The sequence below is a fragment of the Drosophila mojavensis genome, unplaced genomic scaffold (assembly GCF_018153725.1).
Source record: "Drosophila mojavensis isolate 15081-1352.22 unplaced genomic scaffold, ASM1815372v1 contig_80, whole genome shotgun sequence".
NCBI classification, from domain to species: Eukaryota; Metazoa; Arthropoda; class Insecta; order Diptera; family Drosophilidae; genus Drosophila; species Drosophila mojavensis.
The window spans coordinates 6605577-6676772 of NW_025318906.1; the positions used below are offsets into that span (position 1 = coordinate 6605577).

The 71196-nt window shown below is 37.4% G+C and overlaps 6 protein-coding genes and 1 long non-coding RNA gene across 9 annotated transcripts; 5 read left to right on the forward strand and 2 right to left on the reverse strand.

Annotated features, from left to right (window-relative positions):
- Positions 1-924: 924 nt before the first annotated feature.
- Positions 925-1622, reverse strand: LOC6578954. The gene is made up of 3 exons (XM_002004815.4): positions 1505-1622; positions 1209-1427; positions 925-1141 (listed from the first exon to the last, which is right to left on the reverse strand). Exons 1-3 carry the CDS (start codon positions 1590-1592, stop codon positions 993-995), a joined length of 456 nt encoding a protein of 151 aa, XP_002004851.2. The 5' UTR covers positions 1593-1622; the 3' UTR covers positions 925-992.
- Positions 1623-1643: 21 nt separating this feature from the next.
- Positions 1644-2512, reverse strand: LOC6578955. Its single transcript, XM_002004816.4, has 3 exons — positions 2387-2512; positions 2059-2310; positions 1644-1972 (listed from the first exon to the last, which is right to left on the reverse strand). The coding sequence occupies exons 1-3, from the start codon at positions 2484-2486 to the stop codon at positions 1809-1811; spliced, it is 516 nt and encodes a 171-aa protein (XP_002004852.2). The 5' UTR covers positions 2487-2512; the 3' UTR covers positions 1644-1808.
- An 8768-nt stretch (positions 2513-11280) lies between these two features.
- On the forward strand, positions 11281-11995 carry LOC6578956. Its single transcript, XM_002004817.4, has 3 exons — positions 11281-11407; positions 11478-11717; positions 11785-11995. Exons 1-3 carry the CDS (start codon positions 11314-11316, stop codon positions 11919-11921), a joined length of 471 nt encoding a protein of 156 aa, XP_002004853.2. The 5' UTR covers positions 11281-11313; the 3' UTR covers positions 11922-11995.
- A 10079-nt stretch (positions 11996-22074) lies between these two features.
- Positions 22075-23033, forward strand: LOC116804091. 2 transcript variants are annotated; one of them, XR_004364112.2, is made up of 3 exons: positions 22075-22124; positions 22376-22592; positions 22654-23033. It is a non-coding gene; the product is annotated as an uncharacterized LOC116804091 (long non-coding RNA). The 2 variants fall into 2 exon arrangements; XR_006357778.1 differs by having other exon boundaries at positions 22081-22225.
- Positions 23034-23299: 266 nt separating this feature from the next.
- LOC26528355 lies at positions 23300-24294 on the forward strand. The gene is made up of 3 exons (XM_015163387.3): positions 23300-23566; positions 23638-23829; positions 23909-24294. Exons 1-3 carry the CDS (start codon positions 23446-23448, stop codon positions 24091-24093), a joined length of 498 nt encoding a protein of 165 aa, XP_015018873.1. The 5' UTR covers positions 23300-23445; the 3' UTR covers positions 24094-24294.
- Positions 24295-26870: 2576 nt separating this feature from the next.
- LOC6578957 lies at positions 26871-28421 on the forward strand. The gene is made up of 3 exons (XM_002004818.4): positions 26871-27175; positions 27385-27600; positions 27709-28421. The coding sequence occupies exons 1-3, from the start codon at positions 27067-27069 to the stop codon at positions 28029-28031; spliced, it is 648 nt and encodes a 215-aa protein (XP_002004854.2). The 5' UTR covers positions 26871-27066; the 3' UTR covers positions 28032-28421.
- A 12477-nt stretch (positions 28422-40898) lies between these two features.
- On the forward strand, positions 40899-51360 carry LOC6578960 (5-hydroxytryptamine receptor 2B). Of its 2 annotated transcripts, none has more exons than XM_044010533.1 (8): positions 40899-41507; positions 44710-44843; positions 45258-45367; positions 46507-46696; positions 46781-46918; positions 47563-47889; positions 48199-48594; positions 49422-51360. In XM_044010533.1, exons 1-8 carry the CDS (start codon positions 41051-41053, stop codon positions 49518-49520), a joined length of 1851 nt encoding a protein of 616 aa, XP_043866468.1. In that variant the 5' UTR covers positions 40899-41050; the 3' UTR covers positions 49521-51360. The 2 variants fall into 2 exon arrangements, with proteins under 2 accessions (XP_043866468.1, XP_032585863.1); XM_032729972.2 differs by having other exon boundaries at positions 48157-48594; positions 49422-51359.
- Positions 51361-71196: the final 19836 nt, after the last annotated feature.

Sequence of the window (71196 nt, forward strand, 5' to 3'; positions counted from 1 at the left end):
TTACATTCAGGTGCGTTATATACACGATTAGACATGTTTGCACCGAAAACCCCCTCAATACAGTTGACGTATATTCGATATTATTATTATTAAGCTGACGCAATCAACATGAACGTCTGATAAGACAACAGAACAAAAAGAAGAAAAGGAAAAAAATAAATAAAATAATTTCGCTTTGTTTAATGCATCGAAAAAGCAAAAAAAAAAACGAGTTTTAATATTTTAAAAAAAAATTTTTTTAATATATTTAAAAACATATATGTATATATATTCACTAAAAAATTGCTTTAAGAATTTCTATATATTAAAGCAAACAAACATGTATTAAGGCAAATGAGTGCAAGCAGCTTGCGCTGCCAAACAATAGATGGCGCTAGTCGAGCGCTTTCGCCTCGAAGTTTATTTACGCTTGGGAGATTTCAATTTTATTCGGGTTCATTTCGCTAAATTCAACTTTCAAGCACTTTCGGGAATAATTGTCCTTGTGCTTATTCTTATTTTTATTTTTATTTTTGTTCAAGTTGCTGTTGTTGTTTCTTACAGCTTGTCGCGCATATTAGAAAAGTTGTAGTGTTTTTTCTTTTATTGCAACTTTTTTTTTTCTGCCTTGGAAATGAGCGCATTAAAATAATTGTTACCTCCACAAATTAAATTTATACGCGTGTAATTTATGCAATTTTTCCTGTCCCATTTGCACAGCATTCCAATTCAATTTATATAACATAAATTCAAGCATTGCTGTTTGGCATTGGGCTTCCGTCTTGGCTTTGGCTTTGGCTTTGGCAAATGCAAATTGTACAAAAGTTTGACTCACAAAACTTTTGATCGTCAAGTGGCATGGGAATAGACAATTTTTAATTAAAATTAATGCAAAAGGGCAAGCCTGCTTAATTAGCAAAGCTGCACCTACAACTCGACTCAAGCTTTTTGCATTTCAACAAATTTTCAAATTTTTATTCGCAATAAATATGATGGAGTTTCATTTAGGCCAATTATCCATAAACTAATGAGTTTATCGGGCCCTTGGGGCTCAGCGTCGGCGGCTGATGTGTTTGCAGTATCTCAGTGATGCTCTCAGCGGCTTCAATAGTTGTTTCCACATAATGATTGTACATGATGTTCAGCAGACCTCCAACGAGCACTTAAAAAGCAAATTTTTTATATATATATGTATATGTAGATGAAATCTTTCGCCAAAAAAAACTCACAGGCAATCGCCCATGCCAAAGTGCTGCCAAGTAGTGAGCGATGACTGACGATCTCCTGCAAGCCAGCATACAGCAGAGCGATGAGTGTGATCGAGGTTACGATCATCCAGAATATCTGAAATTTATCCTTGTGCTGGCTATGAGCCTTCAGCACGCCAAAGAGCAGAGCCATAGTGGCCGCAAATTGCAGTAGGCGTATTTCCTCCAATTTGAAATTCCCTAAATATAAATTGAGCTTACACTCATATCAGTCTAGTATATACTATGTTTACAGTTTATATATGTGTGGATCTTACAGCGATAAGGCAGCGCATTTGTGGCCATTGTTAGGCCAAATACGGCTAGGCAAATGCCAATTTCCATATATCGCTTGAGCGAAAACATGGCAATACAACGTTCCAAAGCTAACTAAACTCAATGATAAGTGTAAATCAATATTTGTATATAGCTGATAGTATGCTTATCTTTATTTGATTGTTTACTCTCTTTCACTACAGCTCTCTCTCACTCACTCGATCTCTCGCTTTCTCTCTCTCCCTCGCTCTTCGATTACTTATCAACTTTATTGCGCTTTTTGTTGAAAATCAACTTTGGCTCATATTAATTCTGTATGGTTACATTTAATTGATCGTACGAAGGCAACGGATCCTTGGTTTGAACAATTGGATTTGGTACTTGAACTTGTGCTGCAGCTGTCTCTGCGATTTCCTTCGTCATCTCCACATATTTCTGATAGACGAAATACAGCAAATATCCCATAAGAGCTGCAATAAAAATTGTTATTGTTCAGATATTCCAATTATCAATTGGCAGACTTTGAGCTCAATCTGAACTCAACTGAACGACTCACCAGTTAGGCCCACAATGAGGCAAAGCAAAAAGAATTGCCCCACAAATCCAATAAAGTCGTAAAAGTCGAATAGTTCTCTACCTATATATATTAGACAGAAGTAGCAGAGGAAACTGAAGAGAACACTTGACACAATAAGCCAAAAGAGCATAAATTTTTCCTTATGCATCGCATCCTTCTTCAGCAGGCCAAAGAGCAGCCAAATGGTTGCCATCAACTGCATGCAACGCAAAATATTAAGAAAGGCGGCATCTGCATTTTAATGTTCAACAATTAGCACCAATCCGCATTATGTATGTAAACATATTCTTATACATTTGTTACTTACAATCGCGATATTCATAATTTGAATCAATGGCAAATGTGGCTAGGGCCAAGCCCATGGCAATCGGGCCACTAGCGATCAGGCAATGTTGTTTGGTTAACATTTCGATTCGGCAAATGAAGACTGACTGAAATTTGGATTGCTCCAACAGCGAAATACATGTCGATTATTGTTATCAATTGTTACTGACTGCGCAATACTCGCTCACTCTACAGAAGACCACAAATTTCAATCAATTATAACATAAAGACTGTGCAATACCCTCTCGGATTGATAGCTATTTAGATTATCATCACAATTCATCAAGCTATAGATCATATATGATATAGATAAAATATAAATATATAGACCAAAAGAGTTTTCAGTTTAAGCTTAAGTCCTTATAATATCTCATCAAGTTTGAGCTAATATCTTTCCATTTTATAACATTTCACGAATCTGCTCGCTTTACTTATCGAACAAGCATAAACAGAGAATGTTAATATTTATGTATATATCTATATATTATACCAATTTCTCTTGTGAGCGGGCATAAACAAAAGTTATTTTTATCAGCCCAATCACAAGTTGCGTCGCACTATCTCATTTTGAGAGAGAAATTGTTTTATGATGCAGATAACGATTGATTTCAAATATTATGGGTTTTTAAAGAATCGATAGGGTTTGGGTTTCTAAGGAATCAATTAAACGAATTCAATGCCTATCAAGTAGTGGTCCAAAAACAGCAATATCAAGACATCAAATGATATACCCGATTGGTTTACTTACTGAGCAAGCAGGGACAGACAGTTATTACTTATCAGCGCTCTCTAACACTAACTCTCTATCTCTATCTCTATATATATCTCTCTCTCTCATTTCTGTGTCACCTGCTTGCTATCTATCATAGATTACAAGAGGTAATTTTATTATCCTTATCGGTTAATACATTATTATCTGTCTCCCTATCTCTCTCTCTCTCTTTTTCTCTCGACTCTGCATACACAGTTTGCTTTGCTCAGGCTCAACTGCACGTACACCCATAGATTGTGAATAATAGCTAATTGCATATGATATATGATAATACACCGAAATCGGAGGAATTCTGAGCTCAGCCAAAAGAGAATCTATCGATGCCTAAATCCTGATTTGTCATCGATTGCGGCAGCTGAAACCAAACAGCAACTGCAATCAACGACTGCACTTCCTCATAGATAAGCCACGATATGTAAATATATGAATATATATATAGTAGAATCCCTATAATTCGATTTACACAGAATTTCAATTTATCGAGAATTATTGAGCACGAATTTCTTTCAAGGGGATAGAATTTTTGTTCGATTTATCGCGAATTTCGATTTGGCGGGGTACGAATTATCGAGACACGACTTTATTTATTTATCAGATTATATGTTAACCATGGACTGTAATTATCAATACAATTATAGAGATAACACTAGTTTATGTCGTTGCTTATCAAAACGAAAATATCTATATGATATATTTAGAGTTTAGAGTTTAATTTGAAAATTTATCGATACCCTGATATCGATAGATAAATTCAAAGAATCATTTGATTTTAATTCAAATAACTTGTTAATTAATAATGCTGTATTTTGGCTATTAAGTTTTAGTATAATTTCATTATGATTCCAAATAGCTATATTTGTATAGAACGATATTCCTATTATAGATTTTCGATCTCGATTGACGACACGATGTAGTTGACAACGACAGCTTTTGGCCCTTTGGCCCTATATTTTCGTTAGCTCAACGAAAACTTTTACAAGTAACTGTCTCTATTAACACTTTGTCTTTATTAATATTTGAGCAAATAGTTTTGAAGGCGTAAAGGCAGGGTAGAAGGATTTGTGCCTGAAGCGTATTAACTTTTTAACTTTTTTGGCAAGCCATTTGACCACACAAAGTCAAAAAGTTGCATTCATAAGAAATCCAATTGGTCACACACACACGCACTCAGCCATGAAAAGTTCATAAAGCAAAATGAATGCATAACTAAATCAGGCATATGCACACACACAAACAAGCAAACACACCACACCCACACAGACACAGACACACACAGACTGAGTTAGGCACATTGTGCATTCATGTTCATTTGATAGCTAAACTTTTGCTATTTGTGCATAGAAAACTTTTGGTTTTTTGGGGTTTTAGTGGCAATTATTTTTACATTTAGCGAGTTAAGTTCTTAAATTGGCTGCCACCCGGCATATAAACAGGTGCAGGCAGAGCTGCAAGGGTTGCTCTCTTAAGTTGTCGTTCTCTCTCGCTCGCGCTCGCGCTCTCCGTCTATCTGGCTGGCAAAAGGCGAAAAGTTTTAGCACAACTTTTCAGCGAATTGAGTTTTTAATTAAAATTTGTTTTACTCTAACACACACACGCACACTAATATATGCGAGGCACTGGTGTGTGTGTGTGTGTGTGTGTGTGCATCTCACATAAGTCATTATGGCGCCTGTGACGTCACTCGCTCAGCGTAATTTATGAATATTTGTAATTAACATTTGACGCCATTCCAAGGCAAGCGGCAAGAAATCATAATAAATTTCATCTAATTGCGTTTTTATGATGCCAAAAAGTTTGCTTGCTTTTTTTTCTGCTAAGGTAGAGAGGCCTATAAATAAACGCTGACAGACAGACAGTCAGAGGGCACTGCTCAATTGTGGGCGCGGCTATTGGCATAGATGACAGACAGTCAGGCAGTCGCAGCACTTCACTTCGACTCTCCAGCGAATGTGAGTTTGATGTGCCCAGGGTATGCGGTAGTCCAGCAGTTAATTGTGCTGCCGCAACGCGATTGTATATTAATTTGCTAGTTTATTAGGCGTGAATGTTAAAATGTAGCGAAACTTTGGCCATTACCAACAAATAAACAAAAAATTCCCTCTCGCCGCTGGAAAAATTTATAAAAAGAAAAGAAAACCTGGACAAGTTGTTCTGTGTGTGTGTGTGTGTGTGCTTGGGCACTCGTCTAAATTATCAGCTAGCTTGCCAGCCGAAAGGCCGCTGCCAGGGCAAATGCTTTGTTCATTTATTTCATTTAAATGCGCATTTAAATCTATTTAAAAGTCCACATGAGCCCAGGCACAAAGCTCCAGCTCCACAGAAATAAAGGGCAAATAAAAGGCAGAGACTGCATGTTGGTTTAGGTTCGGGCTTGGGTTTGGGCTTGGGCTTGGGCATGGGCTTGGGTTCAGAATCGGTTCGCATGGTTCATATGGTTCACGTACATATGTATGTAGCTGTTCGGGGGCAAGAGTTCAGCTCTCAGCATGATTTAACGATAATGAAGGTATTTACGAGTTTTTAGCCTTAGAATCTCTGGGCAAAAGCAAAACTCATCATAATGCCGCCAGCTAAAGGTTACATCACATAGATAGAGAGAGAGAGAGAGAGAGAGCGAGAGAGAACGAGATGGATAGAGATAGAGCACAGCTCACCTGAAACTGGCATAGAGAACTGTTTTTTTTTTTTTTTTTTTTTTTTTTTTTTTGGTTTATACGCATGTCCTGGCACTTGTAAGATGTTTTGCAAAAGTTTTCTTTTTTGTTGTCGCCGTTGATAAGGACAATGACAATGACAACTACTCGAAACGACAGCAGCCGAAACCACTCACACGCACACACTCATACACACCGACATTCACACCTACATACATAGATGGGAAAATCCCTTTAGCACAATAGCTAAAAGTTCTGCACCTTTCCATAATCTACTTGAGCTATAACACGTAATCCCGGCAAAAGGGAATGTCAGCGCACCTTGTGCGCTAATAAAATTTAATTTGCTATAAAATCTCTCATGCTCTACACACATAGACACACACACACTCACACACATGCACATTTAGCTGCTGCTGCTGCTGCTGCTGCTGCTGCTGCTTCTGTCTCTGCCATAAAGCAGCGTCAACATAATTATATCGACTCAAAATGAAAATGAAAATTTTTATTTTCCAATTTATGAGCAGAAGTTAAACCAATTTTTTTTTTTCATTCTCTTTTTTTTAGTATCTTTTAATATTAAGCAGCCAGCATTGAATTCAAATTAGCTAAGCAAAAATATATATATATATATATGAACTCATGAAAATATGAAAATCTAAAGGATAACGAAAAGCATCGAGGAAGTCCATTTCCTACCATGTAAGACTGTTAAATACTCTGTAAAGTCAATACAGCCCTACACACTACTACAATGTACAAAAACGGAGTATTTTCTTATATATTTAAGTAGATGCCAACTTTTGACAGCAACTTATTTTATGATTGTCTTATGATTGAAGTCAACAAAAATTGAAATAAAAAAAATAAATTAATATATAAATAAAAATAATAATCATAATAAAAAAATTAAATAAATAAAAAATAAAATAAAATAAGATAAATAAGAAAGTAGTTAGAAAGATAAACTTAAAAAGAAAAATAAATAAAGAAATAAAAAATAAAAAATCCTCCACTTACTATAAATATCTCAATTAAAAAACCACAACTAACCACTTAAAAAAATCAAAATTTACTAAAAATAAATTTATAAATATTATTTATTAAAAAATATTCGAAAGAAATAAAGTTAAAAAAAAAGAAAACAAAACAAAATTTACATTAATAAATAAAATAAAGATTATAATACTTAAAATTCTTTCTTGTAGAAACAATCGCATTTCAATTTCAATTATTATTGATATTCACTTAACTGCCAGTTAAAATTGACTTCGCCAACAACGCAATGTGAATTCATTTAATATTTGTAGCTAAAAAGCCAAAGAACGCTAATCTCTTTGTGAATATTTTACTACATGAAATTCCTGCACAAATCTCATAAGGATAGAGAGACTTAAGATCCTTTGGCTGGAATTGCAACTGAGAAGCAAATTGAGCGGATTGTCAACTCAAATGAGCTTTGACAGGCACTTAACTGCCAGTTAATGTTAATTTTTGGCTCTTTGGCCTGAGCTTCAGCTACAGCTTGAAGCGCTGCGACAAAATTTTATTACATTTAGAAAATGTAATTCCCCACCACGACCACGCCCACTACTTGTCCACTCCGAATTCAGACTTCAGACTTTTGCTCTATACAAATTTTATGATGCAAGCGACTGCTGGCTGCATAAATCCACTTGCTAGCGCGCAGATTTTATTGTCAGCCAGCCGGTGTAGAGGCGTGACTAACGTGGCTGTGGTGGGTGCGGCTGCGGCAGTGGTTGTGGCAGTGGCAGTGGCTGTGGTCGCTGCTAGTTTAAGCGCGAACAAAGGCGAGAGTTGAGGGAACTTAACCTGATGTACTTGCAAATCGCATTACACGGCGGTCGAGCTTGCCGTGTGGCACGTGCCACACGTTGTTGCATTCGTCAACAAATTTGCGGCGACTGCTGCTGCTGCTGCTGCTGCTGCAAACTTCTCGTATTATGCATGTCCGCTTGGGCGCTGTTAATTGTAATGGGCAGCCTTGTTATCGAAGTGCTGTCCTTCCTACCAAAGACAAAAGCCAGTAAAGGACTTTCAGCCGCTGTTGTAGCTGTTGCAATTGTTGTTGCTGTTCTTGCTGGCAGTCAGCCCAATGGCTGCTTTTTGTGTTGCACCTGATTGCAGTTGCTTTTGTGCACTGCATTAACCGTAATAATTGCTAAAGACAATGCAGCTGCCGGCGAACCTCAAGCTCGCTCCAGCTCACCGCAACACAGGCGCCGTATACGCAATGTCTCCCATGTGGCTTTTCGCTTTGTGGCTTGTGTGGCACTCTGTCGTCCCCTCTCTCCCTCTCCCCCTACTCACGCTCACACTCTCTATGTGTATGTGTCTTCCATTGCGGCTTGCCTTTGGCACATTTTCAATTATAATTATTAACAGCTAGCGCATGCTTTTTGATATTGGTTTGGGTAGCTGTTAGACCCAAGCCCAACCCACAACTACCTGAGCACTCAAATGCACTTGATGCTTGCGCAATTTCCTGACTATGCATTGTCCTTGCGCGTTTGCCTGTCCCTGTTGTAGTTTCTTCTTCGTTTTTTTTTTTTTTTTTTTTTTTTTCTTTTTACGCGCTTACACAGTGGGCGTGAGAGTATATTGGCTTTTTTTTCATAATCTAAACATATTTCCTGATATGCTCACTGAATCCGTGACAAATCGGATCACAAAATAATTCTTGGAAAATTTAATGCTTTATTCAAGTTTCAGATTATACCATATATATACTTCTAGATCATCTGCAAGTTTTAATTTTATCCCTTTCCATACGTAACGGTGAAAAAAAAATTTTTTTTTTTAAATTAAATTCGACAGAAAAAAAAAATAAAATAAAATAATTAAAATTTATGATTAAAAAATTATTATAATTATATACATGTTTTATTAATCATATACATTATTATTAAAGAAATAAAAAAAATTTTAATATTTGTTAAACATACTTCATATAAAGCAGAACAACAATAAAATACTAAATTAAGATTTCCTTCACGTTCTAGTGTTTCATCACTTTTTGCAAGCAGTTTTATATGGTATTCTACCCTATTGAGCGAGTATCATGCAGTTGCTTATGATCACCTCGCATGCTCTTACTTGTTTTATAGCTGTAGTTGTTTTAAGTGGTATTTTTATGCCGTCCATGTTGTAGTTGTAGTTTCTTTTATTTATATTTGGTTCTAGTCTCCATCTCTCGCTCTCGCTCTCTCCTTCTCTCTCTATCTGTGCTTTTCGTTCTGCCATTTTTTTGCCCAAAGGCAACTTTTAACATTTAATGATGCTGTTTTGTATTTTAATACGCTTTGCTCGCTTCTGCCAGGCTAGAGCCCTGCCCGGCACCCACAATCCAGCACGTGCCATAAGCAGCGCTTTGTAAAAACTTTTAAGTAGACATGCAACGTGGCCAACATTGGCAGCGGCAACTGCCCCGCCCCCTCTGCCATCCTCTCGCCCTCTACCACTCACTCTTCCACTCTGGCTGTGTCACACTCTTTGCGCTTTAAGTTATCTACTCAGTTCCAATTTCTTTTTCGTTTTTCTTTTCTTATTTTTTTTTTTTTTTCTAGTATTCTTTGCTTTTTTTTCGCTCTCCCACTCTGTGCTCAGCCTGGCAAGGTGTTTGCAGCAATTTGTGTCAGCCGGCTCGGATTCGTATTGTGTGTCCTTACAGAGGTGTCCTTGACAGAGCTGCTGCTGCTGTTGCCACATCGTGCGGTGCACAGATTGTGCCAATTTAACCTGTTGCTCTCAAGACTAAAGGACTTCAAGTCGACATGCTTCAAGTTCTTACTCTCGCTCACACTTATATATATAAATATATACTTCTGTATATATATATATGTACATTTATATATTTCCATTTTGCATATATTGCTTTTCGCAAAAGTTTTGAATGCAAGTCGGAAATGAATTGCATTCGCGTCATGTGCTCGACGCCAGTTTTAATGCAATTCCAATTTAACTTCGTTACACACAGTTCCTATTCGCAAATCGCATTCGCATTCGCATCGCATTCGCATTCGCGCATTGCCCAAAAACTTTGCGAACAAAATCACAAAGTAATTGCAATTCGTTCGCCAAACACAATTTAACGAAATTTGGTTCAAAGTTTCAAATTGAAGGCAAGTTGGCAGGTGAAGTACCTTCCGCTTCCTCCCCCACCTCCGGCCCACACAAATTCTGAACACTTAACACAATTCACAATGGCTATGGCCAAGAGCCGGCTGGTGCAGCAGCATTTTGGCCAAAAACCTGATTGGCATTTGCTTCTACAGCTTGACTTTCTTTTACTTGACTTGACTCAACTCCACACGACTGCAGCTCCTGCTGCTGCTCCTACTCCTGCTCCTGCTGCTGCTCCTGCTGCTGCTGTTGCACAAGGCAAATGCAAATGACGCACATGCTCTCACAGTCATTACAAATTAATTTCACACGTGACTAAGTCGACATAGCAGCAGCTCCATTCACTTGAGGAGCTCAGCTCGAGCTGCTAAAGCTGCCAGCATCAGGCTGGGCAGCCCACTGACATTATGTCAGACATATGACATTCAATTACGAAAAGTTGTTGCATCTTGATGAGCAAATGTGCCATATAATGTGCTCCCGCTCCTGCTGCTGCTGCTTCTACTGCTGCTACTGCTGCTGCTGCCACATGGCTGGCCATAGCTGCTTGCTGCTTGCTGATTGCTGATCCTTTGGGGAGCATCATCGATGATGACGCTGTTGACTGTTGCATAAGCCAGGGGAGCAACAACGCTGCGCGTGTGTATCGGAATGCAAATGGAAAACTTATAAGATGAATTTAATAACTTGAACTTGCTGAAAACATGTCAAAGGTTGTTGTGTAAATTACTTGAAAAGGGCAGCAGCAAGTCCCTTCAATAAGCTGTTTCAAGAAGCATGGCTTTTGCTATGATTGCTAAATTTGGCCATTACTCAAGTCTGTCATAAAAATAATAACGAATATTGTTAATTTTTAGCAAGAATTCTATTTGAAGACGAACAAGAGGTAGGCTAAGGTCTAATAGAATAAAGCCAGAATAAATCACAAAATGCGGCTCTTTTTCCGTTTCAATTGAATATATACATATATACATATAAAGAAATTTGTATGTATAAATAAATTTATATATATGTATGTCTATGCTCCATATCGTTCTTAAATGAAAGCCACAGACATAAACAGAGAAGCTGAGAATGTTAGAGTGATATCTGAACAGTGAGCGTAATGAAGATAGCGAGACAAAGAGAGCAACAAAGCGTGAGAGTAAATTAATTGAGTGCAGTAACAATGCTGAGTCAGCGGTAGAGAGAAAATGAGAGGGAGAGAGAGCGAGAGAGAGACAGATAGATAGAGAGAAAAGAAGATCGAAAGATAGAGAAAGGCCAACCGGCGCAAAAACAACAAATGCTAATTTCAATTGAACTCAATGTATTCAGTAATTCTGCAATCGTCGAGGCAATATGAGGCAAATGCTAAGCGCAAAACGTACTGAGCTTTTCATTGGGCTGCTTGCCATGGGCGTGGCAATGCTGACTTCCAGTCTTTCGCATGACTGTAAGCTAATAACTAATAAACATAAACAATATGTACACACTTAATAATTATATACATATATACCATATAGACAACGAACAGATGTTGAAGTATCTTATGATAATAGCGCGTTTGCAATTTGTGGCGACATGCGTGCTGCTCTTTGGCATTCTAAAGGCTCACCAGCAGCATAAGGATAAGTGTATGCTCTTCTGGCTGTTGACAACACCTTGTCTTTTCTTCGGACTGATCTTCTATGGGATCAGCCGTTGGTACTATTGGCGCATTCTCAGCTCCGTGATCACAGTCTCCATTTACTGGTTAGCGGCGAGTGAGTATGCCGTTTTCTCTTATGTATAGAATATAGTTTTAGTAAATTCTGTTTTTATTTACTACAGTTGCCGTTCTCTATATGCTGATCATCATGTACAACCACTACGTAGCGTTGACTCTGGGTCCCATTGAGGCCGTTGCAGCACCTCCGGAAACAGAACCCACCAAAGAGCAATTGGCCAAATTGAATGGTCAAGTTTAAGGCAACGCAACAACTGCTGCAAATAAATAAACGAATAAAATCAAGTGTTGTTTACTCTGCCTCATTCTCATTGAGATATGTTTGTTTATTTTCACCGCTTCGGAAACGGCAAGCAAACGACTAGTTGAGCAAATACAGAGCAAGGGAGCGTAAAAGATGAGCGAGATGAGAAGCAGAAAAAAACATATGTCAAATATGCCTGGCTTCAATCAAAAAGAAAGTGAGTTAGGAAGAGCCACCAAGGCACGATAGATAAATAAATATTGAAATAGTGAGAGACTGAGAGAGTATATACATATACATATATCTGAATAAATATATACAAATAAATAAATATATATTGGCACTCAACACACACAGCGTGTAAGCGACACTAATTGAGTTGCTGTGGTCCCAGCTTGCATATGCATATCATATATTAAAACATAAACTAGGTAATCTACTTTATTATACAAGTGAAATTTTAATAGATCAATCAATAAAAAAAAAGAATGTTTCTTTCTCTATTCTCTTTCCTTCCTTTGCCTAGCGTATTCAATCAAATTCAATCTCAATTGAAATTGCTTACATGCCGTTTCGCATATATAAAATCTACCTAGAGCAGATCTCAGTCTCGCATGCTAATTTATCTCTAACATGTAGCTCAGCACTTGCAGCTGCTGGCTGATCTCAGCTAGAGCGCTTGTTCAGCAGAGCAAGCACATCAGATGCAGCTGAAAGCTGAGTAATTCTTCAGTTCTTCTGGCAGCTGCAACAAATTCAACATTCAATCAGCTTTTCAACAATTTGCCTTGCGAAATGTAAATTGATTATGGTCAAGCATATATATATATATATATATATATATATATTAATGGTAAATAATCAGCAGCAGAAGCAACAAAAGCAGCAGCTATGAAAACAACGCGAAATGTTTTTATTAAAAATTTCTCAGCTTTCTCAGTTTTTGGCTTGTTTTATTTTCATTTTCATTTTCATTTTTATTTTCTTTTTCTTTTTCCACTGGCATAGCGAAAATGTGAAAATGGCGAACTCGAAATATGAGCAATAAATGATGAAAGCGGGCAATAGGATGAGGCAGTTTAGGGGCTGACGTCCATCAAAGTCCTTGAGCTCAGTCAGAGCCATCTATTGGACAGCACTTGCAATAAAACTGACCAGCATTACAGCAGCTAAATCACCTCCCCTTGCCCCTCCCTCCCTCTCCGCACGCCGTTGCCAATCAGCTGCCTGAGGCATTGCGTTGACGTTGGAAAATTAAAATTACACAGCACAAGTTGCAGAGTGCAGAAATATGCGAGAAGGCATCGAAAAGGAGCAAGTCCAAGCAAGTAGCAGGAGCTGCTGCCCAAAAAGGAAGCTCAAGGAAAAACAAACTGAAAAACCGGAAACGGCGTCCATTGGCGCTAGCGGCCACAATTATTATTTTTATCCCAAACATCGCCAACTCGCATCGAAATTAAGTCAACACGCAGCACAGCTCAGAGCAGACAAGGTCCTACTTCAGTTTCTTCTCCCAGTTCTCTATAGCTGGCTGGTACTTAAAAAATACTAGAAAAAAAAATATATTAAAAAGTAAACTGAATTACATTTCTAGAAAAAATAAAATAAAATTTTTAATTGCATAAATGGTTCAAATTTATGCAATTAAAAATTTTATTTTATTTTTTCTAGAATTGGTAAATTAATATTATACATCAATTTATTCTACATTAATAATTCATTCAATTATTTATATTTTTACCCGAATTTACTTCAATAAAAATATTGTGAAATTTTCAGTTAAGATTAGATTACGTTGAATTCTATCTCTATTTATTTATGTGTAAATATAGTTAGTCATTTATATTTCGTTCTAACTACTTTATTAACATGAAAAAAAAAAAGTTCACTGCCCAAAAAAGTCTAGATAAACAAAGTGATTATAACAATAACAATAAAAAGCTTTGATAAGGTTATAAAAAGTATTTCGTATAACTAGTAGCTCGTAAGCAATTAAACTTGTCTGATAAAAACAGGTTGGAGGCTTGTCTTCCTTCGCAGTTATGTTCAGTTCTGGGCCCACACAGTAAATGACAATGGCCTGATACAAATTCACCCGGCAGTCGCATATACCCGCCTATTTATGGTCAGATTTGGCCAGAGCTAGCAATAAAAGATGAACGCCCAAAGTGCTGAGCTATGAAATTAATATGCCAAAGCAATTTTGATTTATTTTTCGCTCGCGGCCAAACGCAGCCCCGCCCCCACAAACACAGAACCGCCCAGGCCAAAAATGCCCAATATCCAATGGCCAAACGTCCAAATATTAAGCAACAGACGCATCAGCTGCAAGTCTCAATTATGCTCGGCTTTCACACTGAATAACAAAATAAATTTATTTGAACAAGAACAACCGAAAATTCCACAACGAAGTTGAAGCCAAGTAAAAAGTTTTCAGTTGCTTTGGAGTGAGCTCAAACAATGTTCAATTGAAGTCTATATAGTATGCCACACCTACAGTGGACATAGCCCCATAATCGGAAGAGTTTAACAGATGAATATATATAAAAGAAATCTTAATATGTGTTGTTAAAAACAATTTGCAATCAGATGGTTAAGAAAAGATGAGGGGTATAGAAGGATGGAAGACGTAGATGTGTATATACATATATAGTATAAAGAGTCGAAAACCTATTGTGAAGAAAATATTACAGATAATTGTTCATGAATTGAAAAGAGCATATTGGTTTTCTTGTCAAAAAAATGTACTCTTTATAAATAGATTGGAATAAGTTTCCACTCCTCTCAGCTATTCGGATCGTATCGCCTATCACAATTTGAGTAATTAAGATACCATAGAATATATCAAATTGACTTATTGAACGAGTATTATTCAGTCAATATGCCTGACTGTAATGCATTGCAGCCTCTATTGGCCATTTGAATGCTCTCTCCTGTTGTTTGATTTACAATAGACTTAAGCCCTTTTAATTGGGGCGCTGCCCCTATGGAAAACATTTCATTTCTGTACAGGGTATACAATTAACTGAAATACCTTTCGAGTGAGCTTCAAGCGGCAAAGTGCCGCAAAGCCGGCGCATACAGCAGCCAATTAGCTCACAATGGACATGAATGCGAATGCGAATGCAAATGTGTATGTGAATGTGGCATAAGCGTAATGCGTGGCTTTGAGTGAGTGGCATGGCCAACAGGTGCCACACAGGTGCCAGCTGCCAGCTGCCAGTTGCCCGGTTTCCTGGTTGCCATTTGGCAGTCAACACGGCGCGGCCGGGCAGGAACTTGCAACTGCACTTAAAATTTAAAGCGTTTCGAGTGTAATTGTGCGCTTGCCGTTAACGAGGCGCTTGTTAAGGCTCAGGCAGAGGCATCAAAACGTTGCGCAAACAACTGTATACCCTGTAGAAAATAAAAAAAACCGAGCTCACAATGAATTTTGGTTATTTTATGTAAATGTAAAGCAAAGCTGAACTTAGAGTGAAGAAAGTAAAGAGAGAAGAGAGTGAATGTCGGCTGTTGCTATGCATGAAGCTATTGGCAGAGGCAAAAGGGCACGAAAATACCCTGTAAAAAATATTTGCATGCTATATAAAAATATTAAATTGAACAGATTTAGCAGTAAAAAATCAAAAGCAATGCAAAGGCAACAAAAACTTAAATGCGGCAAATAATCATTACATACCCTGTAAAAATTAGCATGCGTATGCACTGTAAAATAGCTTTCATATTATTTTATCAGAAGAAGAAGAAAAGTAGCCAACTGAGCTTCTAGCATGCTTCTAAAATTTACAGTACATCGAAAATGTATACCCTGTAAAAATTATCAGCTTAATTAATCAGTTAACCAAAAGTAATTTACGTTACATATGGAAGATACTAGATCTGAAAGGCTGGAACATGTTAACTTCATATGCTCAACTAGACTCATATGCTGCAACTAGCTAAATATCCTTTATAGTCAGTTACATACCCTGTAAAAAAAGCCAAGTTGATGTCATCAGGGGAAAATTATACGCAAAAAAATGCTGACGAAAGTAAGATTGAAGAGCGGCGAAAAAGTTAAGGATAATGTCCCAGACATACACACATACGAGGGTAGCCTGAAAAGTTTTAGAATAAAAAAAAACAACACACCTCTATGAATTCACTGAACTAAACACCCTTCAGATTTTCATTTGCTTACGTTTACCCTTCTCCCATTGCCAAGGTTTGCAAACTGCCCTCGCAAATATATATATATATATATATCTTTTTTTTAAAACGTGCCAGTCAGCTAAGGTCCGCTGTTTACTTAACAGCAACACCAAAAACAGCCAACAACAATGACAACAACAACAACAGCTACAGCAACAAGCAAACGCAGCAGCTGTCGATAAAGCCTATGCATGGCAAATTGGCCACACTAATTGACACCTGTGACGCAGAGAGCTGAGAGCAGGGAAGTGAAATGGGCGTGGCGGCGGCTGGACGGTCCGCCCTAAACAAACAAAAGCAAAAAGCAAATAAGGCAAATACTGCGGTTTGTTGCGGGCACCTCAATCATGCGCCCAAAGAAAAATGCCTTCAAAGCGGTGTTAGAAATTAAAAATAAACAACAAATTTCCAAAGAGAAGAAACAAAAAAAAAAAAAGAAAAACAAAAAACAAAAAAAAAAAAAAAAAAAAAAACAAAAAAAAGGACGAAATGCGCTGCAGCAGCTGCGCCCTTTTTTTCTCGAATTAGTTGTATTTGATATGCGAGCAACCATATCATATCTATTTCTCATTCTGCTTGTGTCTGTCATTCCCCCTCTCTTCCCCTCTCTTTCGCATCAGCCTATATCTGCTACTCTGTCTTCTACTCTATCTACCTCTTTGTCTTTGGCCCGCTCTCTCTGTCTGTCTTTTTCTTTCTATTGCTTTTTCTTTTCTCTCTGTCTTTCTTGCTTCCCCCCTCTCTCATCCTCCCTGTAAGGTTACCATTTGTGTAATTAATATTTACCTCTCATTGTTTCATTTATGGATTTCCCAAACTTTTCTGATTTCCATTTTTACTTTACTTTTTACCCATTACAAAGGTTGATTGAAAGGGGTATAATACCTTTTATACTAATGTATCGAATAGGTATAAGAAAGCGTAGTCTACCCTCTAAAGTGTGAGCAGGACGACAAGCTGTGTTGATGTAGACATGTGAGAGTGTCTATACCGCCTTTTCAACTTCTCTCTCTCTCTCTCTCTCTCTCTTTTGTCCATTCATCAGTCAGTCTGTCTTTCTGCCTCTGCCGCTTTCTATTTAGTTCTATCTATCTATCAATCTATCAATCTATCTGTCTATCCATCCATCCATCTATCTATCTATCTCTCTCCCTCTATCAATATATCTACCATGTCTCTCTGTTCGTCCACTCCTCTGCCGACCTTCTCAACTCGACGATCTCGTCAAGTCTTGACCTGTAATTAAGCGAAGTTTACAGGATATCTACTAGCCGTGCATGCCCAATTTGAACAGTCACGCTTGTTCTTTTCGCCTTTCTCTCAGGTTTTCTTTTTGCACGATTTTTCTGCTGTTGTTTTGCTTTTTACGCAGACTTACAAATTACGCACTAATTAAGCGGCTTCTGCTGCGGCCTCGACCATTTTTCAAAGTCGTTCGTTCACTCAAGGCTCAAGGACCTGAAGGACAAACACAAATACAAACAGAACACACACACACACAATGGCTCAGACTTTGGGTCAGCGCGGCTTTGGCTTATGCTGATCAGAGCTTGCAGCTTGGCCCACATTAGGCGACAAAAGTTAATGTGCATAATTAATTTGCTTTTGCACTTTGTCGAGGCTTCATTTTGTTTTATTTATTTCTTCTTCTTCCTTTTCTTCCTTCTTGCTGTCGCTGCTGCTGCGGTTCGAGCATAAATCACATTGAAGTGAGCTGTCAACGGTATTCAAATAGCTGCTCTTTGTCCAAGCCAAAAAAAAAAAAAAAAAAAATGAGCTGCAGAGGTAATTGGGAAAGACAGAATGAGAGAGAAAGAGAGAGAGAGAGAGATAGAGAGAGAGGGGCGGCTGGGGGCGTGGTTTGGCAATTAAGCTACCAAGTTTGTGCCAAGTTTGTGCGCGCACATGAAGTCACGATAAAAGCCACAGCTGCTGGCAGCCGGCTACGAATTCATCATACGCACTGTGTAACATTTTTAATTGGCTGTGAAATTAAATTTTAGCCCACGCACACCTGTACACCGCTACAGCAGTACATCTGTACGCCGCTGTACAGCATCAGTGGTTAGCAGAGACGGCGTGCATGGCCACACACTAAGTTAGGCTGGTAAATTCAATTCGTGCACAATAAACAGCTTCATTTGCTGAATTTACTACGAGATAATTGAATAGCTGCCGTCGCAACGCGACCTCAGACTGAAATAATAAAACAAGCAGCTGAAAGACGCTCACACACACACACACACACAGACACACACACATAGGTAGACAGTCAGTCGGCTCAGTCTCTTCACATGGTTCGTCTAGCATGCAAATACCAAATTCAATAAACTCAATGCCAGGCAACAAATAGACCAAATTATTGCCAAACAAACAGCCAGAACTCCACTCGAGCCACTTAGGGCTAAAACCAACAAAAAAAAAAAATAAAAAAAAAAATATTCCAATGCGAATGTGTTTCCCATTCGCATTTGCCAAGTAAATTGAACGACAAAAGTGCGTGCAATTGGCAAAGCATATTGCGAGCCCAAGTTCCATTTGCCCAGCGATAGGTTTTCTGCTTCTTCCTTTTTTTTTTTTTTTTTTTTTTTTTGGCTAGAAGTTCAGGGGGTCGTATGCGTGATGTGAGCACATTTAGCCGGCAATGCCAAGGACAGGCAACAGGAGACAGGAGCGGCACACGTACAAAGTAACGGTAACTGTAAATATAACTGTAGCCGTAACTGTAACTGTAACTGCTGCCATTGAGCCAGCCTGTGTGATGGCATTTTTAGTCAAATGCGTTCTGAAAATTTTTGAAGACAGTCGACAAAAGGCAACAATCAAATATTTTTCGATTATTATTATTATTGTTGCTATTACGATTAGTATGAGCAAATGCGATAAAGTTAGCTGGAATTTATTTGAAAATTGTTTAGCTTAATGAGACTCGAGCTCAATAACTCCTCAAATTCCGTCCTCAAGCTCAACCGTTGATTGTTAATTGGCCTATTCTCATCTTACATTATATTATCTTACTATTTTTTGTTGCAATTATTATTTTGTATTAATCTTATTATGTATTATATTTGATAAAATTGGTTAAAATTTATTATACATTTTTTAGGTCGATCTGAGATCAAATTTACAGTCTAAATATTTGGAGAGGCAAAATGGAGCCCTTGAGAAATCTAAATTCGATTTTAGTTAATTCACCTATTCTCATCTTATATTACATTAAATTAACGTAAAATACATATATTATATTATCCTAAAAAAACAATAATTTTTTTAAATAAATTTAGTCAAACTTACTTGTTAACAGTTCATCACAGATATTTCCCAAAGCAAAGTACTCCAGCAGCTCCTTCCGCTCTTAACAGAATATCTACAATATAAAGAATGCAAATTTAAATTAAAATTAAATTGCTCTAAATAAAAAACAAAACAATTATTTAAATTCGGACTCTAAAAAGCCTAAGGACTAAAAATGAATTCCTCAATAAACGACTGTTTTTTTTTTTTTTTTTCTCTTCTTTTCATTTTTGTATAAACTGAAATATATATCGGCCGAGTTTTAGCAGTCGTCATTTGTTTTTGTTTTCGCTTCGCCTTTTGTTTAACAAACGTCTTTGCACTTGGGTGTCTTTGGACGCAGGCCTATTAATAAATACGCCAACTGGGAGTTAACGCTTAAAGTCAGCTGACCAAAAAGTTTTTTTTAGCTGAATTGCGGCGCATTTGTCAGGCGACGATGTTAAGCAAATGGAGAGAGCTTGACGCTGTTTAAGCGCTGTCAAGGGATTGCAGGCTACCAAAAGAAAAATAACAACTTGTATTTTGTTAAAAGCGAAGGACTTTGATTTGGCAAAGGCATACATATAGATACAGATATATGTATATAAACTTATATATACAGATGTTCGTATATAAAGCAAAGTTTTTTGCAACGTTCATTTAGCTGCAACCAGTTGGCCTTGTTTGCTGCAGTTCATAAATAATTTAAATAATTTACACGCTCACTTAAACGTTTGCTGGCACTGCCACTGTGTGGGTGCGTTTGTCTGTGCGTGGGTGTGCGTGGGTGTGGGTGTGTGTGTGTGTGTGCATGTGTTGTGCATACCACATTATGTGGTTCATTGGTTTGTGCCACACGCCGCGTTGCATAGCAATCAACTAGGACCGAGTTGATGCTGCTTTTATAGTTAATTAAAGTGAACTCAGCTAAACTTTTTGCTGCTCACAAACACACACACATACACATCATATACTCAACACACACACACATACACTCGCTGCTGACTGTTGTTGGTCGCTGTGGTTTTGCATTTTCATATCAGGCTTAAATATTTTACAACGATTTTTAGCTGTCGCCTCGCTCCTGTTGTGGTTGTTATTGTTGTCAGCAAAGCTGCTGCACTCTGCAACACCATATTCTCTGTCGCCCCGGCTGCCCCTTCGCTCACCCTCTCCCTCTCTCCCTCTCTCTATTTATATGCATATTAAGCACCCTTGTCCAAGCTTTCTATGCACATATGTGAGCAGCCTGTAAACCATTCTCAATAACTAAGTTGTTTTTTTTTTTTTTTTTTTTTGTCTGTCCAGTTAAAGCTCGCAGCTCAGCTGCCCGTCAAGAGCTTCGAATGCATTTAATAATTTATTGAAAACTAATCTATATACATATATTTCACATTGCATATGCATAAAACTTGACCACATGTGGCTTACAACAGCTAAAACTTTAGCTGATAAGCTTACGGTTTTTGTTTGGCTAAACTTTTAGTTACTTTTTAGTGCGTTTCATACTTGAGATTACAAGTGGGGATTTTTTTTAGAATTGCCATGCGTGATAGTATGTGTCTGCATATATGTGTATACTTATAAATAATGTGCATACACAGCTACAATGCATGTTATAATTTCATAAAAAGTAAGCAGATTAAATATATATTAACTCGATTCTATCATAAGCTGAATTTTTGTAAACTATTCTGGCTTAGCATTGCCATGCTTCCAGATACTCATTCATATGATAAAAAGAGCGTATTAGCTTTGATTATGTTTATATTCCAAAGTATTCAAATATACGGGCAAATATATTTATATCAACAAATATACGGGCAAATATATTTATATTTCATGTTAAACATAAATATGTATTCTTTATATACAAAAAATTGTATACATACTACAACCTCTTCACTCTTCTAACTCACAGCCAACAATTACCTGTTCAGCTCTCCTGAACTCTAAACAATTTCAATTGTACATTGTGCATTCGCATGTCCAAATTAATTATTGCCATCCACTCTATACTCTATAATATATGGATGACAAATGCAACAAACAAGTTGCCTTTCGGTTGATTCGAATCTCACATTCGAGTATTTCTGCTGACACGCAAAACAAGTTGCAATCAAACCACCAAATCATCGACTAATAAATGCCCTAAATGGCTGCTCAAACAAGCTATAAAGAGAGCAAATGCCAGATAAGAGCATTTCGGGTGTGTCTTTATACAGGGTATATTTATAGATAATCACTGATATCATGAGACATCAAGAGCGCGTCTACACTTTAAACAGTCTCTTTTTGGCACCTTTGTATACGCTAACAAAGAGCATATACGAATGATGTAGTAAGATAAATGTTTGTTATAAATAAATATGAATAAATATAAAATAAATATATATAAAGAAATATAATCTATATATATATATATATATATATAAAATATATAAAATTGAGTTAGATAAATATTAAATAAAAATGATCAATTAAATATAATAAATTTGTATTTACTATAAAATTTACAGGAAGAGTATTTAGCATTCGTCTTATAATAGTTGGCGTTTCTGTTAAGCATTTAATTAAGTTCCACATTTGAGTCTCTTGTCTCTCTCTCTCTCTCTCTCTCTCTCTCTCTCTTTGCTCCTGTCTCTCTCTACGTCAGCTGCTATTGCAGAGCATTATCTAGTCCAGTCTCCGCTGAACCCTCCGGCCGGTCGAAAGTTCTTGAGCGTTCGAATGGTTAGCGTTAAAGCCGAAAGCCGGTTGTCGGGGTTGATAAGACTAACAGACTGTGACTAGCATAAGTCTTCAATACTAATGAATTGAATGATGGCATTTGTGTATATCTTCTATTATTTGTTTATATTTCATTCGATATTTATAGCACTTAAGAAAATTTATTGTTTGCATTTTGAATGGGTTCCACAGTGTGCGTCATTCAATCTCCCTTAGCTGGCCAGCTGTTTATCTCTCTCTCTCTCTCTCTCTAGCACTACCTCACTCTCAATCTACCCTGTAAAGGCTATTGCAGTCAGCTGATAGCCTAGACTGTTATCACTATATCTCAACGGGTAATTGTCAAGAATTGGATGTCGGGTCTGCAGCTTTTCGTTATATTTGGTCGTGAGGCTTACTTTATTATTATATTATTTATATTCATAATAACTAACTTTGATTATCATAATATAATTCATTCGCTGATGGATCGTAAGTTGAATTTTTTTTTCCACTAAACCACAGATTAATTTAATGTTTTTATCATTAACAGTAATGGCTAATGGCAAAGAACAAGGTGAAGCAAACTGCAGTAAAAGCCCAAATCTCTATCTAAATACACCTACAAGCGTATTCATACCCAACGCATCTGAACTAACTACCTCGAATTCTGCTGAAGATCATGCCAAATCATTAAATATGAAACTCAAGAAATAAATTATCTACAAAGTCATTTCCTCTCTCTACTCGAAGACCAAAGATTTGCGCTTTTAATTTATAAACAACTCAAACCAAAATTTGATTTCGGTAGTCTAGCGTACAAGACTACGCTATGCCTTAACTAAACAAAAATCAATTCAGAAAATTTAGGAATGTTATGTGAAATGTATATGCAATAATAAATAAATAAATAAACAAAATTTTAAATTTGAATTGTGCTAATTTTTAGTCCATGTCATTATCACCTTACTTATTTACTGACGAATTTTATTTGCTTCATTAAATTTTTACTCTATGTACTCAGCTATGTGATAATCAAATTTGTTATTTTATTGATACAACAATTATTTTTATATTTTTTGCCAAGAGTATAGATATAGATATAGATATATATAGATATATATAGATATATTGATATATTTTGTTTCCTGTTTGTATGTCTAAATGTATATGTAAATGTTATTTTTAGTTATTGAGAACATACATAGGTTATAAAAAATTTTGAATGGAGTCCACAATATTCATGCTCATCTCGCTGTCCACCCCTAATAAGTGGGCGCCAGTATCCATTGAAATCCCTTTCTAAGCACGTCGTCTTGCTGCTCAATTGGAATTTTCTTGAAAAATGTCTATCAACATAAATAATCCCAAGAAATTGGGAATCAGCGTAGCTGGATTAAATATATTCTTTACAATGATTGCATTGGGCATTATGATGCGACGATCGGATGTATTAGATGATAGACGTAAGTGAATAATAATGTCAATTTATAAATATATTCATATCTATATATATATATGATGATATCTTCTATAGCGGACGCGCCATCGTATTGGCCATGGATTGTGGTGTACAGCCTCGACTTGTTGCTCAATGCATATCTCTTGTGGTGCATGCTGAAGAGAGATCGCGCCGGCATCGCCGTGTGGTTGCCTCTTACAATTATTTTACTCATTTGTCGAGTGTGTAGCGATGCGACCTATGGATTTCTAGACCTAATTATTACAGGTAATATAGTTATTTTACAGTTATATACAGTTAGTTATATACAGTTCTTATAAATCTATTCCGCTCCCGCCCAAACCAGTTTACATATTCACCTCAATTATACTTATGGCAATCGTTTACTATAAACTACGACAACAATCATTGACGATAATTGAACCAACACTGCACACAGTTGTCACAACTAAAACAACTACAGAAACAATTATCCAGCCCAACACAGATGAGAGTAAAAAAGATTCTGAAGGCGACGATAATACTAAGTAAAGCAGCATATGGCAAATATTTTAGTGAATATATAAATATACTAAAGAAAATTTACAAAAAGCAAGAATCAAGCATTTATTTAAAAAAAAAATATATATATATTTATGTTTGTATAATGAACAAAACAAAACATCTACAGAGTCATAAACCTTTAAGCTCTGATGTTTACATATCAATAAAGTAAAATTAGTAAACAAAGTATTTCAATTGTCGAATCAGCTGTACATTAAAAATATATATATATATATTATAATTGGGATCAACGGTAAAAGCTGTCAAACTGCCATGAATTTTAGCCTTTCTTTTACATTTCTGATAGCCAGTGCATAACTTTCGATTTCAACTCTATTGATAACAATTATTATTAGTCTATGAGTGATTGTTGTTATAATAATAACAGCACAGTTGGTAGCACCAGCATAGAGATAACGATTGAGTAGAGAAGGCGGAAAAGAGCAGAAGGCAATGTTTGTAGAGGCGGCTGCTATGATTCGAGCATAAAGTGGAACATAAATGTGAATACTCAAGTAAACGAACTCACAGACGAAAGAAAATGCTTTAAGTTAAAAAGCTCATATAGACCTTTAGATACTCTTTAAAAGGTCTAATATAATATGTAATAATTATAATATGATCTTAAATATGTATATCAGAAAATTTAGAGTCTAAACTCAAAAATTATAATTTATGAATAATTTTGAAATGAACAATTTTGACTTCTTTTATTTATTATTTTATTTTTTATTATTTATTGAGTGGCACACGCTTCTTGACTTGCCTACACTTGATTTGTGATTTTTAATGTGAATAGAATCCACAACACGTGCCAAACACTCTCTCCCTTGCGCTCAAATGCACGCTCTCTTACTCACTCTCGCTCTTTCTCTCTCTCTCTCACGCTTGACTGACCATCGAATACATTTGGCAGTCGACGCTGAACTTTCGTTCCGGCTGAACGTTCTGAGACTTGGGCCAAGTTTTATATGAAGGCGGCATTGATAAGAATTATGAAATGTATGGAATAGATGGAATATGGAACAACACATAATAGCAAGCGATATGCAATGAATGAATATATGTATATGTGTCTGCATATGGCCAGATAAAATGAAATCTATAATATAAGTATAATATAAGTATTATGTATGTATAAATTTAAATATAACGGCAATTTAATCAACTTTAATATTTATATATGTTTATGTAGATATTATAAATTATAATATAAATAAATGTTTTTAATAATTATATAAAAATGATATTGGAAATAACTCTTAATAATTATAACTATAAATAATAAAAAAAATTAATATATTTTTAACATAAACAAATTTTTTAGATATATCATAAATTTATATATGATATACAAAATTATATTATTTTTATTTTATTTATAATTATCTAGAATTTGTTCAATCCAATTTTTTTTTTTAGTTTAAAATATATACATAAACATGCATTAAATATTGCCAACAATTTAAATAGGTTCCACAGCGCTCTCTCGTTCTCTATTGCACTCTTATCGAACTAAGGCTACAATTAGACAGTCTACGCTGAATGCTAAATGTGGGCGCGTTGTATTAACCTTGGCCAGCATTTGATTATAGCCAACAAATAAATAAATATAAATAATATGAAATGTACGCTAGAAATGGCTGAGGCCAAGGTAAGGGAAGCTTTAATATTACAGCCATGAAAGCCATGAAAACTATATTAGCATTAGGTTTATTAAGTAGTAAGTTATTAAGTAGCATTAAGTTTTTGAGTAAATATAAATTTATAAGTATATACACATATACAGCAGCGAACATATACATATACAGATCCAATGAATCATGAATTTATGCCAACTATTGATTCCTCTGATTTCCAATGCTAAACTTTCGATTTCATCGCCATTGATAACAGTGATAAGCCGATAACAATTGCTGTGATATGACTGATACAATCGTTATCTACGTGAATGGAGGTAGCACTGTAGATAACGATTGTAGCCCAGGTGGAATGAACATCGAGGGTGAAGGAGCTCGACTGCTCCTCAATGATTGTGAAGACAGTCGTAATGATTCGAGCATAAAGTGGAACATAAAATTGAAGAGTCAAATACACTAACCTGAATCACCAACGACAAGACAATGAAACATTTATGATAACGCTTACAATTTCATAATGAAACGAAAATATTTCAGTGACTATATAGACTGTAAAATACCCTCTAAGACACTAAATCCAACATTTGATGAATTTTACGAGTAATATGAATATAATATGAATAAATTAATCATAAATCAGAAATTAGTATATTTCTGATATGTAATTATATTTAAAAAATATATATATATTTTATATTGTTATATATATTGGTTCAATAATATTTTTTTATAATATAAAATAATTACTATACATATATATATATATATTTTTTTTTTTTTTACTTGTTTGAAATGTTTATAATTATATCAATAGTTTTTATTATTTTTAATATTATTATAATTTTTATTATTATTCTAATTTTTTATTATTATTATTTTTTATCACTCTCATGATTTCTTTTTAATATATTTTGCTTTGCATAGAGCATACACACGTCGGCATGCTTTAGCTTTGGCTCTTTGACTGTGCCGTACAGCATGTTTGGTGTTTGCCATGCGAATGGATTCCACAGCACGTGCTCGCCGCTCTCTTTAGCCGCTCTCTTGCTCTTTGCATCATGTTCTCACGTGAATGCTGGCTCTCCTGTACTCTCGCTCTCTCTCTCTCTCTCGCACGGCTGACCAAACAAGACGTACGCCAGTCTACGCTGAACCCTCGTTCTGGGCGAGCGGTCTCGGGTTCGGATTCGCGTTTGTTTATGTCATAAGAGCGAAATAATTCGCTCACACTTTATACACACACACACTCTCATACACACACACTCACACATACACCGAAATACATACATATACATGTACATATACACTGCCGCCAGCCAAGATGAGCAAATATTTGGACTTGGGCCTTGGCATTACAATAATCAATGTCTACTATTCGCTATCATATTTTCTAATGTGGTGCGTGGCACTGCAAAAAGCAAGCGACAATGGTAAGCTACATATAGGTATAGCCATATATATTTATATAGATACATATATAAAGCCAAGCAATATATATAATCGATTCTAATTGATTGATATACACACATACATACATATATAATTAAATGACAGCTGTGTTTGTGTTGCGTGTTTCGGTTACTGTTTCTGTTTTTTTTTTGTTTTTGTTTTTGTTTTCGTTTCTGTTTCTCATTTATAGACAGTGAGCCGATTGTTTGGCAAGCCGTTTACATGGGCAACGTGTTTCTCAATGTATTTCTCTTCTTGGGACTGCGCAAGAGAGATCGCTGGTCGGTCATCATTTGGTACTCTTTGACGTTGGCGTGGTTTGTGCCCAAGCTATATGGACATATACGGGGTTGTCATCTGGACGCGCGCGGTTCAACGTACCGTACTATCAATCTGATAATGGAAAGTGAGTGAGGGTTGCCGACTATTGTATACTCTAACTCTAACTAAGCGAATAACTCACCGTCTCTTTCTCTCTCTCTCTCTCTCTCTCTCTATCTCTCTCTCTCTTTAGCCTATGTGATTCTATCTTTTGCTGTTATGGCTTTGGTTTATGTGCATTTGCCCAAAGAGTTGCCTTTAACAAAAAATAAACGCCGCAGATATAGCTCAAACGGACATGTTCAGGATGTACAAATGCTGGAATTGAACTTAAATGGGGATGCCAAAGCGCCCGCTTTGGCACCCTTAGCAACTGCCGAAGTGGATGACGACCTGGATGAATGCCTGCCAAGCAGCAGCAACGGCCACAGCAACAGCAACAATAATAGAGGCATGCAACAAGTTAGCAGCATTGAATTTCATCAAGCTGATGATGCGGAACTGGATAAAGATTAGCATACTGTACAAATTTCTATATGTGTATGTATGTGTATATATGTACATATATTTATTTATATATATCTATGCATATATGCGTATATCTTATATACATATATCTGTAACATTCCTGCACAATTTCAAGTGTTTGTCACAAATTTCTGATTCGTTCCACTTATGCTTAGACTACAGACTTTATACACATACACACACACACACACCAACATATGTATACATATACTTCTAGACATATACTTATACATATTATGTACTCTCAGTTGTTAAGTTTTTTAGATTAGTATACATACTAGCTGTAATGGGAGGAGAGACAATAATAATACAACAACAAAATCATGTAATACTACTCTCGTTGAGAGTGCTTGACTAATAAATACCCTGTACAATGCACACAACTGTGGTTTCAATTTCTTACGGGTTTTCTTCTATGTACACAGACATCTAAATAATTGAAGCATATAAATTTCATGTATCAAGTCACTATACCTTATACTTTACGAGTTCATTGAGGTATAACTGATTTGAAATCAGTCAGGCGCATAGAAACTTAGGGAGATGTACTAATACCAACTCAACTTGTCTTTTACTAGTTAATATACATATATTTTAAGATATCCACCACGCTCAATGTCTGCATGTTACATACATTATCACAAAAACATTATACCCCCTTTGTATTAGAGGGTATTTAATCTACTCCCAAACTTATCATTGCAAACAAAAAATTAACCAAAACCAAAGCAGCCAAACAGCTAAATGAAGCTGAGTTCGACTAACTTTTTGGTAACAGCTTTCACAGTTTACTATTTCTTTTTTTTTTTATTCAGTTCCTCTGTTTACGTTAGCCTGGTCACCGCGCATTGCTGCTGTTTATATTGGCCAAGTGTACAACATTGGGCGAAATTGGTCGATTGAGTGTGTCAATAAATTCCTGCCAGTCGCCCAAGTGCAACACATTTGTCCGGCCATCAGCGATAAATAGTTGGCACGCCCCCCTCCCTACCCGCCGCACATGGCTCGGCACTCCTTTCGGCCAATCTGTCTGGTCGACTCTCTGGAGCTTTTGTTGGCCAAAAAGTTTCGTGTGAATTTAGTGCGGCTCATTAAGCTGACCGTTCACGTTGTACGTCCTGTATTTGAGCCCAAGTCCAGAGCGTCACTCATTCACTCATGTGTGTAGTGGCTGTGTGTGTGTGTGTGTGTGTGTGTGTGTGTGTGTGTGTGTCTGTAGCAATGGCTTTTCGTTACCAACTTCATTACGTGCCAATGATGAGCAGGAAATTGTTTGCGCCATTGTCATTCGCAATGTCATTCGGGCAAATGGAGAGCGAGTGCGAGCAAACATTTCATCCATTTTGCCATTTGTCAAACTTTCCTTATTTATATACGCACATATATTTATATATATGTATATATATTTGTTGTGCTTTAAATGGACGCGCTCTGCTCTCATTAAGTAAATTAATGCTGGGTATATATTCATTAAAAGTGTCAAAGTGCGCACATTAAAATATCATCTAAGACGACAGCCAAAAGCCGGTGAAGCCCAACTTTTTATACCTTGCAAGACATTGAAAATACGTAGAGAGGGTATATAGGTATTTATGTAAGATGTGATAAAAATAAATAATTCCATACGGAAGATATAGAATATCGCTGGGCAAAGTGTAAAAGAAATGTTCCCAAATTTCTTACGTTTTCTTTGTTAGGTCAATTTACTTCTAGAGCCGCCCGGGAATATAAATTAATCTGGCTAAAGAGCCGAGTCCATGTGACTCTGTCCATCTACATCATTGTCTGCATAATTGTCTCTCTGTTTCTCTCTCTCGTCTGGTCTGCCTATTAATAAATTCGCTCGCCAGCCTATCAGAATCTGCATCTGCTCTCTGTCTTTGTGTTTATTTCTGCATAGCCTGCATATCTCAAGAGCTCGATTCAACAAATTTTAATATATATATCGATATATCTATAGTAAACATAGATATCTTGCCAACAGTCCCCAGGCAATCTGTTTATATAGAAGCCCATAATTAATAAATAAAAATAAAATATTAAATATAATTAATTTCAAAAAAATAATAATAATAATAAAAATTTTAAAAATAAATAAAAATAAAAATAATAAAATATTTCATATAATTAATAAAAAAAAAAAAAGAATATTAATAATAACAATAAAAATTAAAAAAAAAAATCAAATTTGTGCAACAGCATTTTTAATTTTTATTGTTATTATTATTATTTTTTGTTTGTATTAATTAAATTAAATATTTTATATATTAATTTTTTTTAATTTTTATTATTATTAATATTAGTTATATTGGAGGTTTAAATATTTTTAGGCAACATTTGTTTTTGTTTTTTGATACTGGGTATCTGCTAGTCGATCACTGCCATGTCAAGCATTTCTGCGTGTTCTGTGCCTTGGATTTTAAGGCTTCGACTTTGTCGCGTCTCGATTTTTATGCACAAAACAAACATTAAAGACGCATAAAATGTTGACGCAGCGCAGCTTTGTTTGCTGCTGTTGCTGCTCATAAAAGGAATGACACACACAGACACACACACACACACAGACAACACGCACACACACATTATTAGTGTGTCTTCTGGCAACTCATAAAACTAAACCGCAATTCATCAGTAAATTCCTTCAATTTTTGTTTTTAGCATCTACTCGATAGCAATCGTTGTTGTTGTTGTTGTTATTCTACATATGCGCTGTTATTTCTAGCTGCTTGCTGTTGCTGTTGTTTGTTGTTATAACTGCAAATAATTTAGTGCGCTGCCTGAAAATATGCTAGAGTTTTATGTGGTCATAAAATGCCAAAAATTGTTTTTATTATATGTAATTATTATGTTATGCATGCCTCCCACTATCGCCCGTCGCCCCCCAACACACCGCCTCATCGGGCCAAGTCTTTATCCAGTTTATTGCCTTTGGCATAAAGTTCACTGTGAAATGAACTGTTGATGCGAGCATCAAAAATTTCGTATATCTTTCTATATGTACATTTAGTTTTAGCCCCTAACACGTTCCGCTCTTAACTCTTGGTCGATTGTCAGTTTTTTGGCCATTTGTGTAAGCCAAATTATGAAACATTTTACGCTGAACTTTTAGCCATTCGAAACAATGACAAAAAGTCAACAAACTTTTGCTTCGATTGCCCCTTCGCCCAACAGTAGCTGCAGCAGCAACATAAAATGCAGCACGTTTGCTGCTGCAGTTGAGGGTCGATTCGACTCGACTCGACTCGACTTTATGTCACGCATTGTAAATGGCAAAAGCTTTCTCCATCTTAATGCTCCACAACATACACATACACAGACACACAGTCACACTATCTGTGTTACTTTTGAACTGCAACGCGTTACGTGCTGCGAGAATTTTTGTCAGCTGCAACTGCAACTGCTGCTGCAATTATTACTCCTGCTTCTGCTGCTGGTGCTGCTGCTGGTGCTGCTGCTGCTATTGCATTAACTTTAACTTGCTAGCTCATTAGGATGATGTGCAGTTAGTGCAGTTATTAAGCGCATAGCTTCTAGATAATATAAAAAATAACAGCGCTTGAAATAGAATCGCAGCTTGCATAAAAAGCTCTATATAATATTAAATAGTTGCTCTGCAGTAGGGGAAGGATATTCCTTTGTATGTTAGCAGGATTTAATTTTTTATTGAAGCTCTGCTTCAGTTAATTAATAGAAAAATTTAATGCTTAAAAAAGAAAAGAGAAAAGCTTAAGGTGCAAACAAAAAAATACTTAAATAATATAATAAAAAATAATAAAAATTAAAAAAAAAAAAATTTTAATTTCTTTTCTAATGTATATATTGAGGCAACAAAAGTTCCATATGTTTATTCTCAAGAAAATTCATTAATCAGTTTATCATTAGCATAATCTCCAGCTATATATCTATTTATTGCTCTACCTTCTCTACTTGAATTTATATCTCTATCTCTTTCTCAACACTGTTTCGTACCTGTATCTCCATTAGAATCTTCATCACACTCTCTCCATTTGCGTCCATCCCCTCTCTGACCATTTCTTTTCTGCTTTTTATAAGCTAACAGAACATCCATCAATTTGTAATATATATTTACTTCCAATTTAAACTCTTCACATTGCCCGCATTTTATTTAAAATAAATTTCCAATCTATATAAAATTCAATTGAAAATCACATAAAAAGAAGCAAAAGAAAATAACTTTAAATCGCAAATGCAACAAAATCTTTTTGTTTATAGCCCAATACGAAGAGTTTCTCTCTAAAACAAAGTAAACAACGGAATTGCTAATACTCTATCTGCCTCTTTAGCTCTCTCTCTCTCACACTGCTCCCACACTTTGACTGTATTTACAGCCACTGAAATTCATTCTATGCCTTCGCTTTTCATTAGCCATTCAAAGAAATAAACTTAAATCAGTGCCACGCGTCGTATGCGTAATGTGAGGCAGGACTTGCCAAGTTCTTTGCCCCACGAACAATTGGAACAATCAAAGTTTTATTGTTGTGCAAATATTGAATAAGGAAATGTTAAAGTGCCAACGCCCTCAAGTGGGCGTGACCCCACATAAGCCACAAAGGCGACAGCGGCAGACTCGAAACTTAAAAGACAATCACACAAAAGCCAGCACAAAGCATAAAAAGAAGTTAGCCCAAGAGTGGAGCGAAGGACTATTCGGTGTGTGGGAGAGGGGGGCGTGGCCTGGTGCTGACCAGAGCAGCAAATGAATGGACGGCGTAATAATTGCAGACGCCGGGACGCGTCCAAAATGTCACGTACTGGCAATAAACCGCTGCTAATTTACGATGGACCCCAATAACAAAGCTCGCTCGCTCGTCCAGCTCAAAACGGAAATCAAATGGCAAACGAAGCGCAGGCCTCTCTGTCTAAGCAGCCGGGCCACTTGGCCACTTGGCCACTTTGCTGCTTGGCCCGGCCAATATGCCAGAGCTAGAGCCAGAGCTGGAGCAGCAGTTGATGCCCAATAATGTTGCATAGAGTGGCCTGGTAGAAGCTGGAAGTCGTTGCGCCTTGTGGCACGTTACGGCGACTGCATAGAAATGGCCTTCAAAAACGAAACGCAAATATCGAAAATGGCAATAAGGGCCAACGCATAGTAGACTTGGCTTAATGCGCATTGGATGAAAGACGCATAAAAAATACTATAGAAAAGGGATGAAAATAAGCCAAGAGAGTGCGGCAACGACTCAGCACACTTGACGGGGTGATACGCTATGCATAGAGTTATAGTGGTTATACTTAAATATGAGGTACACATGTTAAGATCTACTAAATGCATTTGCTGATATTATTTTGATATGGTTTTTTAGAGGAGCCTAAAGCATTTATGACTACTTGATCTACTAGTTCCTAACTATGATTTACATCTATTTACATAACAATATAACAATTCTTATATATTCACGGATCTTAAGCATAATGGAAGATTCTGTAATCCCGCATATTTGCTTTAAATTTGTATATATTTTTTAGACACTTCAGTGGCTCGTGATTTAGGTGAATCTAAGATTTATCTTTAGTGCCTTTAGCTTAGTTTAACTACCTTAAGTTACATTCACTTAAAACAAATTTCATCTATACATACCTAATGGAGCGAATACAGCGAGCTTTAGCTTATAAAATTAAAAAAAAATGCTTGAATAAATTTATATAAATTTATAAACAAATAGATTAATCGAATATTACATCCTCTATAGATACTTAAGCGGCAAATACTCGAATTTTTTAAGGACTTTTTATATGGCATCCATATCATACTTATTTATATCGAAATTGAAAATATAATAAATAATTCAAATAATAAATAATATAATAATTTTTTCTCTTCTTGGCACTTTTTTTTTTTTTTTTTTTGCTGTTCAAAATCGACTGTCTTTCAAAAAAAAAAAAAAAAATTTTATTTAAAATGTGGGCAAAAAAAAAAAAAAATATTCGAAAAACTAACTGAACAGTCCCAAATCAATATCTAGATCATAATCTTTAATATCTCTAATATGCATTTGCCTTTTATATATATTTCACCAAATCTCCTCTTGCCTTATCACCCGCTAAAATACCCTAACTAATTAATCTCGCACGAAATCTTCTTCCCCAGCCTTGCCCCTCACTAATATACCCTATTTAAAATACCCATCAATAGTTTTCCTAGGGTATACTGGAAGCCACAACCCATATAAAAAAAAAGCTGGCTTTCTTTTCTATTGGACATTTCGGGCCTGACCCAACCTGATTCGCACATTGCATTAGTCATATTAAAAACTTGCTGAAATGCAAAGCTTTTGAGGCCCGAATAAAATGCGGCATTGTTGAGCATTGCAACATGGCCGAGTGGCTAAATGGATTTCCTGAGCCATTAACGAGAGACTGGGCAAAAATACAAAATTTTGCAACTTAGCTCTGCAGCTTCACTAAAGCGGCAAAGATGCAACAAAGTAATTTAAGATGAAGAAAGGTATAAAACAAATTTGTGCAATTCGAATGATTCAATTGCTGCAAGCTGAAGGCGCAACAAATATCATGCAACAGTTCTGATACAATTATTATTATTATTATTTTTTTTTTTTTTTGCTTTGTTAAGAGAATCCTTTTTCGAGTTCGAATTGCTTTCTCTTAAATTGAAGCTATGTAGACTTTTGCGCCGCGTAACTGTATAAGAGAATGCCGCTGCCGATTGTGGCAGGCGCAGGCGCTGCTGCAAGTGTAAAATGAAAAATCAGCTGCTGCTGTTGCTGTTGCTGCCGCTGCTGCTGTTGCTGCTGCTACGGTTTGTGTTGCTGCTGCCATTTAACAGCAAACGGCCACATTGAGGCAGTTTGTCAATAGTTATGCTTGGGTATAGGTTAAAGACGCATGTGCCGCCGACAGCAACAGGATCTACATTAAAGACTGAAACTCTCAATTTCTAACAAAAACAAAACAAAAACTTGTGCTACAAATTTAATAAAAAAACAGGAGAAAAACGAATTAAATAAAATACAAATCAAATATGAAATTAAAACCAAAATCAAAATAAAGAAAATCAAACTTTTTAAACTGAATAAAAGTGAAACACTCGCCCGCATAATTAAGACATAAAGCCGTGAAATTAAATACAATAAAAAATCAAATACAAACACGCACACACAGACAGCTGCCGAGATTGTGGTCGCATTTTTCTTTTTGAAAGCTTGTTGTGGCGCGCTGTTGTTGTTGTTGTTGTGCTCGTTGTTGTTCCATCTCGTCTCGTGACACTCGGCATAAATATTTATGTTGACGCATTTACCTGCGGCGCTGCAGCGTCGCTAATGAAGCGCACGAAAATGAATGTGAAAGGACATAATTATGCTTATGTGTGAGTACTATGAATAAGAATTCAAATATACAAATATACAAACAGATATACATATTTATAAATAAAAAAAAAAAAAAAAAAAAAAAAATATATATATATACTTAAAACTAAGACCAAGGTCAAGCCGAAGCGAAGCACTTCAGTTGCCATAAATCCTTAGGGCAAACAGCATACGGCTAGAACGAGAGCTAAAATGCTGTGCAGTGCTGACACTGAGGATGCTGAGAAACCCGAATTGCAGTTGTGGTGAAATTTAGCTGTATTTAATATTCCATTTATTTTCGACTTTGTGGGTGGCTTTAAGACATGATCATGAAATGTATAAAAGCTTGTGATTAAAGCTATAAAACAGCAGATATAAATATAGGTACTATATCCAAGATATCTCATGAGAGTTCTATAACTATATTTAAACGTATTTCATGTTGCAGGTCATAGATCCAAGAAAAGCTCAATAAATTAGTTTCATATTTTACAGACTTCTTTAGCTTGCGAAGTAACTCAGAGTTTACATATAAATAATAATAATTAAATATTAATAATAATTCTACTATCTTAGCAATGAACTGCTATATTATATTATAATAATACTCTCACATTCTATCATGCAATATTTGTCTTTTTTATTAAATTACAAATATCCCTAAGCTCTATACTAACAGCTGCTTTAGAGTACTGTCCAACATTGATGCTTTCGACTGTGATATATATCACTACAAAGCTCATGGTGGCTCTCAGCAGTATTTTCACTTTAATTCAAGGAAGAAAAACTTTAAATCTAGAATCGCAATAGAAATCGAAAGCACACAGAAACCATATGCTACTGAAAAATGAACCAAGCTGCTCAGAGACGAAAACAAAATCATTAAAACTTAGGTATAGATAACTCTTATACGTATAATCGCCCCACAGTTCTTAAACATATTCCCAATAGAGTATCTTATCTTTGCTTAGCTGCGCTCTCAACTCTTTTCCTCGCAATTCACGTTAAAACGGCCAACAGCCAAAGAGAGAAAAACATTTCAATTGCTTTTATTTCAGTATTTGTTTTTTCTTTTTTTTTCTTCTTGTTCTTTTTCGTTTCCTGTTTTTATTGCAATTGCAACTGCTTTTGTTGGTCCTGTTGTTGAGTTAATGGGATTTTGTCTGGCCTTAGGTCTATGGGTCTATGGTCTGCGCGCTCGCAACAGTTATTTAGTTCAATAACAAAACTCTGCTCGCTGCACTCGTGTATATGATGAAGTCGGAGTTGTAGCAATTAGTGGACAAACTTTATGAAAAGTTGCCAATGCGCCTGAGTGCAGTTCGTTGTTCGGCTTGATGGGGCAATTGACAAAGTTCTTCAACAATGTCCAATGAATTCAATTTCAATTTCATATCACAAATGAAAGAGAGAGAGTGAGAGGGATAGCTCTGCATCATAAAGCTTTCCAGCTGAAAAATAAATCATAGCATTTGAGTGCTCTACAGATTGTCAGCCATTTAGCTAACTAAATTTAATATACATATTTAATTAAAACATTTTGCTTGATAAAAAGCCACTGCTAATTGGCGCATTGTCCAGACAAAACTTCTAGTTGGACCACAGAAAATAGAATTAGAAATAATACAAAAAATAAAATAAAATAAAAGCCAGATGGAGTAGAGAGATAAAGGCTAGAGCTAAAGATTATGCTGACACAAATGACAACTAAATGGGCGGCCTGGGGGCGTGGCAAACACTGCTGCGGGTGCAACCTCGCTCACTCGCTCTTTGTCTGTCTGTCCGTGGGTCGCTCTGTCCGCTCTGTTGGTCTGTCTGTGTGGCAGCACATAAAAAGGCTCTGCCAGTTGCAGGCATTCAACATATACAAAACTTTTTGTATATTTATTAGACTATGAATTAATTCAAGTGTGAGTGAGTGTGTGTGTGCCGACTGAGTATGTGTATGTGTGTGTGTGTGTGTGTATAAAAGGATTTCGAATGCCTCTGACTGTGGCTGCTAAGTAAACGCGCGATTTTCGTACTATGCCCCGCAGCGAGCTGCTTGCAAACGTCAGCAAAAAATGTTTCCTTTTTTTACAAATACTTTTTACTATTTTTTGCTTTTTTTTCACATTTTTATGTTATATATTTTTTTTTTTTTTTTAATTTTATTTATTTTTTTTTTTTGTGTGTTCGTCCTTTACATGTTGCGGCTGACAAGCACCGCCAAGCCCGTCTTGTACCTCTATGCACAGGGCAAAAGCACAGCGCAAAAAATGTATGCTATAGCCTTGTCATAAAGAGCAGCAACAACAACTACAACAGCTCAGCACAAAAAACATCATTCGCAATTCAAAATTAAAAGCGATTCGCACAAGACAAAAGAGCGAAACTAGATGCCCAAATAAAAAGCAGAAATAAAAAAAAAAAGAGAACAGCGAGTATAAAAAGCAGAAAATAAAAGTTGACCCTGCGCATCGGACAAACAGTTAGTTGCATTTATTAATAGCCAAGGCAATGCATATGTTGTGGGCGTGGCTGGGCGAGTGGGCGAATTCTCGGTCTTAGAGGCGATTACCTTGACTATGAAAATATTTCTCACACATGAGCTGCTTGGGCGCATCGCCCTGTCTCTGCTCTGCTGCTCGCTGGCCTGCATTTCCCTCGTCCGTTAGCAGCATTAACATTTTAGCCAGCCCAAACGACACATATATACACATATATTACGACACATATACATGTATGTATGTATATACACATACATATACGTAAGCCAACACTTGAAACCTATTTTGAGAAGCTAATGCGAGGGAAGTTTCTTGAGAACTCAACCAAAGTTTTATATTATCTGTGAGTTGATTAATAAATGTATTATTGAAGTAGGCAAACACACAGAGAATATTTAAGTTAGCCAAGGCATATTTGAAGCGTGCGGTTTGTCTAGGGAATTTCTTGCAATTTCTGTGGAATTTGAGCCTCATTTCAGAAATTTAAAATGTAGAAAGCAAAAATATTAAAATATTCTTTATTTTAAACATTCTCTTTCAGCTTCTCTCTCTCTCTCTCTCTCTCTCTCTCTCTCTTATCTTTATATCTTTCTGTCCCTCTTTCTGTGCATTCCTGTCTTAATTCTTTCCAATCGCTCTCTCTCTTTTTCTCTCTCACTTTCTCCCATTCTCTCTTTCTCTATCTCTTTCCCTCTCTCTTTCTGAATCACTGCCTATCTCCTTCTATATTTATCATTATCGCTCTATCTGTCTCTCTCTCTCGCTCTCGCTCTTGCTCTCTCTCTGTCCCTCCCTCTCTAGCTAAGCCTCTCCCTCTTTCTCTCTCTCTCTCTCTCTCTCTCTCTCTCTTCTCCCCTTCTCTCTGTTTCAGTTCCGTGGTGTCGATCTCCTGCTTTCCATCTCTCTCCATCTATTTCTCTCTCTCCCTTACCACTTTACGTTAATCTCTCTCTCCGTGTAACATTTCTCCCGCATAATAGCCATCAATATCCAAACTTTTCTTCAGTCTTTAGTAGCTAAGATAAAAAAAGAATTAAAAGCCAACAAAACAACAATAAAAACTTTATTACTTCCCTAAAATGAATTGAAAAAAGTTTTATCATATATTAATTATAGCACAACTTTATGTGCAACCTTCGCAATTCACCTTAGCGGTTTACTCAGTCTGTGTGTATCTTTCGCTGGCCTGCAACCGCACACAATTCTAACACGCACACACACACTCTGACACACACCAACACTCATCAGAGTGGCAGTGTTTGTTTAGTGTTTGTTAGATTGCTGCTTGGGCGGCTGCTCACCTGCCGTGCACCTTGACACAGACAAAGGTCACCTAATGTGTTGCATTCTACTGCACACAAAAGGACAAGTGGCACAACGAGAGGCGGAGCGACAGAGCCAGAGAGAGAGCGAGAAAGGCGACGGCACTCTGTGTGTATTAAATGATTACACTTATGCAAAAGGTCTGCACACACCTGACTTTATTGTTTTTATTATTTTCTCTCTTTTTTTCTTGCTGCCATGCAAAACAAGCAAAAATAAACTTAGTTGACAAACTGAACTCGACAGCTTTTAGCTGCGAAACGGCGGAGTTTTCAGCTCCGAGCGAAACTCTCCGGGTGATTCGTAGGGCAGTCGTCGCCGATGCTCCGGACGATAACCAGTGTCAGGCAACGCCAGCACCACTTGCCACAGACCCACCAGCAGCAGCAGCAGCAGCGGTAAAACTTGTTGTGTTCCCAGCAACATTTTGAAATGAATTAAAGCTCATGGAATCGCAATAGGCAATAATCAATAGAGGCGGGTGATAAGTTGAGGCTGTCAGTTGAGGTCATTGCCAGATAGCTACAGAGATGGAAAAACATAGACCGAAAGACAAAGAGAGGGAGAGGGTGAGCTAGTTGTAATTCTATTGAAAAGGTGTAGTTGCATAAGCGGCTGCTACACTGCACTACAAGCTGAGAACTGAGAGTGGAGAGCTGAGAACTGAGAGCGGAGCAGCTTTTTAATTTAATCTCTTTATTCAATTAAGAAAGGTCAGCGTGAAGTGCGCTACAGTTTGAAAGCCATTAGCGATTCAGTTTAGCTGCTACACTGTACTACAAACTGCACAAATAGCAGCTTAACGGATTTTCATAGAATTAAATTTGTATAAAATTTAATAAATTACTAGAATTAAGAGTTTTTATAATTTAGTACATTACTGGAATTAAGAGTTGATCCAATGGAATAAACATTGTACTACAGTACTATAAAGTTTTAATGGAAAAGTTGAGTATTAGTGTTCCAAAATGAGATAGACAGTAGCTACATCACTAATGCTTTAACACTATACAACAAATTTTAAATCCATAAATCGGTTTCAGAAGTAGATATATGTATATACAGTGAGTAACATTAATATTCTGTTTTATGTGCGTTTGTTGTTGAAAAATAAAAATAAAATAAAATACATAAATAAAGGAATATTAATGTTACTATTATATATATTATATTATATTATTTTTGCCTTTAAAAAATACTAACAATACGCCCTAAACTATAAGCTTTAAAGCCATAAATTCCCTTACAAGCCGTTGGCTTTAAACTAAAATATTTATGGGCTTTAGTGCTGCAACTATCGTTCATCGATAGATAAATCATAAATTATATTAGAAGCATTTTAAAAATCTATTTGCTAAACTTTTATTTTTATTTCCTTTTTAGCCGTTCTTCTGTTTTTAGCCATGTCTTTTGCGCTTTGTTGACCAAATCAAATAAGGTCTCATTTTTGGTTGCTTTTTAGACGCGTTTTTTGCTGTCGTTTCTCAGTTTTCATTTTTATTTTTTATTTCAATTTTTTTTTTTTTTAACATTCAACTGACAGAGTCTTTCTCATTCTCGAACATTTCAGTTTACGTGTTAAGTGCTTGGCAAGCACGATTAAGGCGCTTTATCACCCGCAACAACGGCAGCAACACGAACTGAAACAAAATCAACAGCAACAGCTGCGACGCCAGCAGCAGCAGCAGCAGCAGCAGCAACAGCAGCAGCAGCAACAAAGGCGCTTACGGCAGGCCTTGTCGCAGCAGCAGCAGCAACAGCGGCAGCAGCAGCAACAGCAACTGTTTTAAGCACTCGCACATACACTGGCACGCCCACTGGGCGTTAAGTAACAAGCAACAGCAACGGCAACAAGAACAAGAACAACATGCTGAGCACAATGACAACACCAGCCACATTGCTTGAGTTTGGGGCAATTGGTGATGTCCCAAGCATTTTGGAAATAGAACTGCCAGCCATATTGTTCAACGAGAGCCTCTTCATTGAACTGAATGGCAGCCTAACCCAGCTGGATGCTGGCAGCGGCGTCGGCAGTGGCGCCACCAACAACATCAACATCGGCAACAACAGCAGCAGCAACAGCAGCAGCGCAGCCAGCAATTACAACAGCGGCAACTACAATGGCAGCATTCTGCTCATCAACGGCAGCAGCGGCTACAACAGCAGCAACAGCAGCACCACCACCCATACAGGCAGCAATCTCACACAGCTGGAGGAGGAGCAACGTGTTGCCAATGAGCGTGCCGCAGCTGAATTTTGGCTATTGGTCAAAATGATAGCCATGACCGTTGTGCTTGGCCTAATGATACTCGTCACCATTATTGGTAAGTAAACAGAAATTCACAATCATTCAGATACTTAAGGAATCGGACAAGCGTATGGCAATTGGGTAACATCGACTGCATAATACTCATTCAGGTATTATAGATTAAGTTGCCACTAAAGGTAACATATGGGGTCTGCCACGCCTTCTTCTGCCTGCTACATGAATTTTAATCAAATTATTATGCCTTGACATTCCATTGTCAATGTTTTCTGGGTATTTAGATATACAGTTATATATCAAATTTCCCAAATATTATATGTATAGGATCCCAATCTTGATCTAATGGCATTACTAGGTTAGACCTTGCCGCTCAAACCAAATTTTATACAGAGTTCTCTCTACATGCCAAAGCCAATCTACCCCTCCTCTCACACCTCAGCGAGCGAGCATATTTCGATTCATGTCTTAAAGCAGCTGCTATCATCTATGTGGCAAGTTGCAAGTGGCAAGTGGCAAGTGGGTGTGGCATGCTGCCAGATTTTGTAGCCGTTAAATTATTCTCAAATTTATGCCGCCAAGAGGCAGAAAAAAAAAAAAAAAAAAAAAACTCCCAAAAAAATAAGGAACGTTGCCATATCGTCCAAACTGTAAATGAAGTGAAATTTATGATGCAGAAGATTTTTATTGCGCTGCTTGAAAATTTTATTGATTTTTGGCTTACGAAAGATGATTTGCTGCCGTGAAGTTTTCGCTGAGGCGGAGATGGATATGGAGCGGAGAGAGCAGCTGGTGGCTGGGGCGGGCGCGTAGGCGGGTATTTGGGGCTAGGGCTGGGCGTGGCAGTTATGTGCTTAGAGTGCGCGCGCGTTTTAAAAAGCTTTGCGTTAAACGTCGCACTTAGCGACGAGCAGCGGAGAGTTGAGTCGTGTCCTGTAAGTCCTTGCCAGCCAAGGACGACAAGCGACAAAAGCAAACAAAGTTTTCAAAAAAAAAAAAAAAAAATGTGTGTATATGTTGTTTTTTTTTGCTTTGTTTTTTATATAAAAATACATTTTTTAGACTTTATGTTGTTGTTGTTGTTGTTGTTGCCATCGACACGTGAAAAGCTATTAAAAGCGCGCCAAGGCGTCAAATGGAAATTGTGCAAACAAACGCACACAGCCTTAGCAGCACACCAACACAGATACGCATAGAAAGGGAGTGTGTGTGTGTGTGTGTGTGTGTGTGTGAATGTGTCTGCGTGCGATGCACACGGCGTATGCGCAACATTCGCCACTGTGGCAAGCGCCGCTGCTAGCATATGCAAATGCATTCTGCTTGGCCCTAGCACGACGAGCCCTGACAAAAACGTTTTGATAAACTACAGACAGGCGCTCAGTACTAGCAACAACAACAACAACAACAACAGCTGACAGACAAGCGACAACAATAATAGCAACAACAACAACAACAACAGCAGCTTGACATACCGACATAGTTAGAGACGAGCATCGGGTTGACAGAGGCAAAAGGCTTTTGAATGCCGCCGTGGCAATTACAATTTGCCAACTTGCATCATTTGCATCGCACAGAGAGATTGGCAAGCAGAACAACTGCCCCCACCCCACCCGGTTTCACCACTTGCAACTTGCCCCAAAGGCTATAGAAATTGAACTTGGCTCAGTTTGAGTAGAAACTCTGTGTGTGTGTGCGTGTGTGTGTGCGTGTGTGGGTGTCGGCATGTGCTTTGCCATGCACAATTGCCTGCAATTAGAAACGTGCTGCAAAGGCTGATTGATTTTGGCATAATAAAACAGTTCGTCCAGTGCCAGTAACTACTTTAGCTGTTCCCATTTCAATAGTATTTAACAGCTATTACTACTACTACTACTACTAGTACTACTACAACTAATGCTGCTGCCTGCAAATCAAAGTTTTCAGTTCATTGACTATCTATCTCATTGTATGCAGCACAAAAGTCGAGCGATTTAATATTTAATGCCATTCAAGCGAACAATTAAAATGCATTTTGTTGAGTCAAGGCAATTAGTTAAATATTTAAAGAACTAAACGAGCCAAACAAACTTTTTAATAGGTTTGAACCATTTTCATTTACGAACGGAATTGACGCAAAGCCTAAAAACTGTTGAACAAAGAAATTGTTGCTGTCCAGCTGTGTATAAAGGTCATGCCTAAAAGTTTATGTATACTTGATAATACTAATTAAATGTCTGTCCGTATGTACAAAGCTATTGAAAGACATAACTACAGAAAAAGCCGAAAAATTCTCCTATATTCATAATAATAATAAATCATTTATAATGAAGAATAACTTTTATACGTTTTCTTAAGCCTACGAGGAATTGAGCAAAAGAGTCTTGTATTTAAAATACGCCTTTTACAAATTTAAACTTAGTTAAGATAGATGCATGACAAAAGCTGAATGCTACGAGACTCCCTGGAACGTGCATTAATAAAACTTGTGGAAATATTGATCATAATTTGCTCGTTCAGAAAAAGTATAGCCCCATAAATGCCTCTGAAACTGTGGGCCAACTCTTCTAGTGAATGTGCCAAAAACAAAACCTGAAACTTGAGTTCGGGCAGCTGCATGACAAAAGCTGAATGCTACAAGACTCTATGTAAGGTACATCAATGCCAAGGACTGAATAATATGAATTCATTGTTCATGAAATAGAAAACATATTCATGATTCACAGAAATATAAATGCTCTTAATTTAGATCTTCTAGTGAATTTTTTAGCAGAAGCTAAATGCGATGGGGCTGCATGACAGAAGCTGAATGATATGACACTCGACGGATGGTATATTTATTTATCTTTCAGATCCATCAAAAAAAATCCAAATCATTTATGCAATGAAAGTTCTCTACAGATCATTTCATTACTTAGGTTTCTTTATTGTCAGCAAAAAAATTTGTTAGATATACGAATTTTTCACTACAATGATTTGAAGCCATAATCGTTGTTGAAAATTAGTGCATATCAAATAAACTGCATTAGCTGCCTTCACAAGGAACCCAAACCAAAACCGAACTCACTCGAGTCTACTTCTTCAAAATTGAGTAGTCTGTAGCCAGAAACCTCAGAGTGAAACTCAAAGCTAGAAAGCACATAAGCAATTTGACGAACCACATCTGAAGGCAGTGAATATGCAAATCACATTTTATATTTAAATTATTTGATACATATGTATGTGTATGTATAGCATATAGATACATATGTCTGATTTATTACTTCATTTCTCTTTCGCACTCGCAGGCAACGTATTTGTGATTGCAGCCATTATACTCGAACGAAACTTGCAAAATGTTGCTAATTATTTGGTCGCATCTCTGGCAGTTGCTGATTTATTTGTTGCCTGTCTCGTCATGCCGCTTGGCGCCGTCTATGAGGTAAGTTGTTGTTGTTATTGCTATACTATACCATATTATTGCTGCCTGTGTTGTGCAAGCGACTCTGGTTTTGTTGTCGCTAGCAGTCGCTGCAACTGCTTCAAGCGCAAACTTCATTACCCTAATGGAAACTTGGAATGAAAAGCGTGCAAATGAAATTACGAGCAAAGAGTTGACTTTGCCCCGCAGCAAGTGTCACGAACGCAACGGAGACTGAAGTCGATGTATGTGTGTATGCATGTGTGTGCGTGCGCCTGTATGCGTGTGTATGCGTAATGAGCCATTGCGCGTTGTTAATTGTTGAAATTGCGTCATCTTGCCAAAGACAGCGGAGAGGCAATGACATAATTTAATTGCATTCATTCCCGCTGGCAAACACTGAAAATCCATGTGCTTGCATTCAATTTAATTTAGATAAGCAACGGCTGGATCCTTGGACCGGAACTCTGCGATATTTGGACATCCTGCGATGTGCTCTGCTGCACAGCATCCATATTGCACCTGGTGGCCATCGCGGCAGACAGGTGAGTTATCTATTGTGTTACTCAGTTTACCTGTTGCATAAGTTGTGAGTCTTTTTTTTTTTCTTTGTGGAGTGAAAATGAAGTGAGTAGGGCCTTGCGTCTCGCTAGTTTATTATTCAGTTGCTCATAATGTTAGGGGTGGCTTATTCTTGTCATTTGCGCTTCTTGAAAATGCAATTCCTCTTCTTTTTAATTCAAACTGAATTATGGCATCTAACCATTGTTAAAATGATGGATTAGAAGCATGTCAAGTTTTCGTTTGCTTAATGGTAAATTTATGGGCAATAAAAAGAAGTATATAGCTATGAGAAAAGGAATTTTCACAATTTAAGGATTTTTGGATAATAGCAGGCGCTTATCGGATCGTGATCAGTTAAGCTTAGATCGCTCACTTATTGAAGTATATGTACATAAACTAACTTCGTTCTTCATCATCAATTTTCAAATATTACGAGATTTATAAAAAAGTTAAAGAATTCTATTTGCTATTCTTTTTGTTTATTTTAATTTTAATTTGTTTTATTATCTTCATATAATTCTTTTATTTATTTATTTATTCTTTTTTTTTATTTCTTTATTTATTCTTTTATTTATATATATATATATATTTTTTTTTTTTAGGACTTTCTAAAATTGTTTGGGTTTCCTACATACATTGGTAATTTAAGAGCCGCCGCTCGTCTAATAAATCAGCTTGTAAGAGATTTAAGTTCGTTCCAATTTCGCTGCCCCGATGTTCGATTCCAGCTTTTAGATCGTGCTAGTTAAATATCAGCATTAAGAGAACCATAGTTATTATTATCGCCATTAACGCTCGCATAATACAGATGTCTGTGCTCTAACAGTTATGACTGTTAACTCTATATTGGCTCTAATGGCTTACGTCTAGAGTAGACGTTCTTAAACAGTTAACAACAGCAAAAAGTTTTGCCTGAAAAATCTTGCTTCAAGAGCTACCCGAAAAATCTCGTTAGCTCAACACATACATACATATACATATATTTATCAACTTTCTCCCCACTCTTGACTCGTTAGTGTCTTTTATTTACTCATCCTTTCCTTACTTGACTTCTCACTTTCATTTCATTTGTATCTCTCTTTCTCTCTCTCTCTCTCTCTCGCATCTCGTTGCATTGCAGATACTGGACCGTCACGAACATTGATTACAACAATTTGCGTACTCCGCGACGCGTCTTCATCATGATATTCTGTGTGTGGTTCGCTGCGCTGATTGTCTCGCTGGCACCGCAATTTGGCTGGAAGGATCCCGAGTACATGAAGCGCATAGAGGAACAGAATTGCATGGTCTCGCAGGATGTGGCCTATCAGGTAACCAGAACACCGCTTGTCTTCTGTGTGTATGTGTGTGTTAATTCTTTATTTATTTGATTTTTCTTTCTTTTTTTCACGCAGATATTTGCCACATGTTGCACGTTCTATGTGCCGCTGTTGGTGATTTTATTTCTGTATTGGAAAATCTATTTAATTGCAAGGAAACGCATACAGCGTCGCACACAAAAATCATTCAATGTGACATTAACGGAGACCGAGGTGAGTCGAATGGAACGGATATGGGGCTTGGGTTTTGGGTTTACAATTAATTTGATAAATTTTCTAGCTAGTTGCGCGGCATTGACAAATGTTAAATAATAATTCGAGTCGTCGTCTAATGAAATTTGAGCCAAAAACCATGTCTTGTTGCCATAATGAGCGTGTCATTAACCGAAACGATAATGCGAATCCTTTGCCACCCATTAGGGCCGGGCCCAAATGAGCACTTGAAGCAGCCAAAAAGTTTGCACTCAACGATTTATGTGCGTGTGTGTGTGTGTGTGCGTGGGCGTGGGCGTGGGAATGTGCGTGTGGGCGTGGGCGTGGGCGTGGGCGTGGTAAATGTGCGATTCACTCAAAGCGTTAGCTAGTTGTACTTTGGCTAAAAACAAAATGTGCCCCAGGGGAACAACTAGAAATGCTTAGGACAGCTTCTAAATCAAATACACGAATATAGCTAAAAGCGAATTGGAAATGAGGGAATAGACAGACAGACACACAGACAGACCGATAGACAGACGGCGAGAGATAGAATGAGAGATAGATAGATATATGTACACTTAAAAGAAAAGGGGCATGGTGGGGAAAGTTCAACTCTTTTTGCCTATACCTGTTAAACAGCGAAATATAATTAAATTTTGCAGTGCGATTCGATGGCACGTGACGTGCCCAAGGAGCAGGCTGGCAAACGTCGTTGGCGGCGCGAACAACTGGAGGATGCCGAAAATGAAGCTGGCCAACTGCAGAGACGTTCACGTAAACGAATTAAGATATGCTTTGGCCGTAACACAAACACGGCCAACATCAATGCGGGTACCGAGGGCGCCGTGGCACGTTCTGTGGCCGCCATTGCCGTTGACTTTGCCAGCCTGGCCATTACGCGGGAGGAGACTGAATTCAGCACCAGTAACTATGATAACAAAAGCCACGCGGGCACCGAACTGACGACCATCTCTAGCGATGCCGATGACGTAAGTAGCTGCTGCAACTTGAGTAAAACCGAACTGAACGGAACTGAGCTAGTTACCTGTTCGCTGTTACCTGTTCGCTATTAGCTGTGCTCAAATGTTCCAGCTGCTCAGTTGTTTCAGCAGAACGAAGCTAATTGTTTCTGTTTGCTTTGTGTGTGTGTGTGTGTGTGTGTGTGCACATTCTTGTCTTTGTCGCTCAATGCTTTGCTTTTTCTCTCTCCTCTCTCTCTTTCTCTCGTTTTTTGTCTCACTTTCACCCTTTTATAGTATCGCACGAGCAATGCTAACGAAATCATAACGCTCTCACAGCAGGTGGCCAGCGCCGCACAGCAGCATCTAATAGCATCCCATTTGAATGCCATTACGCCGCTAGCACAATCCATCGCCATGGGCGGCCAGCCAACGGCAGCAGAGGGGGCTGGCACTGGTGCCACAAGTCCCAGTGGCACAATTGTTGGCCGGGGTGTACTGGCCAGCATTGCCAATCCACACCAGAAGCTGGCCAAACGACGCCAGTTGCTGGAGGCGAAACGTGAACGTAAAGCAGCGCAAACATTGGCCATCATCACCGGCGCCTTTGTCATCTGTTGGCTGCCCTTCTTTGTCATGGCCCTCACAATGAGCCTGTGCAAGGATTGCGAAATTCATCCAGCAGCTGCATCGCTATTCCTCTGGCTGGGCTATTTCAATTCGACGCTCAATCCGGTACGTATATAAGAGAACAAGCAGAAGAACAAACAGTTACGAAGTGAAACCCCAAAAGATTTGTCCATCTGTCCGCTGCAATACGTCTTTGTCCTGCGTCCTGTGTGTAACAAATGAGCCAAGTGTGGGTAATTCTGATTGGATGATTGATCTACCATATATATACATAAATCTCAATTGAATGTAGTTACACAGAACATAAAATAAAAAGAGCTGTAAATTTTGTTAATATTCAGTCATTTTTCAGCTTTTTTTCCCTTTTGAGAGCAGATATAATCAATTCCCAGCTGACTTAATTGAAGCATTGCAGTATTTTCATAGAGTTCTCTTTCCAATTGAATGATTGTATAAATGAATAGTTTTGCCAAATCTCTCTTTCTCTTTCTCAATGCATGCATATGCATGACTATTTGCAGCAGCTTAAGCTGCTTTAAAGCTTTGCAAAAGTATGGAATTTAATGCATTGTAAATTGGCATCTAATTGGATGATTGATGCAGCACTCAAGACAATTTCTTAAGCAAGAGAATATGCTTGAGTTGAATCGAATAAATTAGCGTAGAAATGATATAAAAAGTTTCATTTGATATTCAATTTACTTTGTGAAATCTTATAAAGAATGATAATATATATAATGATTATAAGTATATTTCTAAATATTAGAATATTTTCATATTTATTTATATTTTTTTTATAAATCAGAAAATTTTTCCGCGTATAGAATATCATTGACTTACAATAAGAACCTGCTCAGTTTTAGCCATTATCTCCCATCTTCTAACACACATTCAACTTCTACTTACACACAAAAATTCCCCCGTTTATACAGGTCATCTATACCATTTTCAATCCAGAGTTCCGTCGCGCCTTCAAGCGCATTCTATTTGGACGAAAGCATGCGGCACGAGCGCGCAGTGCGAAAATTTGATTTCAACTGAAAACCAACGAGGACCAGTATCTGTAAGCCACAACCTAAACCAAAGAGGTGAAAGCAAAAGTTACTAAGAAACTAACAAAATGGAAAAAAACAACAGGCATAACAAACTCACATAAATAATTCTGTATATAAACTCAAGAGATATCAACTCAGATGCCAACTGATCACAAATGGCATGTAAAAATGGATATGTAAATGAAACTGGATATGGAATTGATGTTAAAAGGCATTGCAGTAAAATGAAACTATAGTTAGGTGCTTAGATTTATAGTTTGTAGTGCGTTTGACGATATTTTTAGCAGAGACAATCCTAAGTACATGTACGCGATAAGTAATTCCTAAACCTACCTTAACGAATAACACACACGTGCCCCAAACTAGCAACCGACAAAGAAGCAGAAATCCAAAGCAAATAGATAACAATTTTTATAAGCTATATAGAAGATGTTAGCTGTTAAGAGTAATCACACATACACACACACACATACACACAAATGTATTCGTATACGTATTTGTAGTTGATTTATATATTTAGCTGTATGTGTATGTCTATTTAATTTGTAATATTTCTAAAGTCTTCCCTGTGTCTTAAAGAAAATGAAAATGAATAAATCTAGATATGTTTAGCATAGAAGTTTAGCAAAGCTTGGAAGATTGGCAATATTTGTTGTTTAGCATTATCTGTGTGTATATGTGCCCAAAAATATATATAGCTTGATATATATGTATACATATGTATATGTATATCTATTCCATTACTGATAAGGCTGGGTCCAACAAACTTTGTACGCTTTCAATTGTTCTGTGTTAGTTCTCGTAGCATAAGCAAAAGTCAACTTTTCTTATCTTTGTTCGTGTTCAATTAAATAACTAAATGAAATATTGGAAAATTAGATGAGAATGGCAAAATATAAATCGGCTAGCCGAAGACTAAATACTCTTGCAGAGAGCAAGATAATCGGGTTAATACATGTCGAGTAATTATTAGCGCATAAAATGTCCTCCTAAATATCTATAGCATACTTATAAGGGCATATATTATAAAGCAAGCAAACAAAACTCTACAACTTTACTGCAAGAGTATTATTAAAATTACCTATACTAAGCAATTTGTAACGAATTTACACACGCACACACAGACACGATATGAAAGTATCTGAATGTTGCCCCGAGCCAATTTACGAGCGTAAAATTCCAAAAAACCGTAAAACAAGATAACAAAAAACAGTTCGTAATTAAACTGAACATACAAAATAAAAAGCCACTTGATATGATGTCGGAATTGTGTAATCAAATTATGTGAATTATTATTATTCACATAGCCAAAGCGAAGTCAAACTTTTTGGCCTGGGCAACGTCAGGCACAGGGCCTGAACTGTGAGCACGTGCAATGCAGCCGAGTGCTGAGCCAGACACTCACGCACACATATACATACATACATATACATATATTTGTAGATATGCATATATATGCACCTTTCTTATTTTTCAGCAAAAAATAAATATCCTTTCGTTTATTTGAAAATTTGCATAGTGCTGCACGACTATTTTCATGGCCATGAAATAATTGCTTGAAATATTAAAATACCGAGAGAAAATAGCTCCTTTCAATTATGAAATTATTTACAAATTAAAGCTAAAGTTCTCATGCAAGACTTTGAGCATTCTCTTAAAATATTGTTAAAAATCCATTTAAAATTTATAGACCTGAAATATTTCGTCATCATAAATGATTAATTTTTTTATGGAATTTAATATATATCATATAAATGATATGAAAGCGTACTGACCTGAATCTCTTCATCATAAATGATTATTTGGTTATTTAAAAAAAAAAAAAAAAATATTTTTATTGAATGAAAATCTAATTTTTTATTTGCTTTAAATTTTTTATAAAAAAAAAAAAATTATTTTATTTCGTTTTATATTAGTTTGTTCAAATATATATAAATATATATATTTCCAAATATATATATTTTATAAAAAAAAAATTGTATTTTATATTAATTTGTTTAAGCTTTCAATAATATCAAACATATTCAGTTTAGTAGCACTTTAAAATATACTATGTATTATAATTTCAATTGATAATACAAATGAACTTGAACAACAACAAATGATATTAGATGTAATACGAATACGCTTCAATGTGCATAGAAAACAAAACTAAAAAAAAAAAACTATATACATACATACTGATATATATGTATATATATAAATAGATATGTATCAATATTCACACTACTCATGTATATTAGCTAGTAAGTACTTTGTAAGCCTAGCGGTTTATTACAAGTTTCTCGTCTGTGTGTCATTGCTAAACAAAAACAAAAACAACAACAACAACAACAACAAATCAAATTCTCGATGTGTACTTGATGTCAAAGTTATTAAAAATTGTGTTTTATCAAGAAGTTTCGAGTGTGTTTTATTCAAATTCGGACAAGCATATATAGTATTTATATATATTAATATGCCACAACTCTTGCCGCATTGTAGTGTGTGTGTGCGGGGTGGTCGGGCGGTCGGTTGAAGCTTTGAATTTGTTTGCACTCAGCTCAACTCAAAATTGACAAACTTTTCAACCGCACACACGTAAGCAAATGCCAGCGCATCGGCCAAATGCCAAAGTTCAAGTGCAAATTGTGTCAAGTGTTGCAGAATTCGGAATCGGCAACGGACAACAAATCGGATACAGATTCGGTATACGAATCGTTGTGCGTGTGTGTGTGTGTGCGTATGAGTATGAGTATGCTTGTGTGTGTGTTTCACTCATGGAGATGGATTACGCATTGGCATTATCAACACCGGAACAGGCGAAAGCCGACAAATGGCCCAGAAATGGTTGTGCTTCCAATGACAAACAGCCAGGCAGCTGGTAACCTGCCATGCCAAAAACAACAACAACAACAACAACAAAATCGATACATCATGCAATACTCGCATTACAGTGCCAGCCAGTTGAGCTGTTGTACTCGCACACGCACACGCACAGCGCTTCCACTCCTCCTGCTGCTCCCGCTGCTCCTGCTCCTTCACCTTATCGTTGTTATTCTTGCAGCTGACATTGTTGTCACCGCTGCTTGCCACATTGTTGCACTTGCAACTACCAAAACCTGCACTTATCAGGTGTCAGCAGCTGCTGCCCCAAAAAGCCAAAAAAAAAGGAGCAAAATAACGGCAACCAAAAGTTCTAAGTCGAAGACATGTGGCCTTTAGTTTTGACAATTTCTTTTTAATCTCATGCATGAAATATTGTCTAGCTTTGCGTCATCAATAAATTAAATGACGTATAAGCATAAGCCATATAATTATTTATTTAAGAAGGGCTTCTCAATCTCTTTTTAGGCTCATGCATAAATATAAAGGATATGTGCGTCATCAATAAATTAAATGACATTTCATAAGTAAAACAATAATTACTTATTTAAAGGGAGCTGAGGAAATACTTTGAAGAGACAACTATTAACTGGCAGTTATAATATTAACTGTAAATTAATCCAAAGCTAAAAAAAATTCGCATAATTCATCAAACGAAAATTTGAAAATATATAAGACTTTATTATAAATATATATGTTTTAATAATATTATATAAATAATAATATTATATAAATAAGCTTAAAACTAAATAAATTGTTAGCTTGCCGTACTCAAGTAGCTATAAATTTAATACATATATTAAGCAGGTAATCAAAGAGAGATTTAATTCTTTTAAAAAATATATACCGAAAGCTTACTCCATTTGTATTTCAATTTCAATTATATACACACATTTAATCAATTTATTTAATTTTTTTATTTTCTTCCTTAACCCATAATTGCTCGGCTTTCACACACACACAATACACACATGAAATTGCCAACACATTTTGTGATATGGCCCACAGCTAGGCGATACACTATATGCATAATTCATCTATTGGCTTAAAAACTGTGTGAAAAATCAATCAATAACTGTGCGTACGACCTGACAATGTTAAGTCATGTAGATTTTGTGTGTGTGTGTTTGGGGGGGGGAGTGTGGGACAATCCAATAAGCCCTGTCATAAGCCACAGCCAGAAGGCATAAAAGCCACAAAAATCCCAATGCTTTCAAATGTGCAACAGCAAACACCAGTGTGTGTGTGTGTGTATGTGTGTGTGTATGTTGTACGTGTAAATATACGTGCCTTTATTAGCTACTACACATTATTAATATCGTTAGCTCTCTCTTACCCACTCACTCCCTCGCTCTCTCTCTCTCTCTCTCTCTCTCCGACTCACTCTCTGCATCGGATAATGTCAATAAAATGCGTTTTATTAAAAAATTTCTTAGTGCTCCCAAAAGCAAAAAAAAACAAGTAAGAAAGCTCTAGTCGAGACTGCTCGACTACGAGATCCCCTGAACCCTTGGAGCAATAGATATTTCAATACTTTTTCGCGACTTTCAGCTTACACAAGAAACACGCACACACACACACACACACACGCACGTACGCACACACAGGTATACATACACACACACGCATACAGACACACATACTCACACACACGCATACAGACACAAACGCATACACACACACATACACACACACATACACATACAAGCAACCACGCATAAACACGCATGGGCTGCAGTGTGCGCTTACTATGAGAACTTAATTGTTTAATAACTTTTTTTATGGACGTACGATCTTCATGAAACTTTTAGATTATGATTATAACATGAATATGCATGTAATTTCCAAAGCACAAGTCTCTAGTATTTGAAATACGCTTTTTACAAAAGTGAGGGTGAGGGGGGTGAATTTAGAGGTGGGGGGTAAATTTTAACAAAAACCGAAATTGTATAAATTGCATATAAGCATACATTAAAAATTTGGAGACTCTAGCAATAAAGGTGTAGAAGATATAATTTTATAACTGGGTTTCGATAAGGTTTTTTATCGATAAAAAAAGATCGGGATGAGTTATCGATTTTTAATGATAAACTTGATATGCGCGCTGTAATTACGGACATTTTAAAAAAAATTTGAAGTCTCTAGCTCTTATATCTTCTGAAATCGACGCGTTCATACATACGGACAGACGGACAGACGGACAGACGGACAGACGGACAGACAGACGGACAGGGCCAAATCAACTCAGCTCGTCACCCTGATCAAGAATATATATACTTTGTGGGGTCTGCCACGCCTCCTTCTCCCTGTTACATACATTTCAACAAAACCATTATACCCTGATTTCCCATTGAAAATGGGTTCAGGGTATAAAAATACATAAAATCCCATAAATCGAATAAATATCGTTTGCTCAACGAGTGCCAAGAGTGTGTACGAGTGCGTTTGTGTGTGTCTGTGTGTGTGTGTCTGTGTGAGTGTGCGAGTAACAGTTAATATGCCACATGAGTGCCAGCACACTGTTTGCTCGAGCATTATACGTATTTTTTGAAGCCTGCTCGAATCGTATAAAAAATGAACAAAACTTGCCAAGCAATTCGAAAGGTATTAAAAGTATTAAACAGCAACGGCTGATTATAAACCTTGAAGAGCCAAAACTTGAAGGAAAGAAAAAAGTAGCCAAGTGCAGCAACATATCTATCAAATACTTTTAGCAGATATATACTTAAAGCTACTTGAGTGTGTGTGAGTGTGAGTGAGCAAATAGGACATGCTAGCTGCCAAGAGTATAAGTACTTAAACACATAGTGGCTAGGCAATCCATGTATGTATGTGTGTGTGTGTGTGTGTGTGTGAGTGTGTATGTGTTAAGGAAAGTTGTAATTGAATTGCAGCGAACGTGCGCAAATTGCTTGAAATGATTAAGAGCTTATGTCGCTGTATTAGTTCAAGGACTAAAACGACTTAGAGCAGGCAATTAAAACGCACGACGTCCACACACAAGCGATCAACCAAGCCACATGAAAAGTAAGTTTATACAAACATATAGCCAAAAGCTTTGATTACATTGCTGCCGGTGTGGAGGAGCAAAGATGGGAGTAGAAGTAGTAGTAGTTAATGAAATAGGAGTAACAGCAACAACATTGAAAGTTGGAGTAGGAGTAGAAGATGAAATGTGAAGAGGAACAGCAGTATAAGTGGGTAGGAAAAGGAATAGAAATAGGAGTAGGAGTAGAAGTAGAATTAGGAGTAGGAGCAGGATTAGAAGTAGGAATAAAAGTAGGAGTTGAAGCAGAAGTAGAAGTAGGAGTAGAAATAGGAATAGAGATAGGAGAAGAAGTAGAAGTAGAAGTGGGAGTAGAAGGGGAGTAGAAATAGGAGGTGAAGTAGGAGTAGAAGTAGGAGTAGAAGTAGGAGTAGAAATAGGAGTAGAAATAGGAGTAGAAGTAGAAGTAGAAGTAGGAATAGTAATAGGAATGAGAGTAGAAGTAGTAGAGGTAGTTGAAGTAGGAGTAGTACTTGGATTAGGGGTAGGAATAGGAGTAGAAGTGGGAGTAGAAGTAGGAGTAGAAAAAGGAGTAGAAATAGTAGTAGAAGTTGGAGTAGTAGTAGAATTATAAGTATAATTAGAATTAGAAGTAGAAATGGAAGTAGAAATGGAAGTAGAAGTAGAAGTAGAAGTGGGAGTAGGAGTAGAAGGAGGAGTAGAAGGTCTAGCAGCAGTAGGAGACCGAGTGAGAATAGAAGTAGGAACAGCAGCAGTAGATGTAACTGCAGCAGTAGGAGTATGAGCAGAACCAAAAACAACAACAGGCAAAATCAGAAGGAGCGGTTAGAGTAGAAGTAGAAGCAGGAATAGAAATAGCTGCAGCAGCAAGAGAATGAGTTGGAGCACAAGCAGTAGAAATAGCTGCTGCAGGAGGAGTATGAGCAGAAGCGAAAAAACCAAAACAGAAGGAGCTGAAGCAGCAACTGGAGCTGGAGCAGCAGCTGCAGCAGTTGCAGCTTTAGTTAGTTTGGCAAGAGCAACAGCTATTCAGATAAGGAAAATGATGCAACACATAAGTATGCTATAGTTATTTTGGTGGATTACTGCGTGTGTTAACTGCAGTTGCAGCAACTCGCACGCTGCGAATGCGCCCCCGAGCAGCCATAATACCCAGAACAACACCAATAGCAACAACAACTCAGCTGCTGAATCGTGTTTATTAAAGCGCTGCAGGTAAAACAGCTCGTAAAACGCGCAAAATAAAAATAAAAAAAAAAATAAATAACTTTATGATCCAACAGTGTGTTTGTGTGGGCGCGAATGGCTGTGAGTGTGTTTGTGTTTTTGTGTGTGTTGTGGCAAAAAACTCATTTTGAAGTTGTTGACACCGCATAGGTAGCCAAAGCACTTGTCACCAACAGCTGCAGCAGCAGCAGCAGCAGGAGAAGCAGCAGCAGCAGAAGCACCACACAAAGCACCAACAAGAGCAAGTTGCAACTGCTGCAAAGACTTTGCAAATTGCGGTCAAGTGCACTTTTCAATGCCTTTGAAACTTGAGCCACATTGAGTGAGATGGCGCTGGTGCTGCTGAATGGCAACCACCTGAGCTGAACCAACTGACAGTTGTCTGGCAGGAGGCAGGACACTGAACGCAGTTGGCTTCCACTCAGACGACAGCCAAAAGATGGCAATTAAATAGAGCAGCTCCACTAATTGCAACAGCACAAAATCTGCGTTAATTATGAGCAACGGATTTATATTTTTTTGATGAGAATAATCAACCTTTTTTGAAGCACTTGAAAAAGTATTTAATTACAGGGTATTCAACTGGAATAAAGTGGAGAGCATTATTTATTTTTATTGTTATTTAAGGAGTCTGACTCACAGCATTAACTACTGTTTGATGATAAACAGTTTGAATGAATTTTAATGAAAGAATTGGAGTCATATTATAAGTAATTTCTAATTACAGGGTAGTCAATGAAAAGTAATATTAATATTATATATAATATCAGCTATTTATATTCGTAATGCTGTAGCATCTACTGATATAGAATATCTCTTACACCTATCTTTCCTACCTTCATCACTCTTAACTTAGCTAATTTTATTTGCTATAGTCCAGCTGATAGTATTTCAACTATGCCCTGAATAGAGAATGTTTAGTGAGAGATGTGCTTACCTGCTTAGAGTCTAATCAAGTATCAGAATGCGTCAAATCTTATCATCAGCCTTTCCAGCTAGCACGTGCGTGTGTTTTCAACTTATTTTGCAGCGCATCTACTCCACTCTGCCACTACAGCTGCTGCTCATCCTCCACATGATTCTCCTTCTCCTGGTGCTTCTGCCCGCTACACCGCTACACTGACAACTTGAGTAAAATGGCAAAAAGGACACGTACGTAATGAACACCAACACGTACGCAGCAGCGACAACGTTTGGGGCTTAAAGTTACAGCTGGCCAAGTTGCACATGCTTCAAGCCCTTTGGCTAAGCAGCAGCAACAACAACAACAACAGCAACAGAAAGCTGAGCAAAAACTAAAAACTTGCTGCAAAACTTTGCAACACAATATTCCCAGCCCAGCCCCATCGTCCTCTTTTTCTTCTGCTGCTTCTTGCTTTCGTCTTCTTCATTTCGCCCGGTCGCCCAGTACAATGGTCGCTCGGAAATTGAAAATTTCTGAGAAGCGAAAATGTCAAAATATTAATTCTAAGTATTCTATTTGGCGAAATATATACTACATAATAATAAAGTACAAAACTTTTCAATATCTCATTTTGTACAATTGTAGCTGACACTTGAGAGGTCGTTCTATTTTTTTTTTTTTTTTTTTTTGCGTCTGGCTTCTTGCTAAAGTATACTAGAGTTCAAGATCGTTCGGAAAGTTTTGTGCGAGTGCAATTCGTGCATTATTTTCATTGCGGCCAAATTTTGCCTTAAACAGGAAACGAAACTGTAACGTAAATCTGGTTAGTTCCTCAGGATGTCAATCAGTGTGGCACTAGCTGAAGAGGCCAATCAGTCAATCAGTCGCCCTGTAAATTTATTAGTCAATCAGTCAATCATTTAGTTAATAAAACTTTGCTTAGTTGTAGCAAGCACTTATGATTAAATCGTTGACTAACTTACCACTGACTTGATAATTCTATATGTTTGACTGACTTAGTCTTAATATCGCTAGTCATTCAGCCAGCTTATGAGCAACAGCCTGACAGTAAATCGTAATGCAATCGAAGCTTCAAACAGTCAATCAAGTAGCTTATCAATCAGCAACTTTTATTGGCAGTTAATCACCTAGTCAGCTAAGTATAGGAATATCAATCAATTAGCTGATTGACTATCGGAAAGGTCGTCAGTCATCTAATCAATCAAGCAATTATTAAGAAGTTACAATCAAAGAGTTAATGCATCTTTTACTCAATCAGTTAGTCATTCAGAAACTCTTATCTAATCTAGTCAATCAATCAGGTTGTTAAAGAGTTTAATCAATCAATTAGACATTTAGAAACTGTAATCTATTCTAGTCAGTCAATCAGTTCGTCAGTTACGTAATCAATCAAGCAATCATTGATTCTACCTGTCCAAAACTCTGTTGAACAACCATTGAAGCAATAACCAAAATCTCAGTTCATTATTGCCCAATCTCTCAGTCCATACTCAATCAATATTAAATAATATTAAAGGGCCAACTTAACTACTAAATGTTCTGCTTAACGAATATTCACTGTAGTTGTTGCTAGCCAACTGCTGCTGCCGCTGCCTCTGTTGCTGCTGTTGCTTCATTTTCATTTTCTTCCTTTTAGGCTTTTGTTGCTGCTGTCGCTGCGGCTCCTGCTGTTGCTGCCGCTGCTCGAAAGGGCGTTGGGCCGCATTGGTGTTGGCCAAGAAGGATGTGCAGCTCGGCGTGACGTTTCGGGCTCTCACAGCGCATAGCGGAAGTTGCTGTCGACTGTTGCATTTTTGGGGCTTTGGGCAGTAAGTTTCTGTGACTTGATATTGTTATTGCTGTTGTTGTTGCTGCCGTTGGTGTTGTTGTTGTTGCTCGTGCTACAAGTGCAGTTTGCTTAATTTTTATACAACATGCATGTGCATCTGTGTGTGTGTGTGTGTGTGTGTCTGTGTGGGTGCTACAGCTATTGCTCTTGTTGGTTTTACATATTTACTTGGCAAACACTTGCGTAAACGCGGCATTTACTATCGCTGGCTGGCACTCATGCCCTGCGCTCCCCGGCTTCCCCCTTGCCGACCAAGTACATCTTCTCTCCTTGACAACTTTTGGCTCACTTGGCCCAAAAGTTTTTGCCTAGCTGCGGCCTTGGCTAAGTTCAGCCACTGACATTGTGACTTCCGAGCCCAGCGAAGAGCTGCCTCCCCGCTCAGCTCCTCCTCCCCCTTCGTCTCCTCCAATAAATGAACATGAAATTGAAATTTAATGTAGCGCAGCCGCATTCTGCGCTATGATTTGCACATGCAATGGCGTCGAGATGGGGGCCCGACCTGGCCTAGCCTGGCCTGGCCTGGGTTGCATTGCCTGCCCCTGCCAAGCAATTTTGCTACAATGCACTTTGGTGCCGCGGGCTCGCGGCATCCGACAAAGGCCGCAGATTGCAAGGACCTGCCAAGCAGCAGCAGCAACAGCAGCAGCAACAGCAGCAGCAGCAACAACAGCAGCAACAGCAACAACAGCAGCAACAGCAACAACAGCAGCAACAGCAACAACAGTTGCAGCCACCACAACAGCAGCAAATTGCGCGGCCAACCCTGCACACACACACACACACACACACATTTAACAGGTGGCTACATTTTACCAAAATTGTAATTTAATGCATAAATTTAATTAATTTAAAATTTTTTCCAACTTTTCATTCGCTTTTTTCATATCAAGTTAAAATAACCAAGGCTACATTTCGACAGCGAAACATTTGTTGTGTATTCAAGTAAGAATTCTGGACCAAAAAGTTGCGTTAAGGCCAAAGAAATTCATGGCAAATAAAAGAATTATGAGCATGCTTAAATTTTGTTAAAGCCTTCAGCAAATTACGGCGAGGAAATTTTTACAGTGCTGGGCTTACATAAAATTTGTTTACTTTAAAGAGCCTAAGGCACTTGCTTATGTAAAGGAAATTTTAATACCAGACAGTTAAGTAAACACGAAAAGTGTGTTGGCCCGCTAAGGGAAATTTTAACAACGTGCAATTAAGCATAAGGTAACAGGTAAAAACTTAAATATATATATAAGTATATGCTTTAAATAAAATAGTAGACAGCATCACATTACATTCGTTTGCTTTACAGACAGGTTGCGTATATCTTTGTAAAATCACGGCAAATTCTAGCAGAGTTCAGGTAATTATAGCCCAAAAGCGTAGAACGCAAATTTATTATCAATTGCTGACCGAAAGGTAAAGGTAAAATTTCAGCGTAAGGTGTAAGGTAAATTATGGCTATGGTAAGTGAAAACCTTAAATACAGAAATGAGAAGCCCAATTTTAACGGGAAAGTGTAAGCTTATATTTTGTATAAAAAATGAGTAATCTTTAAAGCATGGAATATATAAAGCTGTGGGGCAAACTTGAACTTTAAAATGTTAATATAATATATATTTTACTATTTCATTTATTCAGAAATTAATATAATTAACAGCAATAGATTTTCTGTTGATTGATATTCAGTTATTCTGTTCTATGTTCTATGTTCTATGTTAATCACCTGTTAGCAAACTGTTAACAAATTTATAGCCAATTAAAAAAAAAATTCAATATATTTAAATAAGTATATTATAATACTCATAATATGATTAGTAGTAAAATGATTATATAATATATATATGTAATATATATACTTTTAATATAAATAAATGTCGAGCTACGTAATTAAATGAAATCACAGCCAAGCCCAAGCAAGCTCATTGTGCACTAGACTTTGTTTTTGTCACATCTTTTTTTTTTTTTTCTTGTCAACTGTGCCTGCTGTGTTTTCTTTCTTATAGAGCTCTTCCTTTTCCTAATTATGTTCAGTTTTCTTTCATTATTCGAGCGTGTTTTATCTGTCACTGACTTTTCAGATTTGCGGATACCGTGTTGCATGTTTGGGCAACATTTCAACCGCGCTCCACGCCCTTTTCACACTATGCCCACAAAAAAAAAAAAATAAGAAATAAGAAAAAAAAAATGAATAAGAAAAGAAGCAAAAACGCAAACGCTTTTTGCCTTTCTACTTTGGCCTTTTGCTTCGTTTACCTCAGTGTTGCTCGGTGTTTGCGTGTTTGTTACACTTTTTCCCCCTTTGTTCGCATTTTGTTTCGCTTTGCCTTAAAAAAATCCACACGCGCTGTCCATCGACTCCTTACATGTGTGTATGTGCGTGTGTGTGTCTGTGTGTGTGTGTGTGTGTGTCGTGTTTACCTTTGAAAGTGAAAACACAGCCTCCTTTTGCTTTCCTTTACTCCTTGCTGCTGCTGTCTACGTCATAGACGTCTCACACCCTCTCTCTCTGTACCTCTCACGCTCTCGCTCTCTGGCTCTCTCTTATACGCGCTCTCAGCTCACTCTTATACAGCACATGACGTATACGCAATGTCGGCTGTAGACTTCACAATTACTACAACTTTTTTGCCGGCTCGCATACGCACACGCATACATCTACAAATCACACGCACATACACAAACACTCATACTCACGCACATTCATAGCTCTTGGCATTCGTACTCATCTGTCTGTGCGTTCGCTTTTTTGTGCTAGTTTGTTAACAAGTTGCCTTTATTATAAACTCCTTTGGCATTAGTCCTTGCGTTGCTCATTTATCTACATTTTCTTTTTGAGCTGCTTGCGCTCATTTGTGGAGGAAAAATGCTTTCTCTCTCTAATTTACAGTTAATACTAATGAAATAAAATGTGAGTTCACCAAATAATAATAAGACAAAAGAGCAGAGGAGCACAGGAAAGACAATAAAGCATAGATACCCTTGCAGAAAATAATGAAAAGAATTTTTTTTGTATATAAACCATTTAAACCATATTTTTAAGAAAATATAAAAATTGACAAAAATTTACATTCTAAAAAAAAATTCTTTAATTATTTTTGAATTAGACTTTAAATGTTTAGTCAGTTATATATTATATATTTATATTGTAAGTATTTTTTTTTTTTTTTTTTTTTTTGATTGATTTAATTTTAAGTTAATTGTAATCTATATGAAATAAATATAATAAAAATAGGCAGGGGGTTAAAGTAAAATCATTCCCAGGAATAAACATTTATATGAGATATATTAAAGATGCTTATAAACTTATGTTTGTGTCCATAGATTTCTCCATTCACACTTTATAAAGTTATCAAGCTCTTGACTACGCTAAGTTACTCTCATAAAGAGTATACTACATGAGCACAAATGAGAAATTCGCTTAGAAATTCAACACATACAATGCAGCACATAAAATGCACAGACTCACACACACACACTCAGGCTCATTACACACAGGCACACACACTCACTTTTTGCCCTTCTAATGAAGCACAAATGTTCATCTCATCCTCACACTCCTTTCTCACTCTGCATCCCTCTCTATCTCTCTCTCCCTCTCCCCCTCTCGCTCTACATGGTCGCAGCAAGCCTTCTGCGCCGCAGTTCCGGGGGCAACCGTTAATTAGCGGCTATCATATTTCTGTGCGAGTGCAGCAAATGCAAGCGAAACCTGTTGAGGCAGCTGCCAAGTGCTGACCGCGCCTCCCCCCCTCCAGCTCCATCCACACCACCTCACTGCAGCTCCTGTGGGCGTGACTGGCCAAGGCTATGCACTCGTTTATTGGAATTTATTACGCTGTGGGCCGGACTGGTCAGTGTTTAGACACATGGCTCATGGCTGTTGCCTGCGCCTGGCTAGCTTGCCCGGCATGCAATCGAAATGAGCGCACGTCAAGCTGCGCTGGCATTTCCGTACTCATTCCGTGGACATGGCCGAGCCTTAACGTTGCGTGCCATTTGGCCAAAAGCTGTCATTTTATTGTTAGCCAAATACAAATCAGAGTGTGCTAATTACAGTCAACAGCCGCAGCAGAGGCAGCAGCAGCAAAACCAGCAAACATCAGCAGCAGCGCCAGCGCCTTTGTAGGCGTGTCAGCTGGCATGCAAGGCGCACACACACACAGTTGACACCTCGACATTGGTGGGCGTGCCGCTTTGTTGCCGCTTAATGCTTTTTGATTGCAGTGCAAAGTGTGATATTAAAATTCAGCGCAGGCTAAATGCTTTGACACTTGTCCGGGTTAGTTAACATCCAGATAAACTTACCCGGAACCGTCCCCACTCTCTCTCTCTCTCTCACACTGCTTTCTCTCCCACACTCTAGCTTTATCTTTGCCATGTTTCTATCTGTATTCTCGCATCTATGCGACAAAGGCTGTTTGTCCATTTGGCCGTTTGGGCGTTTTGTTAATTTTTGGCACGTTTCAGCTTGGCGTCGCTTTGCTTTGTGCCGCTACGTTGCATTTATCTCTTCATTTTTGGCAACACGTTTTAGCATGTGCCAAACGGCAGACAGAGCGAGACTAACAAACAGTGCGACAGACGATACGATACGATGTGATTAACGGTCAATGGAGACGGAAATCTGGCACAGCAAAGGCTTTAGGCTATACTAAAAAAAAAAAAGAGAAAAACAGAACAGTAAAAAAATGGCCGGAAGTCAGAGAGATTTTTCGTCAGCTGCTTGTATTTGTGAGAATTGCATAGAAGAGCGAATTGCAGCAAAAACCAACTAAAGAAAAGTATATAGAACCCTGCCAATTACTTGAATTTAGTATACGAATCGATTGAGAACACTTGTGAGAATTGCATAGAAGAGTGCCCTCTAGCATAGACATAGAACTTAGTTGATGTGCGATTTAAAATTTTTGTGTTAGAGGATTAAAGAGGTAAGCAAAAGTGAGTAAGAAAAAGGTAAAATATATCCCTCTTAAATTGTTTAAAAATAAAACATTAAAAAATACAAAATAATAATAATATAATAATAATAATAATATAATATAACATAATATAAATATAATATAATAATAAATACAAATAGAAATAGAAATAAAAACTGTAATTAAAATAGCATAAAGAATTATACTTAGTTAAATAAAGCGCTAAATATTTTCCATTAAATGAAGTACATACAAAGTGTTTGTCTTTTTAAAAATTCAAATGCTGACTCAGTAAGCCGCACTGGCGAGTGCTTGTCATCAATTAAACAGCAGCAGGAGCAGGAGCAGCAGCAGCAGCAGGAGGAATGGCAGTTGCAGTGGCAGCCGGCAACACAATTTTTACAAGCCCACTTACAAGCCTCTCAGCACAGCAATTACACATGCAAAGCAACGCACACAAAGAGAGAGAGAGAGAGAGAGAGAGAGAGCGATAGACAGAGTGTTGGGACAAAGGGTAACAAAGCGTATGCATCGCATGTTGCAAAACTGTCGAAAAGGACGCAAATGTCGAATGAAACTGTGCGGCACTTGTGCTGCCCATGCAACATGTCCAATTCGTCCTGGCTCGTCCTGGCCCCAATATATCAAATGTCAGTTGAGCTTTGGCAGCATTTGAAATGTCCACGTGGCCCACACTTTCGTGTCCCAGACAAAGTCTGCCCATGGATGCATGCCTGAGGCCCGCCAGGACACATAAATTTTATCTGCAAGCGGCCTGGGCGCCGTGTGATTGTGATGAATGCGAGCCGGCGCCAAGAGAGAGAGAGACAGAGAGAGAGAGGGCAAGCAAGTATCATGTGTGTGGAGCAAACAAATAGACGCAAAATCCCAAATTAATTTGCAGCGGCTGACCAATCGGCCAGGTCAGCTACATTGAGAGCCAAGAGGGAGACGGAGATAGAGACGGAGACAAAGACGTTGAGCAAGTCAAGCCGGCAAAAGTGTTTGGGCCAAGTGTTTTGCCTGGATTTCTTGCACAATCAGCAGACGAAATAAATGGCAATGCATATATAACGGCGCCTGGCCCAAAATACCTTCATTATAAAGGCGAGGGCGCTGTAACGAAATCATTTGATGTTTTTTTTTTTTTTCCTTTTTTTTATGCCAAAGCATTTAATATCAATTTTCAAGCTGAAACATGCAACAGACGCTGCCGCCGCCGCTGCCGCCGCCGTTAGTATAACATGAACCGGAAAGGCCGCTGCGCATTGAACGTGGCGGCATTCGTGCCACATGCTTGCGTGGCATATTCCGAGACGGAGCAGACGCTTGCCACACATCAGTTGTACTGCAGGCAACACTTGTGATGGAGTGAGCTAAGTGGAAAGGCTTAGGGCGATAAACCTCAAGTGCTGGCGTGTTTGCACTAATCGCTGGCTTTATGGCCACAAATATATATATATAGAAAATTATATATATAAAGTGAGAGAGAGCGAGTTAAGTTTAACATTTATAGTTAATGTGGCACCAACAGCTCCAACCTGCAACTTGTGCTAAATATTCACATTTCGTGTAGCTAATCGGCGTTGTGGCAAACAATGTCTGCTCCAATTGTTGCTCGACTCTTAACATTTGCATTTTTGGCTTTTTGTATAAATTTAAATAGTCGTACGATATACATGTTGGCACGCCCAGCACATGCCGCCTGCCACATGCCACATGCCACATACCACATGCATCCGATAATAGCTCACTTTGCATACAAATTGCAGCCGGGCTGGAAAATCACACAAAATGAAAAACTCAAATGTAGGCAAACTTCAAGCCACGCCCCGTGTCAAAGTTGGCCATAAATTTGTTATTGATGCCAACTCCAGCGACAACTATGAACGTCCTTTCAATAAACTCGCACGTGGCGCAACGGCAGCAGCCGCAGCAACAGCAGGCGCTGCTGAATTCGGTCCACCCTAACGTAAATTCATTCTACAAGGCAATAAATAACAGTCGCCCAGTCGAATAGTGCCCACGCCTCTTTGGCATGATTAACATCGAAAGGATTGTCTATAGTTAAGGCGCTTTTAACTTAAGCTACTACGGTCAGGTAAAGGACTAGAACGAGCTTCACTGCGTCTGCTTCTAATAGAAGTGCTGCCAGCTTGAACTTTTTATCGGCCAGATTTAGCTTTTTTCTTCATAATCAGGTGCCTTTTTAATCAGCTAATAGAGAGTTATGTTCATGAAAATAGTTGTGTAACCGAATAAAGAAAAAACATTTTTTTTATCAATTTAGATTACTTAATGAAATAATGGAATTATTGATTTATCTTATCCGAACTATTTTTTATTTAATTTTTACTTCATATTTATGTATTTCATTTATTTAGTTTTAGTGTATTTTTTGTTCTATATTATTTTTTTTCTTTATGTATTTATTTATTTTATTTTTTATTTTAATTTTATTATTAATATTTTTATTTTTTTTTTTTTTTGCATCCATTCTTTTATATTCTTTTATTTCAACATGTTGTAGATGTAAACTACTTTTTGCTTGCACTTAATTTTGAATAAATATATTTTTTTATTTATTTTTCTTTTATTTTTTTTATTTTTTTTTTTATTTTTTTGTTATTTAATTCTTTTCAGTTTATATGAGATACAATTTTTATTAAAATTTCTGCATACAATTTAGTTTCTATTATTATTATTAAATATCAAAATACATAATAACCTTTTTAAATTAATTCTGAAACTAATTTTATTTTAATCAATTATTATTCCAAATTAATCACCTTAACCCTTAACCTTTACGCCCTTATTTATCGTTTGTGTAGCTCTTGGAGCTGTTGAGCTTTTGTGTTTGGTCAAGTTGGGCGCAGCACTGCTCTACATGTATATAGAGAGCCGCATTTATGCGAGACTTCACATTGATTTTATTAAGCAAGGTGCCGGAGCCAGAGCCAGAGCCAGCGGCAGTTCGCTCGTCCTGCCACAAAAGGGAATTTCAATTTAACACCAACAACTGAGAGCTGAGAGCTGGGCGCTGGGCGCTGGGCGCCAAGTAGAGCGACACGAATTCCCCACCGTCCACTAGGGCAAACCTATGATAAATTGTGGGCACAGGGCGTCAATACAAAGAGTTATGAACACGACTTGACCTCAATAGGCATTTAAATATAAATCAAATGCTCGAAGTAAAGCCCATGGACAGAGAGGACATGTTGTGTAAACGACGACGACAACGTTGGCGATGGCGATGGCAATGGCAATGGCAACTTCTGGCCAAGGTCAATGCGTTGAGATTTCGTTTGTTGACTGTTTTGTTGTTCTAGTTGTTCCTGTTGCTCCACATTCCGCATTGCCCACGCTCCCTTATCAACTCTGTCAGTCTGTCTGTCTGATTTTATTAACATAAGAGTAAAAGCTGCTCAGATTTGATGAATTGACGGGGCAAGCCAAAGCTGAAGCCAAAGCAAAACCAAAACCAAAACAAATATCCTATCGTATTCGTATTCGTATTCGCTTTCGTATTCGTAAAACCAAATGCGAATAAATAGCAAATGCGATTCCTTTTGTTTTTGTGCAAAGGCGAACGCAGCCGTTCGTCTGATAAATGGGTTTCACGTGGCGCATGATAAATGTTAATTCGCCATCAAAGCCAAGCTGCTGCCCGAGTTAAGCATCTTCCAGCCAGCATTAACGCCGAATTCATATGATATCAACCATATTGATACATATATACCAATATATGTATGTGTTTGCTCACACATGTTGCCAGCTAGTGCATATGTGTGTGTGTGTGCGTGTGTGTTGAGCTTATTGCATTCATCCATTGCATAGCCGTCAAAAACAATCAATGTAATTGCTTAATGCAGGCCAAAAACAAACTTTGCCAGACTTGCGTAATTGCAATTGCATCGCACAATGCTGCAATCAGTTAGAGATGACAGCGTGAGCAGCGCGTGATAATCAAATAATGGAATTAGAAGGGAATGAGTAAGTAGGAAGTAGAGGACGTCAAAATTAGAGAGAAATTAAAAATAACGAGAGATATAAATTCCTATTTATTTTAAAATTTTATGATTTTTTACTACACTCTTTAATCTCTATAATATCCGTATATTAAATAAACAAAGTCTGCAGTTTGTGAGAACAAAAGGAGAGAAAACTTACTTCGGTAGAGCAATAAAATAAGCTACCTTTAATACCGTTTATAATGAGCAATGAGTAGTGTGTGCTTCCAGTTACATTTCCCAGAAGAGCAAATTAATCTCACTACTATAGTTAACCGCATTTACCCACATTTTCATTAGAAACCCACGTCACACCATTCTATGAGCTTCCCAATTAAAACAAAAACCCCTTCAGCAATTCAACCCAATTATCGCTTACAGCATAAATCAACTGCTTTGGCACGGCAACACGTGAACGTTCGATCACGTAGCACTGGCTGGCACATCGCTAGTTCGATAAGTGCACACTCGTACAAACAATATGTTAAAATCCATTTAATGCTCGAAACTGTAAGCAGCTTTTAGTTAGAAGTTTAATTTTCTCTTCTCTTTGATTTACGCAAACTAAAAGCAACTTCACAATGGGTCCGCCCACTCGCCAGCCAGCCTCTCGACAGGGCCCGATTCCTGAATTTAGCATTCAGTTACGTGGCTGGAATGCACTCTTAAATAAACACACAGACATACACACATATATAGATCGATAGCTATGTATGTATATATATAGTGCAGTTAAGTTTTGACTTTTTATCTATTGCATTCGTATTTACACAGGGTTTCCCATTGACTTACCTTTAAGGTAAGAATTTTCTCTTCCTAACTTCTAACACGTTTTGTGCTACTTGTTACTTTGATTGTTTATAGAGCAAACAGAAGAGTGAGGATGAGAGAGAGAGAGAGAGAGAGAGAGAGAGAGATAGAACTAGTGAATTGTTGCCTGTTGTGTCAGCTGTTCGAGATTTGGTTTAGAATCCAAGTTTTTGGCGAAAATCAAGAGCAGACAACGTGCATTTTGACGACCCTCTCACAGCGAATCAGCTTAAAATTCAAATGCAGTCACAAGTGATGCCAAATATCAAGTTGCATGTGTCTGTCGTCTCTATGGCCAAAGAGTGCTTCAGATTGCACTCGTTGCCATTGAAAAGGTCATTCAGAATGTCAGTCAGTCAGCTGGTTGGACTGTTAACCCACCCATCCTCCCCACCCTACCCATCCTCTAAAGGATAGCCGGCACAAATGGCACAGCTGCGGCCACGACTTGAGCTGACCATTTTATTTATTAAAATATTTATTTAAATGCATGCAGATGCTGTCGCAAATGTTTTCATGACTGCTGCCAGCAATGAAAACAAAAGCTGGCAAATGGAAATAATAAAACTGAAAAACACTTTTCTTTGTTGTTCTTGTTGTTGTTGTTGCGCAGTCTGCATGTATAAAAATGTCAGGCACGTTGCAAAAAAAAAAAAAAAAGAACTGAAACTAAAACAACAACAAAAGCAAAACAGCAGACAAATGGCAAGGCTAAGTCTAAATGAACACAAAAAAAAAAAAACACACACACAGGAGCAACAACAACATACACACATATACACACACTCCCACACATCCGCACACCCTCACATATGTCTGACCATAAAAAGTCACTCAAGTGGTATTAAACGTACCGCCAAGTGCACCGGTCGAGCGCCCAGCAAGGCGCAACAGAACGGAAACGCACACCGAATAAAACTCTAGAGAGATGGCCACACACAAACACACAAGCACACACACAGCACACAGTCCAGCTCACACATGCATGCACACACAAAAGGTTAAGACTGCCTACACTTCACTATGGGGAATTTTGCCGTTTTTCGGGTATTTAGTCATTTTTGCGAAGTATGAAAATTTATAATTTTTTTATGTTAACATCTTAATAAAACTCCAAACTTTAAGGTACTGTACCCAAAATGTTGAATAACAGTCCACTGTTAAGCCTAACAGCTGTTAAAGTCAGCTGTTATCTTCGAAAAGCATTTGCCTTCAGCTTACAATTTGTGTTAGCCGATTTTCAAATCATCGTTATTCAATGACCAGACATTATTTTTGAGAAATTTAAAAAGGATATGAATTTTTAGGGCTTCTACTATGCGTTGGCTTAAAAACCAATTGATGTTTGAACTTATTTTAATCATTTATTGTATAATTAGCAAATGTTGTCAAATTTCATTTCTTGTAAATAAAATTAAACTTTGCAAAGACATATAAAACAGCCACCAGGGCGCACCAGTGTAATTCCAATTGCATGTTATAGAGTAATCAATTGGGATCTTAGTGCCTTTGTCTCAATGTGCACTTTTGCGCACAACCGGCGCAAATCAATTTTTAGCAGGTGACTATGAGCTGACCTGTGTGATATTTGGCTCAATGAAAAAGGCAACTCTAACCAAGAAATAGTAATTGTGATTTTGAAACTAAATAAGACTAATATTGATTCAACTTATAAATGATATTAAAAAAGCAAAAGCCGCTTTTTTTGCCAAAATATAAATTACAAATGGAAGAAATGCAGCAGGAACAAAAAACTAGCTGACAACTATGAATGACTGCCTATGACAGCAAATGTTTATAAAAATAATTGTTCATTTGAGGCAGATTATGGAAAGTACTGTTCATCCTGTAGGCTTTTTTGGTAAGGAAGCGTCTGATTTGCCCAACCAGGTCTATAAATCAGACTAATTTCATCATGCATGAGAGCATGAGAGCAGAATCCATAATTTCGCTGATGGTTTTTAACAATGGATACATCTGATCAGATTATTTCTTCGGCAAATCTTTAGAAAAGAGTTTGAAAGCATAAAGGTCGCTGTCTAATGAAGTTGTACGTATTGTATTATG

Bases quoted from the DNA above. Each gene is read 5' to 3' on its own strand.
- LOC6578956 (XM_002004817.4), top strand. From the start codon at position 11,314: ATGAGGCAAATGCTAAGCGCAAAACGTACTGAGCTTTTCATTGGGCTG. The intron at 11,408-11,477 runs GTAAGCTAATAA...TATACCATATAG, and splicing joins TTCCAGTCTTTCGCATGACT to ACAACGAACAGATGTTGAAG. The intron at 11,718-11,784 runs GTGAGTATGCCG...TATTTACTACAG, and splicing joins CATTTACTGGTTAGCGGCGA to TTGCCGTTCTCTATATGCTG.
- LOC6578957 (XM_002004818.4), top strand. From the start codon at position 27,067: ATGAGCAAATATTTGGACTTGGGCCTTGGCATTACAATAATCAATGTC. The intron at 27,176-27,384 runs GTAAGCTACATA...TCTCATTTATAG, and splicing joins GCAAAAAGCAAGCGACAATG to ACAGTGAGCCGATTGTTTGG. The intron at 27,601-27,708 runs GTGAGTGAGGGT...CTCTCTCTTTAG, and splicing joins TATCAATCTGATAATGGAAA to CCTATGTGATTCTATCTTTT.
- LOC6578955 (XM_002004816.4), bottom strand. From the start codon at position 2,486: ATGTTAACCAAACAACATTGCCTGATCGCTAGTGGCCCGATTGCCATG. The intron at 2,311-2,386 runs GTAAGTAACAAA...ATTAAAATGCAG, and splicing joins AAATTATGAATATCGCGATT to ATGCCGCCTTTCTTAATATT. The intron at 1,973-2,058 runs GTGAGTCGTTCA...TTTTTATTGCAG, and splicing joins CCTCATTGTGGGCCTAACTG to CTCTTATGGGATATTTGCTG.
- LOC6578960 (XM_032729972.2), top strand. From the start codon at position 41,051: ATGCTGAGCACAATGACAACACCAGCCACATTGCTTGAGTTTGGGGCA. The intron at 45,368-46,506 runs GTGAGTTATCTA...GTTGCATTGCAG, and splicing joins GTGGCCATCGCGGCAGACAG to ATACTGGACCGTCACGAACA. The intron at 48,595-49,421 runs GTACGTATATAA...CCGTTTATACAG, and splicing joins TCAATTCGACGCTCAATCCG to GTCATCTATACCATTTTCAA.
- LOC26528355 (XM_015163387.3), top strand. From the start codon at position 23,446: ATGTCTATCAACATAAATAATCCCAAGAAATTGGGAATCAGCGTAGCT. The intron at 23,567-23,637 runs GTAAGTGAATAA...TATCTTCTATAG, and splicing joins GGATGTATTAGATGATAGAC to CGGACGCGCCATCGTATTGG. The intron at 23,830-23,908 runs GTAATATAGTTA...CGCCCAAACCAG, and splicing joins TCTAGACCTAATTATTACAG to TTTACATATTCACCTCAATT.
- LOC6578954 (XM_002004815.4), bottom strand. From the start codon at position 1,592: ATGTTTTCGCTCAAGCGATATATGGAAATTGGCATTTGCCTAGCCGTA. The intron at 1,428-1,504 runs GTAAGATCCACA...ATTTATATTTAG, and splicing joins AAATGCGCTGCCTTATCGCT to GGAATTTCAAATTGGAGGAA. The intron at 1,142-1,208 runs GTGAGTTTTTTT...TTGCTTTTTAAG, and splicing joins TTTGGCATGGGCGATTGCCT to TGCTCGTTGGAGGTCTGCTG.